This window comes from Helicoverpa zea, chromosome 11, assembly GCF_022581195.2.
Source record: "Helicoverpa zea isolate HzStark_Cry1AcR chromosome 11, ilHelZeax1.1, whole genome shotgun sequence".
In the NCBI taxonomy this organism is placed as follows: domain Eukaryota; kingdom Metazoa; phylum Arthropoda; class Insecta; order Lepidoptera; family Noctuidae; genus Helicoverpa; species Helicoverpa zea.
In genome coordinates this window covers 9,003,972-9,068,261 of record NC_061462.1, presented here as the reverse complement: position 1 = coordinate 9,068,261, position 64,290 = coordinate 9,003,972, and the positions used below count along the sequence as shown (strand labels likewise).

General features: G+C 37.4%; 4 protein-coding genes across 5 annotated transcripts; 1 reads left to right on the top strand and 3 right to left on the bottom strand.

The window, feature by feature from the left end:
• Positions 1 to 20,331: 20,331 nt before the first annotated feature.
• LOC124634583 lies at positions 20,332 to 26,104 on the bottom strand. The gene is made up of 5 exons (XM_047170206.1): positions 26,008 to 26,104; positions 25,262 to 25,327; positions 24,517 to 24,606; positions 22,951 to 23,050; positions 20,332 to 20,453 (listed from the first exon to the last, which is right to left on the bottom strand). The coding sequence occupies exons 1-5, from the start codon at positions 26,102 to 26,104 to the stop codon at positions 20,408 to 20,410; spliced, it is 399 nt and encodes a 132-aa protein (XP_047026162.1). The 3' UTR covers positions 20,332 to 20,407.
• A 5,733-nt stretch (positions 26,105 to 31,837) lies between these two features.
• Positions 31,838 to 47,048, bottom strand: LOC124634420 (tetraspanin-5). 2 transcript variants are annotated; one of them, XM_047169995.1, is made up of 9 exons: positions 46,783 to 46,890; positions 45,150 to 45,270; positions 41,511 to 41,584; positions 40,412 to 40,486; positions 39,618 to 39,716; positions 36,730 to 36,909; positions 36,303 to 36,416; positions 35,342 to 35,458; positions 31,838 to 34,794 (listed from the first exon to the last, which is right to left on the bottom strand). In XM_047169995.1, the coding sequence occupies exons 1-9, from the start codon at positions 46,870 to 46,872 to the stop codon at positions 34,726 to 34,728; spliced, it is 939 nt and encodes a 312-aa protein (XP_047025951.1). In that variant the 5' UTR covers positions 46,873 to 46,890; the 3' UTR covers positions 31,838 to 34,725. The 2 variants fall into 2 exon arrangements, with proteins under 2 accessions (XP_047025951.1, XP_047025950.1); XM_047169994.1 differs by lacking the exon at positions 36,303 to 36,416 and having other exon boundaries at positions 46,783 to 47,048.
• Positions 47,049 to 47,800: 752 nt separating this feature from the next.
• LOC124634738 (plasminogen-like) lies at positions 47,801 to 59,159 on the bottom strand. The gene is made up of 13 exons (XM_047170398.1): positions 59,044 to 59,159; positions 58,805 to 58,835; positions 58,572 to 58,737; positions 58,209 to 58,414; positions 57,929 to 58,131; positions 57,762 to 57,828; positions 57,632 to 57,676; positions 55,207 to 55,378; positions 53,897 to 54,105; positions 52,531 to 52,724; positions 49,348 to 49,405; positions 48,749 to 48,793; positions 47,801 to 47,947 (listed from the first exon to the last, which is right to left on the bottom strand). The coding sequence occupies exons 1-13, from the start codon at positions 59,083 to 59,085 to the stop codon at positions 47,871 to 47,873; spliced, it is 1,515 nt and encodes a 504-aa protein (XP_047026354.1). The 5' UTR covers positions 59,086 to 59,159; the 3' UTR covers positions 47,801 to 47,870.
• Positions 59,160 to 61,745: 2,586 nt separating this feature from the next.
• LOC124634736 (acyl-CoA Delta-9 desaturase-like) lies at positions 61,746 to 62,956 on the top strand. Its single transcript, XM_047170396.1, has 4 exons — positions 61,746 to 61,975; positions 62,099 to 62,284; positions 62,395 to 62,590; positions 62,738 to 62,956. Exons 1-4 carry the CDS (start codon positions 61,776 to 61,778, stop codon positions 62,954 to 62,956), a joined length of 801 nt encoding a protein of 266 aa, XP_047026352.1. The 5' UTR covers positions 61,746 to 61,775.
• The last annotated feature ends 1,334 nt before the right edge of the window (positions 62,957 to 64,290 follow it).

Here is a 64,290-nt window from a genome sequence, read left to right as displayed (position 1 = left end):
CAGTCGCATAGATTCATTGATCAAGGTTGTGTTGTGGATGTGACCATTTATCTAAACAAAAGAAGTAAAGTTTGTGACGTTGTTCAGCCAATTTGGAAAATTATTACGTATGGTGCTTAAGTAATTTTCACAGGAAACAGCTATAATCTATGTCTACATGCTTTGAGTCTGATAAAGCTGTCATTTGCACATTTTCTGCAGCTGCTGCGACTAATCAGAAGCCAGAAAGTCTGTCAGTCTTACCATAATATGGATATCGTCTTGTGTAGTTGACTGGATTGTAGATAGGTAGTCGCTCCAAGCAAAATATTGGTACTAAAACAGATTCGGTGACTGGAAGCCAACACCAACATAGTTGGGGAATAGCTGGATGGATGATAAAATGAGTCATCATCATCAGCAGGCGCATAGGGTAGGATAGTTTCACTTACTCATGGTAAGGCTGACCACACATTAGGCGTGCGCGATCCTCGGGCGTGTGAGTAGTGCGGGCGTCGCGAGCGCGCTGCGTGAACGTCGCGTTTTGCTGCCCTGCGGCATGTGTGAAGAGTGCAAGCGACGCGCTCGCGGCGAGCACGCGGCGCTCGAGTTGCGTTCTTACCCCTTCGCCTGCTATCCCCGCCGCCCGCTAAACGCCTTAGCAGTTAAACGTCAAGGAGAGCGGCGCGTGCGCGCCGCGAGCGCGCTGCAAATGCCGCAGGGCAACAAAACGCGACGCTCACGCAACGCGCTCGCGACGCACGCGCGGCGCCCGCGCTACTCATACGCCCGAGGATCGCGCACGCCTAATGTGGGGGAGGCCTAAGCCGGGACTCCACCGAAATGTTTGCATTAGTTCACGAATAGGCAAAATGTACGTATCTGTGAGAGTCCACTTCATGTGTTCGTACTTGAAACCTGTAGTTTTGCCAAGATTTTCAGAATGTACGCTCGCAATTTGTCATTTCTTGGTGGAGCCAGCAAATCAAAAGAAACATAAGTGTTGTATACTGTGCGTCACTACCGCACACCGGGAAAATTTCGCTCTTGCGGAGGACGTTTATATACCATATTTTGTGTCACACGTAAACAGGACGACAGTAAGTATCCACCGAAACACTTTCAAAGATCTGATGAACGAACAAATCAGACCTGACTTGGTCACCTGGGACCAATCAGAGCTCTATGAAGCGATAATACGCTTTGGCTCCTACTGTTATTGTGGTTTCTGAAAATTTATTCACCTCATTCAACGATGAATGTAATTCTGATCAATTCTGATGGTACTATTAAGAACACTTGCTTAGCGCAGAAGCTGACGTTGGCAGGTCAACTCTTTTGACTTCTCGAATAGGATACCATTGGTTTTTGTGCAATGCACACCTGCAATGCATTCTGGATTAGGATAGGATATAGGTGGATAGGATTTGCAACAGAGAACAATTCTGTCTTTGTGATTAAATGATATCAAACGTAGTTTTATATAAAAGGTGTTTTTTTAGACTTGGCTCGGGTCTTACTGAGACTGTTCGTAATCGTGAACAGTGTATTTGCGATCAGAAGTTGAAAGTAAGCATGTCTCTGGTATGCGGCGCGTAATTTGTACGTTTTCAGACGCATAAAGCATTTTACGTGTGTATGGTATTAAATAGAGTATGAGGGCGCGGGTTCGATCCCAGGTCAGGCAAGTACCAATGCAACTTTTCTAAGTTTGTAAGTACTATCTAAGTATATCTTAGACACCAATGACTGTGTTTCGGATGGCACGTTAAACTGTAGGTCCCGGCTGTCATTGAGCATCCTTGACAGTCGTTACGGGTAGTCAGAAGCCAGTAAGTCTGACACCAGTCTAACTAAGGGGTATCGGGTTGCCCGGGTAACTGGGTTGAGGAGGTCAGATAGGCAGTCGCTTCTTGTAAACCACTGGTACTCAGCTGAATCCGGTTAGACTGGAAGCCGACCCCAACATAGTTGGGAAAAGGCTCGGAGGATGATGATGGTATTAAATAGAGAGAGCTCCCATTTCTTATCTGCACTTTGTATCTGGGCTTGTTTTTAAAGCTACAGAATCCTACATTACCTTCCTCACGCTTAGCAGCGCTTGCGAGAGATAGATCCTCATTTCTTCTAGGATTAAGTTTACATATTTTGCATCAGAAAAAATAATTAAGGTCTACTTAATACTACTCACTCAAAGTACTTTGTTTTAAGGCCACCACATTAGTGGAAGATAAGCTAAACTATGTTTATGAAAAAATCCTGATATGAACTCCATCTGTAACTTTAAATGATTATTAATTGTTCCACTAAAGTCATCATTTTTGACATAATGTTCAAAAAATTATTTAGATGGCACCGTTTTAAATTTGGCCGAGAACTATTAATTTTCCTTTCATCAAGGTAATAATTATAGTTGGATTTTGATGTGGCACGGCAAACTGACAAACACTATTGAAATGTCTATCGAAAAATTACACTTCGTGTTAAAATATGGTGAATTACGGAAAATACACAACTCCATCTGTTGAAATAATAATCCTCTATAAAGAATGTATGGTAATATTGTCATTTACCACCTCGCTCCTTTGACAAATTGATGATGTATATTATTTACCACAGATGGAGCTACTTTAACCTTGGCTAAACAAAATTTTCATTTTTTTTTTCTTCCGATGTTACTTATAAAGGTGTGATTTTCGGTGTAAAGATTAATAATAGGCCGATCAACTAATATAAGTACAACATTCAAATGTACAGTTATGACAAATAGATTGCGTGTCGTAATATTTTACATCTTGAATTCACAAAATTAATCATATCTTTTGATAGAGTGAATCGATTTCGATGAAACAAAAACTAAGTAATACCCCAAGTTACGTAGAATTTTTGTATATAAGCATTGTCTGCATTTAATTCGTAGATTTTACGTGAATCCCGAACAAACAAACAGATAAACAGACAAACAGACAAACAGACAAACGGACAAAAATGACAAAAATGATGGAAATGGGTTCTGTTAGTTATCCTTTAACATGCTGGCTATTTTGTTTGTCAATTTCTTCAATGTACAAAAATTACTTTTCTACAGATTTATTATATGTATAGATAATGTTGAGTCCATTTTAAAGACTTCAATGAAAAGGTTTTTAAGAAAAAGTGCTGATATCTGACATTTATGCTAAGATACTCTACCTGACAAAGGATCAAAAATAAGTTAATCTTTTCAAGTGAAAATAGGTACCATTTTGTGTTTACTGTTTATTTCTAGTAAACTTTGTTAAATTATTTTTACATTATTCAAAGACCAAATAAAGTTACAAAATAATCATCAAAATATTTTATCTAAACAAAACACAAGAATTATTATTTATATTAACGGCCAAACAAACTTTACAATGCACAATAAGATGAAGACAAAAGGTATATAAATTACTAAGTTAAGATAAAAAGAGACAATTGTGAAAGGAGATGGCCAAAAAAAAACCCAGAGTCGACAGGAACTTCATATGTATGATTGGATTCAGTATAATTTGTGGATTTTAAAAAGTATTTCAAAACATCTAAAAACCATGGGGTTCTCTTTTTATAACGTTTTTTCGATCAAAATTTTAGTTCACAAAAAAGTTTACTTTTACTGTTTGATGTTCGTTAGAAGTTGAATGCAGACTCGTGATTGGACCGTTTTACATTGCTAAGTCATTTGTTATATTTGACAATGTCACATGGCGCGATTTTCAAAGACAATTTCTCCAAAAACATTTCATAGCCAGTTGTGAAGGTTGCATGGAACTGCGAAACCTCTCCAAGTAGGTAAGGTCGGTGCTTAATCGTATCTGGAGTGGTTAAATACAAGACCTTTTAATCAGCAGGCCAACTCTGAAACTATGGGGTTGTTACTAGTGGCTTGTATAATGTTAGTTTACTTTGCTTTTTTATGTCCCTTGATGTTAATAATCTTTAAAATCAACATATATTCAACATAACCTATTTTTGCGATAATATGAAATAGCTCCTATACCCCATGGATTTCAGTCTGGATTTTTTGGCACCATCAAAGGTCTATCATAAAGAACCTATTGGTAACCATTTCATTGCTGTCGATTCTGGGTTTTTTTTCTATGAAAAGGAGATGGCCAAAAAAACACCCAGAGTCGACAGGAACTTCATATGTATGATTGGATTCAGTATAATTTGTGGATTTTAAAAAGTATTTCAAATCACCTAAAAACCATGGGGTTCTCTTTTTATAACGTTTTTTCGATCAAGATTTTAGTTCACAAAAAAGTTTACTTTTACTGTTTGATGTTCGTTAGAAGTTGAATGCAGACTCGTGATTGGACCGTTTTACATTGCTAAGTCATTTGTTATATTTGACAATGTCACATGGCGCGATTTTCAAAGACAATTTCTCCAAAAACATTTCATAGCCAGTTGTGAAGGTTGCATGGAACTGCGAAACCTCTCCAAGTAGGTAAGGTCGGTGCTTAATCGTATCTGGAGTGGTTAAATACAAGACCTTTTAATCAGCAGGCCAACTCTGAAACTATGGGGTTGTTACTAGTGGCTTGTATAATGTTAGTTTACTTTGCTTTTTTATGTCCCTTGATGTTAATAATCTTTAAAATCAACATATATTCAACATAACCTATTTTTGCGATAATATGAAATAGCTCCTATACCCCATGGATTTCAGTCTGGATTTTTTGGCACCATCAAAGGTCTATCATAAAGAACCTATTGGTAACCATTTCATTGCTGTCGATTCTGGGTTTTTTTTCTATGAAAAGGAGATGGCCAAAAAAACACCCAGAGTCGACAGGAACTTCATATGTATGATTGGATTCAGTATAATTTGTGGATTTTAAAAAGTATTTCAAATCACCTAAAAACCATGGGGTTCTCTTTTTATAACGTTTTTTCGATCAAGATTTTAGTTCACAAAAAAGTTTACTTTTACTGTTTGATGTTCGTTAGAAGTTGAATGCAGACTCGTGATTGGACCGTTTTACATTGCTAAGTCATTTGTTATATTTGACAATGTCACATGGCGCGATTTTCAAAGACAATTTCTCCAAAAACATTTCATAGCCAGTTGTGAAGGTTGCATGGAACTGCGAAACCTCTCCAAGTAGGTAAGGTCGGTGCTTAATCGTATCTGGAGTGGTTAAATACAAGACCTTTTAATCACCAGGCCAACTCTGAAACTATGGGGTTATTACTAGTGGCTTGTATAATGTTAGTTTACTTTGCATTTTTATGTCCCTTGATGTTAATAATCTTTAAAATCAACATATATTCAACATAATCTATTTTTGCGATAATATGAAATAGCTCCTATACCCCATGGATTTCAGTCTGGATTTTTTGGCACCATCAAAGGTCTATCATAAAGAACCTATTGGTAACCATTTCATTGCTGTCGATTCTGGGTTTTTTTTCTATGAAAATTTGGCCATCTCCTTTGGCCATCTCCTTTTCAAAGTAAAAGATAGGCCCTAATTTAAATTGAGAATAACCAAAATGTTAAATACTATTAATATTAAAATGTTACTTAAGTACTATTAAGTAGGCATATACTCGTTTATTCTTGTTCTCCCTTATATAAAAAATAAATGTTTGTAATAAATATTGTATTTTACAAAATCTTTCAATTTCGGAAAACAATCTAAAAAGATATCTTCATAGATATTATAGAATTTAAATGCTGAGTCCACCCATGTTCATCATTAATCCACTCGTCCTCTGATTAAATAATCATTCGTTAGGCTCTGAGAATATTCCAGAGAGAATACATTCTTGAACTGAAATTATGCACGTAAAGGTGTCTACACACCAAAGCCGCTGATGCCGGCGGCACAGCCCGGCGGCCCAAGCCGCCGGCCGTATTTTGTACAATCATGCGGCATGATTGTACAAAATACGGCCGGCGGGTTGGGCCGCCGGGCTGTGCCGCCGGCATCAGCGGCTTTGGTGTGTAGACACCTTAACAGAACACACGTATCATCTATGTATATGTATGTGTGTGTGTGTGTGTGTATGTTTCGAAGTACTCTCATGTACGTTGCAGGTAACGATATAGATTCTGAAGTATCTATTACGTGTGTGGTATCTGTAGGTACCTTTATAGTGTGTATATCTTATACGGTTTCAGATTGGAGGTTATTATTTGATACAGAAACTGGTATGCTTGGGAGGTAATAATTTACGTTTCATAAGCATCCTCTTGTCTTCAGTAAGATTGATTTGATTTCAATCTGCTGCAATAAGTACTGAGTCGATGGCCTGATGACTTTTTGATCTTGGCCTTCTTGCCAGCCATATTTTAATATGACTGAAAACTTAAACCAATTTAAAAGTAAGACGAACCTAAACCAACAAAATGCAATGAGATGTAAAGCAGCAATATGTATTCCTTATTTAGCATGTTGAATTAAAACGAGGGCTTCAATCTTCGACTTTGATATTCGAAGACAAACAAAAAACAAATAAAAGATAAATAAGAATATGAGTAATTGCTGCTTATTTGCCAATTCCATAACGTTGACATTCGACTGAAGGCATTAAATTTCAGGAATCCTGCATACCGCGTATGTTAACATGAATATCGTTTCCTTTGATACAAATTTTCCCAAATGTAATTACAATATTATGTTTGCGAACGTCGCAGTATTTCGATTTATTTTGAAAGCAAAATAATGACGTACGCCTCGGGGTGGTGTTTAATCCATTAATGATACATATTAAAGACTGAATTGAAATTCGATGTAGCTTGTTATTCCTGATAATTGATATTATTTAATCAATTGTGTTGGCTGCATGACAAATAAAGCGTGATACATCGATGCTGACATAGAAAACTGATTTATTAACAACAATGTAAATGAAAACGCACTGGTTTCTCGTTGGTTATGAAATTACAAGCCCGTGTGTGGTTGAATTAATCAATCAGTATTAAATAATTATGAACATTAATTGTGTTGTTTGATTATTAATATCGCGAATGACATGGAAACCTTATCTATGTTATTGTATGCGTAATTAAATTAAACAGGATTGTACAACTTTTATAATGAATAGTACCTGCATTTAGACACGTAATTTCGATGTATACCTATGTTCTATTTTACTTAACTTCTTTCATCGTACTCGAAGTATGTAAGTGACAAGAGATATTAAACCTTAAGATACTCACATACATTATTATTAACTTTTTACGCTATCTTTAGTACGTCAGTATATGACATCCAAAAATTGTCCCGCGTTTTGTTGTAATAATTTCTTAAGACCTTTTCAAAATAACCAAAATACTCTTAGGGCTGATTTTTCAATCATCTATCTGAGGAATAAATATGGCGGTTTGACATATTTTCCATACAAAAGCTGTCAAAACGGTTAAAAATATTCCTCAGATAGAAGTTATCTGGCGATTGAAAAATCAGCCCTTAGTAAATTATATATCTGGTCAAGAATACCTAATTATATTATACCTAACCTATGACCAAATTCTATTCTATTCTATTTTTATTTATGGCAATCCATGTCGATGCATACGTCGACGATTCTGCCAATGACAAGTGGGATGAGAAGCAAGTAGTGCTTGTGATTGGCAAAGGATAAAATTAAATTGAACTAGAAGTCAAACTTGTGTAACTTAACGTGTTAGTAGGACGGCACTGAAACAAACAGAAATACATTTACATATATAAATAATAACAATATGTTAGTAACATAAAACGAATAACATATATACCACAACTATACAAACAGTGGTCTAAATAACTAGGCCACCGTTTACAATTTAATATTATTTCGATGGATAGTCATCAATAGCGCCTGGAGCAATTCTGGACAGGAGTAAGTTAAGAGGGAACGGAAATTAGTAGGGAGAGGAATCTTAAGTTTTTGGAGACGACCATATAGATCAAAAGATGAGTTATTGGGACAATTAAAGAATATATGGTCCAGGGTACCCTCATCCAGTCCACACTCTCAGAGGGATGAGTCCTGCACCCGAATTTTGCGCAAGAAGACCGGAGTGCAACAATGCCCTAATCGTATTCTGCACAGGACTGAAATAACCTGTTTAGGGTATTTTTTAAAATGAGTGAACCACGGTTTTGATTTTACAACCGGTTGGATAGTGTAATATGAACTACCCTTCTTTCTGCTGGTGATATTCCACCATTCCTGCCACGACGTCTCAAGACTCAATCTAGGAACGTTTAGTAGGTCATGCCCTTGAAGGGAGAAGTGTGCAAGGTCCGCTGATTCAGACGTGCATGCATCTTTAGCCAATGCGTCAGCACATTCATTTCCCGTTATACCGCAGTGGCTAGGGATCCAAACTAAGTGAACAACTTTCTCTTGCCGAGAGCAGGAGAAAAGGGACTTTTTGATATCCAGGATAATAGGACAATGGAGTTTAGCTCTAAAGGGATTCTGGGATAGGGCTTGGAGACAACTAAGGGAGTCAGTAAAGATAACTCCGAAGTTGATCTCATGGGACTCTATAAAGTGACAAGCTTCCAATAATGCCACGCACTCGCCTGTAAATATAGAAGACTCCTTTGGGCATCTGAATTTCATAATAATTTTCGAGTTCTGGTAATAAACCGCGGCTCCAGTATAACCACCATTCAATTTGGAAGCATCCGTGAAGAATCTTTGAAACCCAATCCATCGTTCACCCAAAACCGCATTAAAGGTCGAATTTGCCGATGGGGAGTTTTTAGATATGCCAATGTTATAAAATATATTAGGGGTGAAGCAAAGTACATCATAGGGGTAATTAAATAAAGGAAGTCTGGGATGTGATGCAATAGGGGATTCTAAATTTTGAAAAAATCGGAATGCTTTCAGGAATAAGGGGAATTCTTTATGTTCCCAATATTTTGAGCTGTGACAAAGAGTGTCAAGCTCTCTGAGTTTTGGGATGAGAGGGTGGGATGATTTAGGAATAACCCTGGACAAGAAACGGGAAGCAAGGTACTGACGTCTCAGGGCTAAAGGAGGTTCAGCGCATTCAACCTGTAAGGCGTTAATAGGCGACGACTTCATGCAACCTGTGATGAACCGGAGGCATTGAGATTGGATCCTATCTAAGCCGGCCAAGGCACCTTTGTTGCCAGGAATCACCAAGTGTGACCCATAATCCAGAATGCTACGGACTAAAGCATTGTAAATTAATTTCATAGTGAAGGGGTGTGCCCCCCACCAGACCCCAGAGAGAGCTTTCAAAATGGAGATAACTCGTTCGCATCTTTTGATTAGGTAATTTATGTGGTGAATACCGGATAATTTACAATCTAAATAAACTCCTAAAAATTTTGCTTTTTGGGCTATAGGAATGCCTTGTCCTTGGATGTTCACTGAGACCTGAGGGATCAGTCGTTTTCGGGAGAAAATCACTACCGAGCTTTTTGGGGCAGATAATGAGAGACCATGGTCCAGAAGCCATGTGTGCAGAGAGTCCAGGGAGAGGCAGAGGGATGAGGCAGCATCCTCTATGGAAGGATTAACAACATATAACGCCAGATCATCAGCGTATTGCAGTAAGTGACAATCAGCATTGAGGCTGGAGCCAATGTCTGCCGTATAGAGGTTGTAAAGTAGAGGGCTTAAAACAGAGCCTTGCGGAAGGCCTTTCCACGTCTGCCTCATCTCGAATACTTCCCCCTGCACTCTGAGCATTAATGAGCGAGACATGAGGAGTGCGCATATACATTGTACCATCTTACCTGGAATCCTCAGCTGTTGCAATTTCTGCCTGAGGACTGGAAGAAGAACGCTGTCGTATGCGGAAGATATGTCAAGGAATGCGGCTACAGCAGATTCATTTTTAGAAAAGGCTGTACGGATGTCTGTTACCAGAATTGCCACACTATCCATGGTACTAAGCCCCTTTCTAAAGCCAAACTGATGGCTTGGCAGTGAATCCCTAGACTCAACCAACCACTCAAGCCTATTTTTAATTAAGTGTTCCAGTAACTTGGCCAACACGGAGGACAAAGCAATTGGTCTAAGGCCATTCGGGTCATCAGCAGTCTTGCCGGGCTTCAGGAGCGGAATGACTATTTGTACTTTCCACTGGTCAGGAACCCAACCATATTGATAGCAATAATTAACAATGTCAAGGTAGTTTTGCTTAGCTTTAGAACCGGAATGAGCTACAAATGAATACGGTATTCCGTCCATGCCTGGAGCGGAATCCTTAACATGACGCAACACCGCATCAAGTTCCTTCAACGAAAATGGTTCATCCATAGGATCATCCAAAATATTTACAGACGGTAGCAGAAGTTCTGGAAATGAAGGAACATAGGCTGGAGCAATTTTGTCGAAGAAGGATTCAGCAGTTTCTCTCGTTATGGGGGAAGAGATAGGTGGGGAGCAGCCTCGCCTAAAACGATTAATGCTCTTCCATACTGCTGATATGGGAGTGGAAGGGGATAGAGAAGTGCAAAACTTAACCCAACCACGACGTTTCTTCTTATGAAGAAGCCGCCGAGATTGAGCAAACACTCGTCTGTACCGTATAAGATTGTCGCTATTCATCGATTCATTGTACTGTTTTTCGGCCTCTTTCCTTTCTTGGTCCCACCAAGGGGGAGACGGAATTTTATTTTTGGCACAGTTACGCAACGGGAAGGATGAGTCTGCACTTGAAGTAATGGCCGAGATAAAGTCATCGTAACATCTCTTAGCATGGCAGTGACCAAAAGTATCTTGGTAACTTGAAGTTAAATTTGGAAGTATACTGATTTTCTCCTCCAGTAAAGATGAAAACTTCGACCAATCGGGTTTGGACAAGTTGTACTTCAATAGTGGAGGAGAAGTTTTCTCTAAATAGGTTTTATTAAGAAATGTTATAACAATGGGGTAATGGTCGCTACCATGCGTAAGGGTAGTACATTGCCAATGAATTGATGCCGCCAACTCTACTGAACAGAATGTGAGGTCTACACAACTCTTTTGCTGTCCGGGAAGGGATCTACGAGTAGGGCTACCATCATTTAGGATGCAAAGGTCTAGGTCATCCAAGATTTCTACTAAACCTTCCCCAAAGGAATCGCAGCGATTGGAACCCCATCTAAAATGGTGACAATTAAAATCACCCATGACAAGGACGGGTCCTACAATATTATTTAAGATTTCCCTAATGGTAGCTAAGAACCTGTGCTGTGGGTGGGAGATATATACAGATAGGACTGTGATACCTTCTACTCTACCTGCGACTATATTCATATCACCATCCAGAGCAGAAAGTGTCAAGGTCGACAGTGGAACACGATTATTAACAAGGAGAGCCGACCCTCCATAGCCATCAGATCTGTCACATCTGAGAATATTAAAAAGTGGTATATTAAAACTGAGACTCGGTGTGAGCCAAGTCTCAGCGATTGAGCAAGCCAGGGGGCTTGAATTTATTTAGAAGGAATATGAGGTCGTGTTTCTTATGCCACACGCTCCTCACATTCCATTGCAGGAATATTTGACGGGACGCCATTTCTAATATTTGGGAGGAGATTAACTAGTTGATAGGCAACGTTGGACGGTATTTCAGCATTATTAGTAGATAAAATTGTAGTCAAAAGTTTAATAAGGATATCTATAAGTGATGATGTATTATTGCCAATGAATGGGTTATTTAGAGCACAGCTATCAGGCTGTGAAGATGCAGGGGAGTTAATGATTTGCTGATGAGCAGCTTTATCGTAAGAGGGGGATAGAGGGGCATGGGTCTTTGGCTTAAGAAAAACGGTTTTGCGGTATGACTGAGTGGGAGCTGGAACTACTTTTGTAGCATTTGCATAGTTGCGAGAAACAAGTGGGATAGTTTTGCTAGCTTCAGCATAAGAAAGGGACTTCTCAGCCATAACGGTCTTAATGGCCTTCTGTCTGCCCAACTCTGGGCATGATTTGCTATTCGCAAAATGATTCCCCGAGCAGAGCACACAGAATGCCTCCGCCTCAGAAATGCTGCAACCATCACCAGGGTGATCATGGCCGCATTTACTGCAGCGAGGTTTAGACCGGCACACAAGTTCCACATGACCGAACCTACAGCACTTACGGCACTGGATGGTGGGGTAGACATACTGTTGGACTGGAAGGGAAGTATAACAGCAGAATACTCTTTGCGGTAATACCTGACCGTCAAAGGTAAGGACACATGTTTCTGTAGCCTTAAATTCGGCCACTCCATCAATCACCACTTTCCTATTTATCCGTCTAACTTTAAGAATTTCACCGCAACCTGAAGGGACCTGTAGGTATCTTTGCGCTTCTTCTTCATTCAGATCAGTGGGCACACCAGTAACAACACCCATGCGAGTAATATTAAAAGTAGGGATAGAGGCCACAAAACTATTTTTGGGAAGGATATTATTAATGATAAATGAATTCGCATCCTGAGGGGATTTGAATTCTACTGATACACGATTCCTGCCGACTTTTTTAACGCCATCGCGGACAATGTTTGTTATATTGTGCTTTTGAAGAAATATCCCAAAAGTAACTGGATGGAGAGAGGTACCGGCGTTAGGCTGGGGTTCCAATCGAGAGACGTGGACAATGAACGGTGCCTTATCTGTAGCAGAGTACCTGCTGCGGCCAACTAAATTTCTTTGTTGTTTTGGTGGCGGGGTTGACACGGCAATGTTTGAGTCATCTCCGCAGCGTTTCCTGGCATTAGAGAGTGATGAGGTGTGGGAGTCCGCGATACTGCAAGCAACATCGGCGAATTGGGACAGGGGATAATTGGGGGAAAGAGGAGCAAATACAGAGATGTCAGGAGGATCGGGGTCGGGGGGTTTATTGCAATCCATAGTGCTTACTAAAACTAGTTATTTACCCAAATAACAATACACCACCGATAACAAACACAGGGACAACACACAGACACAAAATTCAGTCACAAAAGGTCACAAAAACACAGAAAACAGCTGAAAATTCTAGGCACACGTGCTAACCAAAGACACTCTGTGGCGAGAATCCCTATGACCAAATTATCCATTGAGTTGTCTGTTTATGACAAGAGCACAAAATTTTAAGCGAAAATGTACTAGTTGCCAAATGATATTCTAATTACGAATTTTAATGAAGGCTAATTAAAACTTTACATATTAATAAGTTGGTATTCAGTTTTAAGCCAGCTGTCATTTTGCCTGTTGTTTGAAAATAATTTCTAGAGATCAACCAACTCTATTATTTTGAATATGAAATATCTGGCTTTTTTACTAGGCCATGAAAACTTTCAAAAATGTTTTAACTTATTAAACCTACTGCTTATGAAAGCAGGTGATACATAAAAGGAAAAGTTATCCTAAGTATGTCATGTTAAGAAGTTTTATATTAAGTAGGTATCTGTGCTAAACTCGGTACTGTTACAAAGCCTGACTTTTATTCTATTGGCATCTTTCCAAGGGATGTGAGCACTCATGAATACCAATAATTTTAGTATGGGACCATTTTTACAATTCTTAAATTACATACGTTAGATATGTATTATTATGTTTCAAGGAAAACTGGGATATTTTCTTTATTTCCGAAAACTTAATTACCGATAACATTGTATAGGTACATAATCGAATAAGGTATCCAGTAAAATTTTTGTTCTAAAGTAATCATTGCACAACTTCTGCTTCTTTTTTATGCCCTTTCAAAATAGCTTGATCTAAACCTAAAATCTGGACTCATTTTGGAAACCACTTCCCAATATTAACAAAGCATCTACATAAGTACGTACAAACACCATTAAAACCGTGCTGAATTAGTTCTCTTATTGGCAAACGCGACAAAGCCTGCAGTTGAAATCGCTGCATAACGCACCCTCGTAATGCACGAATATGAGCCGTATATTGCCGATTGGATTGCCGCAAATTTCCCCAGAGATCGGCACATAACCGCGGCTGTGAATTTGTTTGCTCACTTATCTTAACTCGACAGTTTCCTACTATTTATTCTGGGGATACGCCAACCTGTGTTATTGACTACCGAACCATAAATTATCTAGGAAACTACATGGCGTAGTGTGATTATGTGGCAGCATGCACTTCGCTCCAGGCTAAGATCCTAATGAGTGTGAATGCAGTTTTTCGGCAATCATACCACTTAGCAAGTCAGTATTTTTTAAGCAGTTTTGTGTTACTTCATACAAAATAGCTGATCTAAAGAAACAAACACTTAATCTTTGTGGTGTTTGACCAAGATGCACGTCCTTACATTCATGAGGGTTCTTCAGACAAACTAAAGTCCATTAGTACAACAATAAGTGTATCTACCGTACATACTACCGATTGTCTACATACCAACAACAAAAGGTTTTCCAAGTCATCATTTCGTAAACTACACTAACTTTCTGTAAAGCAAAAAGTCAAACTCCGTAATTCCGTATCACAGTTCCAATGTTAGTTTCCCTCGGATTTATTGTGAAAACATTGCCGAGCTTCCTTTGTTTTTGTTTATGTTTCTTGACGTGAAATATCATAAGGAAGGAGTCGTGGGCGGGGACGTTTTCGAGCACCGTTTTCTGCTACTAATGACGCCATTCGCATTGTTGTTATGTATGTTCAATTATAATGTTTTTCCTTATCATATTGTTGTTAGTTGTACGTTAGTTTCTGTTTGAAGTTCCCTGTTTGAGGAAGGAAGCGACACTTAATTGTTTACGCATCAGAAAAATAAACATGTCTTTTATATCTGCATCAGTCACATATTTAATTTTATTATTTAGGTAGTTATACGGGAAGAAGATCTCCAGCGACGCGGATGGAAATGCGATCGAACTTTAAACCGAAAAAAATACTTACGCAATGTGTGACGTACCTATAGCTTTTGGAGCTTTTACAACGAACAAAAAATGTTTCCTCTTTATTATATTAGCACCTACAGAAAACGAAACAGCTACTTTCCAGTCGATCGTTCAAAATGCAATATGACATCCCCTCGCAGCGTGTTAGCGTATTACACTCGCTGATTACCTGTCAGCCGGAGCGTGCCTGCATCAGTACTCGGTCACGCGCTGACTGACAGTTGACGGACGCCGTAACAACAGTTGATAGCACTCCTGTTGTTGCCTGTACTTACTTTGTTGCTGACTTTTTAATTTTTCCTGTAAACGATGCAGAAAAAAGTTTGTAATACGCTCACTTTATTTAGTTTATTGGGTAATAAATGGAATAAAAATAGTTTTGAATTGCTGAGTAAAATAAAGTGTTTCGAAACTTGAATTGGGGTTTTAATATTTTATATCCTTTCGGTTATTCCTAGTACACTGTATTTCATCTATGTATTGAGACCCTAAAATTTCTGCATTAGTCTTCTGTTTTATATGTATACTTAGCTGCGTGTAACATAACATCAAAACTTCCATAACGTTTACAAAATACTCTTTATATACAAACGCTGCAATATCGGGAAGTTCGGCTGAGTTTGTTCCGTAATTTATCTGCTTTTCACACAAAATCAACAATTCATTCGACATTTTCATAAAATGCTGGTTCAATATTACAGTTTGTGAAAATAGGGCGCTTGTTAGGTTGTAATTTTAATTTGTATGGGTACCGACGGTACCGGCTGATTCCATTTTTTGTTTTAATTGGAGCCATAATTAATTAAGTAATGTAATAAAACAAACTAAGTAATGTAGGCAACTGCTCCTTATGCATATCATCATTGCATTCCTTAGATATTTATTCAACACTTTTTATTGCATGATCTTCAATCTTTTCATTACGTTTTCACCTACAACAACGATTTTCCACTGCGCTTTTTGCCAAAGTGATTCAACAGAAAGCAAACTCTGCCTTTCCTTTATCGCTATTATTTCAAATAATTAGGTATATTACAGCTACAAATAATGTTAATATTAATCACATTCCTCACTGCTCAGCCGTCTCTTAGTAACTATTATGTTCCTCAATACAAGCCATTATAACCAAAATCACACCAGTATACGACAACGATTAATCACATTAAGAAACCTCCTTGTTCTGGTACAGGGGGCTCCTTCTTGGTGCCATTTAGTCACGCAAAACGCCAAGTTTGTATTGTTAAGTTAAATTAATGCGAATAACGCCAGAAAGCAATATTAATTGCCGGCGCGTTCGGCCGAATATTCGCGCTTAGGTAACTGCAGCGCCATATCGGTGTAATTACGACATTAATACTGGAAACTTTGCCATGTGGAGATGGCCTTCTTGATTCACACCTAGAACTGTGTATACAAAAGGTTTCCACTAGTGGTGGGACGGTCATCGATCTTTGACATATCGATTCAGGTCCTTACAAATGCGATACGAAGTGTTCACTTCGATGAGTGGTGAAAACAGACAGTATTATCTTTTCAAACATCAACGAATTTTGGTACTGTATAGCGAAATTTCACAAAAGCGTTTTTTTCATAGCATTTCATTTTAAATGGCAAATCTTCGTAGAATCAGTAATACTTTAATAGACAAAATGATTGCGTTTACATTATAAAAAAGCACGATAAAAAATAATATTTTTCATATCTCTAGAAAAAGCTGAATAAGATATTGCGCTTTCATATAATTCCAAGTTCAAATTCAAAATAAATCTTGCTTTAAAACCGTAAACATTATTAACAGCCGTCTGCGCCGCAAGTTCCCGCCATATTATCAAGATTCATGTTTATGCCATTGTCTTTGTGGTGGCCATTTTCTTTGAATCATGGCTTTAAAAGTTTATATCAAAAGACTGGAAAGTTCTTATCTGTTCCTAGGTTTGGAGTCGTTTGTTCCAGGTTCAAGGATCCGAGATTATTATCGAGCACACCAAACTCGTATTAACTTCAGCCCTTTGCGAAATTTGTGCCTTTGTTCAATATTTATTGGAGTTCTTTATGCCGTTTCTATAGATCTCGCTGGTGAGGGAGTTTAATTGTTTTATTCTACTGCCAAGCTATAGGTAGGTATATTTTATAGCACATATACCTACTTACATTATTTGTAAAGTTGTTAGATATCTATGTACCCGCCACACAAAGCTTTAGTTACCCGCTGTTGCCATGAATAGGAAATAATATTGTGCAAACACAGCCTCAATCGATGACAAACGCTAATGGGTACGTGAACCGCTAAATTTTCAATTTCCTAAATTAACAATTTTGATTTAATTCCAATCGCCATAGGCTGTGCAGTGTATATTAACTCACAAATTTCCCATTAACACACACAAAATCTACACAAGTGAACGCTTAACTGTGCAATCGAACGAAATCACTCCGATACATCCATATTATGGACAACAAATCGTTCGATAAAAGGGCCTACTCTCCATTAGTGGTAACCGAAACGGCGTACCGAAATTAATAAAACCTTTACAGAAACCTCATTAGTTTAATTAAACGGCGATCATTACCGTGGGGTAAAAGAATAAGGCTCTAATTTGGCCGGTGCCACACTATTGCCATCTCGGGCACGTCCCTACAAATTGATACAGAGTACGTGAGCCACTCAATTCGATGACGCTCATTTCGGGTTCCGTACACAGAATGACTAGCGAATATAAGGAGAAAGTGATAGAGAACTATTTTGTCAACGATATTATTTTGTCCCCATGCCACATGCTCATGGTTCTGATGAGAATAATCAACTAACTGCAGTAATTTGCAAAAAAATCGCATCTAAGCAGCCTAATGGGCCTGTTTGCTTACAATTTTGCGAACAGTGTAGTTGAAACAATTTTGTTTTAAGTACTTATTTCAGTGCACAATTAGAGCAAATGCTTACTCGTCACTCGTTTTAAGCGTCCATCTGGAGGACGATGGCTTTAAAAATATATATAAATTATAAATTGGTTAATATAAAAGTTTGCTAAAGACAAGACCGATGAAATTAGCGTTACAAGTAATGTGCGTAGCGCGGCGAGGCATAGCCTAAGGGTAGAGGGGAGGGGGGCTCGTCGATCGTCAGACATCGTTAAAAGCCGCTTGTCCCGTCGTTTGTAGCGAGTTTTCACAAGTTCCACAGTAAATGGGCTCCGACGCTCCCACCAGCTTCACAATTTACTTTTTCATCTCTCACGAAGGGCTCTTGTTGTTATTTGACATTAGGTACGCTTTCACGAAACAAGCTTTTAACCCTGTCGCGTTTGAGGACGCTTAACGTCATTAAGTACACAACAGGCGAACTTCGAACACCCTCATCGGAATTTTTCGCATTACACAAAATTGTTTCGGACATTTTGTTTCTACTAAAGGGGTCAAGGACCGCTATTATATTTACTTTATTGATCTTTCGACGGTAATTTTCCCAAATAATTTAGTACATGGTACCTAAAACAGACAGTGATTATGTAACTAGACCTTCGCAAAGGGTCTTCAGGTCGGGAAACACCTTCTATTAGGAATAAGTGACCCAATCCACTTGAGTGGACGCAATTTTGTGAAACCTCTATCAAGTGTAGTGTGTACAGATTGCTTATGTGGGTCACGTATTATTCAATAAACCCAAAATTAATACTAAGTACGTGAGCAGCGTCACTGAATGGCACTTTTCCGTTATTTTACTCTAATAAAGATACTGGCCGAGCGCGCACAACTATTAACTTAACTTTGGCAAAACTCGGTGCTGTCATTGGAAGACATAATTTATCGGAGTATAATTATTTCATTTCTGGCGAAGTCTTGCAATTTGGTAGGAAAGTTTCTCAGGCGGCACGTTATAATTATTTAACCGCTATAATTAATAAGGCGCTATAATTTGTAACAGCCGGACGAATTGAGCGAGTCGTCATGGCTGCCAGCGGGACTTGGTACGCGACGCACGTCCTTTATTAATTTCCAACGAAATAGAATCAAATTAGAGAAATTGTTTGCCGAGACTAAGTTTCAATTATGGTTGAAGCCTGTCTTTAATTTAAAAGTTGCTTCTTTCATTTAATTTGTGTGTTGATTTGGGAACTTGAAAGCGTGTTGTGAGGATTTGCGAACTAAGATTCGAAAATGAAGTCACGCTCTTTGCTCTTTCATTCAAACAACATTGATTTATGAAGATAGGTCTCTCAGTATTTGAACAAACAATTCCCGACAGCATAGACTATAATTTCCTTAGGACTGGCTAACGCTATTATGCAAGTTCCGAACTTCGTAACTAGATGATCCCTACTCCAGTTTATCGAGAAACCAAAAAAGTGCGCTGATAAGTGGATGGGAGAGGAAATCGATGCTGACAGGGTCTGGAGAACATCTCAGGGGATAGAATTGGGGGTCTGGCAGACTGCGAGCCACTCACGATATTATGCTATCCAAACTGATTGTGTCTGCCAACCTCTCTACCACTATCAGCCTTGTACAACGGTTGGCGTTTTGTTGTTAAAAGTTTCCTCTTGTTGGGAGACGCGAATTGTAAATATTTGAAAAAAAATGTGTACGTCGGCCGTAATAGAATAGAGCATTTTGCTTATGAGTGTGGTCTTGCATATTTTGCTTTCTTCTTCAGTCCAAATAAATAGCTACCTACTTATATACTCTGTTCCTTAAAATGAATATTGTTACAGGAAAATTATTGTTCTCCTATTTTGTATCCACGGTCACACAATAATAATTTCATTTAGAAAACTGTCTTCTTCATTGTTCAGTCTAGGACAGTAAGTACCAATTTTAAGTGAAGACAATTGTTCTAGAATAATGTATTGTTTTCAACGAGCCATCTTGTTAAAATCTATGCAAAGTACAGTCGCGAACAAAATTTTCAATTCCACTGAAATCAAATAGTGCTCGCGTTCATTCCGCTTAACTCCGCGAAAGTGCTCAACGAGCTCTCTAAACTTTATAACATTGTCTTAGAGTCTGAATGCATAAACGAACAGTTGCGAATGGCTCGTGTACTAAACATAATTTTCTTTTATAGTACAAGTTCGTGCATAAGTGTTCGTACACAAAATAACGCCTGCAGCTGTTAGATCGTACTTGTAAATACATTGTTATGACTTCTTGTAGATTGCTGGACTTACTATGTTTCTATAAAATGAGATGTTTATCTCTCGAACACACCTACCACTGTGATTTTAGGTACATACATGTACTTGGAGCTAAAGAATACTCAATTACGATTGAATTCGATAGGTAGATATCATTGTGAACTTCATAATTGGTATTCGTTACATATCAACCATCCCCGCTATCATCAATGTTGATTTAATAAATTACTGCAATATTCGGAGCCTACTTTCATATTTATACAGTAACATGAAAACTAAACTAGAACAAGCAATTCAAATTGAAAATAAAACAACCATCAAACGCTATATTTTCACAATTTTATTCAATTCAACATTTTGCACTTTACTAATTGAAGTCCACCGTTGAAATAATATTTAGGTCACAGATAATGTACTAGTTACTACTATATATTGTTTGACTAGTGAGGTTATAACAGTTATATGCAATATTATATACTTTGTTCTATTCTACTGGCTCCATATTGTTGTCTCCCCGAGGACTTTCAGTACTGAAACAAATATATGAAAACAATTTCAAAGTTATTTTACAAAGAGATGTAATGTGTATTCTGGGTTGACATGTCTGAAGGCCGTATGTAGGTATAAACGTTATCATTAAATAAAATTATGTAGACAGCAGACAAAATTGTATTGGTAGAAAACCACCTTTCATATTATGTGACGTTTGATGTTGTTGAAGTATAAATTCTGATAAAGAATATTTCTAACGACAAAGATTTATCCAAATATCTAATCTAATGTCAGAATTTCATCAAAATTGACTATTTCAAAGATTAGAATTAATTGAAATCGGCTTTTGGTATGGACGGTGAAAGGTTGGGAACATGTCTCTTAGTGAGAATAATACTATCTGATATCTACCTACGTTCTTTTTAGTCGTCAGTTGTTCATGTGCTTTAGTTTCAGTATAACATATTTTGTAAGATAAATACTATTAAGCCTGGAACTAACCATGTTCTGTTTTATTATACAAATAACTAATATTAAAATAAATAGAGGCCACTAACATAATCGTTTGCGAATTTTAAATTATTATTTTCATGTTAGCCTTGAGGTGCTTTTATGTTTTTATTAAAATAGTTCACTGACTTTTTTCGTTTTATCTAAATAGGCTATATTTTCTTCACCGTACCTAGTTTAATGGAATAACACATTTTTATTTCCTTTGAAATACTCTATGAGTTCGTATCTAATAAGGAACATCCGCAAGCATTCTAAGTAAGCAGACTTACAAAAGCACTCAACCAACACAGAAATTGAGGAAAAAAGTCTGAATTACCTATCACCACCGTCCCCTTTTGCCGTACGGACAATAGTGCCCCTCTTCCCTGCAATGTACACGATAACATGAATTGAGTAAAACTCCTGAATTATAAATAACTTGGAAGAAATCTTCGCAACGTGAGGAAGTTTGGAAATTTTCCTTTTAGCAGCTTCTGACATTCTTTGGCTCTATTCTTCAGTGCCTTGGCCACGACACTGGATGTGACACAAAGGCGGAGGTTTGAATATTTTGCTTCCAAAGTTACAACAATGTTACCCAAATACAAGTTTTAATATATTTCTGTAAATAATGGAGGCGTTCGTGTATTTGATATTTTGATTACCAACGCTTCTAATATAAAAATAATACGTATCAAATCTCAGATCTATATATAAAAGTTTATTTTTGCTAGATATGAACATTATTACCCTCGGGACATTTAGAAAAAGCTGCAGCGAATATTTATCTTTGTTACTTGAATATCGCGAGTTAATTTTCTTATCGATTCTGAATTGCCGAATAAAAATACTGAGTAACAGAATGTTTAAAGGCAAGTAAGTATTCTGCAGACGATGGGGGCCCCTACATGCATTTTAAGAATTTAAAAATATTAACAATGCCCTCACTATACATTTACGAAACAAGCATGTTTGTAAAAAATAATTTAAATAAATTTGACCAAGTAACCAGTCAACGTCGTTGTGATCAGTTACATGTAATAAGGTCTAAGACTACATTTTATAAAAACAGTATTTTTGCAATGGCTCCAAAAATTTATAACAATCTTCCAAAAAGTATAAGAACTAAATATTAGTATTTTTAAACGTAGATTAATTACATTTCTAATAGATAAGGCATATTACTCCGTTGAAATATTTCTAAATGATAAAATAGAAACACTATGATTTTATATAAACTCAATAGGATTAAAATTATTTGTACACCAATTCCATTTGGTAGAACATAGAGCTCTAACATGTTTAATTTTAAGACACACACAAATAAAGACATTGAATTGAATTGAATTGAATTGCCCTAGTGACTTGTTGAGTGCGATAACAACGTGAGGCGTGTCGAGCAGTTGAGCTCAGAAGTTACCCCGCGCGACCGATCCGTGCGATGCGAGAAGTACCAACAATGAAGTGGTGGTCTAAACGTGTTTAGTGGTTGTGTAGACTGCAGTTAGGTATCTGAGTAGTTTCATACGTCACAAATAGAATTACTTATGTTTTGCATATAAGTTAAAACGTCGGAGGTTTGGTATGTGCAGGTCCCACTATAGCCCCAATACTGGTAGTAAACACTCGTACTTTTTTTGCGAAAAAGGCAGTTACATTATTCAGAGCAGTACCTATTAGAATTATTTATAGATATTTATTTTATATTAAAAAACTAGCCGTTTTCCCGCGGTTTCACCCGCGTCCCGTGGTAACTACTGCCCGTACCGGGATAAAATATAGCCTATGTTACTCGTGGATAATGTAGCTTTCGAATGATGAAAGAATATTTAAAAACTGTCGGGTAGTTTTTGAGCCCATTCATTACAACCAAACAAACAAACAAAGTTTTCCTCTTTATAATATTAGTATAGATGTACATTAGGATTCTTCGGACTAAGGTTTAGTTGCTGAGGTGGCGACTTGGCGACAACTAAACTGATTATTTACATGTAAGTTTGCGAAGTAGATAAAACTCTAAATAAATTATAAAATGTATCTCACGCATAATACGGATGTTTTCCTTGCATGATTAGCGAGAGTGCAGTCTTGGCGCCACGCTTGCCCATGTCGCCTGCCCAAAGCTCCTTACTTAACATGTGATCTGAAAGATAAGTTAAGTTTCTTATTCTGAGATTAAAGTGGTGATTTATAGATTTTGTACATTTTGTTTCTAGCCTTAAATGACGAAGAATCATCAAAATTGCCAGCCAAAATATCATACGATAGTATAGATCAAACGAATTCGTGATAACTCTGTGAGAATTTCATGCATTTTCTTTAGTATTAGAAGTGCAAACCAACCCCTTAAGATGCTAAACACAATTCCAACTCAAGTGGAAAATGCTGAAACCAACGAAGGTGGAAAAGAAATAGTAATATAAAACAAATAAAACTCCCACGACCTTAAGCCAACACTTATAAATGGAGCAAATACCTAAAAGCTTGACTCGCACTGCAACGCTTTTCTAAAACATTTCATATATAAAAGTGCTGTATGTATAACGCTCGCTCAAACAGTGATTATTGCACATTATTTCCAAAGTACACGTGAACGAAATAACAGGTCTTTGTGTTTTATTTCAGTTTTATTGCAACTGTTTATATTTTAAATCGTCTTTGCTCGAGTAGCGATTTCAAAAGGTTCTCGGTAAGGTAAAGTTATTTCTTGGAGAAAAATCAAATGCAAGCAAGCGTTCGCTACCTTGGCTTTGATGGGATTCAAATTCTTTGCGTGAACTTTTAACGTTTACGAAATCATAAATCCAAAAACAAACCAAACCACATTTTATGTAGCCTGTACGTTATAATATTATTATAAATCAAAATTAACACGCCCCGCAGGGCATCTGAGGCGGATGACGGGGAGTAGCGACCCCGCGGGGCTATATATCCGAGTGCTCCAGGGAGAGTATACTGTCCCCCATCTCCGGCTTGCCGGAGTGAAGCATGACGGGGGATAGGTCTCCCGCCTCTTGGCTTGCCTTCATCGGCCGGTCAGAGTGGAGTCGCTAGAGCAAGGTTAGTCCTGCTCGGAGGGTAGGTGCCTCGTGGTAAGTGGCGAGTGGGCCGGTGATGCTGGACCCACAGGGAGCGCGTGATCTGCGTTTAAAGTCCGCCGAGGTATCCTCACCCTTCTCAGCCGCTCATGTCCCTGTTGCCCTCTTGTTGCTTTTCAGTGACTGATTCCCGGGGGCCCAGTAAGTGAGTTGGCGAGTCTCCACCTGCCATTTTAACATGTATTTAATACATTGTTATCGGCAGGTGCCATAGTTCCCGTAGTTTCCCCATTCCTAGTCCATTAGCATCCCATCACAATAGCCCAAGTAGTTTTCATCCATAGTTAGCAATAGTTTAGCACAGAACCGGGGATTGTCCTTGGGTACATTTCTATAGTGTATACGGGGATAATCGTCGGTTTTGTGTCGCCATTTCATTAAAGTTGTCTCAAAAGGGCTTCAGCGTGTTGGCTTCGGCCCCACGTTCGCCTTCCAAAAATCCGGGACTCTGTAGTCCCGTGGTCGGTCAGAGACATACAAGATTATAAATCAAAATTAAATAGGTACTTACTCTTGAATGCATTTCCCGTTCTTTTCCTATATTCTTGCTCGACTGCTGGGAGAAGACCAGGATACAGTGACAAAGGAGTGCGGTAGAAATCTGGAAGTCATTTGTACCCCGTTATCAATATTGTAATGATCTTGATACCTTTAAAAAATGTTATTTGGTGTGGCACACGTTCGACCCCTGAAAAGCAGCAGACCATTTATATCTTTGTACCAACGATAAGAGGCGGAATTCTTAGTCTTCAATTTTTATGACCACTTAGCATAATCTACTTAAATAAGTCCTGAAAATAATAGTACTTTTTTCTCTTTATACCTGATAAGTGAGAGTGATAGGTAAGTGAGATATTATTATCACAATCGCGAATATATTTTCTCCGTTCAGAATATTTGAGAGACATACACGAGAATTTCCAGACTGAATGATAGGTGTAGGTACATAAAATGTGTTAAATCCTTATCCTTATTAATATTTATAACGCGAAAGTAGCTACGTCTATCTAAAGTAGATATATGTTAGGCACTATGTCAAGACTGTATCAGATACCTACTTATAATACTTGGACTATGACTTGGATATGGACTTTGAAGAACCTTTGGAAAATAAGACTATTGACGGAACATGCACCAAGGAACTTGTAGAAGCTCAATACAGTCACATGATACTGCCTTAACATCAAATCGCCGATGTAAATGAGACACATACATCCTCATTAGGATATTATTAGCTGTACAATGTTTGTACTCACATAACATGCGTTCCGCAGCCGCCGGCCCTTCAGACATGACGTCATCAGTCCGCGCACGCAGGTAATCTGGAGAAAATAAACAGATGCTAGGAAATATTAAGAGAAGGCAAGAAAAAATCCATAGCCTGTAAATGGATTTCTATTTTATTTTTTTGCATAAATCTGTCTCTTGTTACATTTTGCGTACAAAGAGCCAATTCGAGGGTCCTATGCCTTAGCTTTTGTTGATTAAGTCACTTGGATACACTTTACTAATTTAATAACAAGCTATACCTATAAGTTTAAACTGTGTTACAAATCTTAATCAATTTTTTTTTTATAAAGAATGTTGTAATCGTACCAGCAAGTAAATAAATTTATTTTTTATCCTTTCCACGAAAAAGCAATTACGATGTTTAACATTAAATAGCTTGAAGGCTAATTTTAAACTCAAAATAAAGCTCCCGTCTTTTATTTACTTCGTCGAACGATAAATATAAAGAATGAGGCAGCAAATAAAAAGGAAATCCTAATTATAATTAATTACTGTGTATAACAATAAAACTTTAAGCCCATAAATATTACGAAGCAACTAAGAAACCTGTCTAAAACGCAAAACCTCCAAAATAACGTACCTACGCCAAATAAGTTCGTTTTCTACCCACAAATCATACGAAATGCGACAAAAAAAGCTCAAAGGCTGACAAAATTTTATTGGGACCGCGAAAATATCCAATAAAGAACGATACTAATGATGGAGAACGTACCTTTATAGAAATTGAACCCGTCTTTGCCGACGTCGGAACATTTAGCGCAGGGGGCGATGGCGAGAAGAGCGAGAATTGATATAAATGTTTCCCGCATTTTTGTGGCCTTTTATTAAGACTAATGAGCTAGTAGGACATAGGATTGTGGAAGCTGAGGATTTATTGCCGGTGTGCTCGCTACTGCCGGGTTAAGCCGCGCATCCCCTTTTTATAATTTCTATCTGATACCGTAGGGGTGGTTGTGTGTAGGCGGGCGAAGGTAGGAAGTTCGATTCTGCGTTGGACACAATGTTTTTAAAATCTGGTATTAAAGATGTAGAAATAAACAGCTGTACTTATGCTTAATAATTATTTTGTTAGCTTCTTCTTTAGACAGAACTTACTGAAATGCAATAACCTACTGAAACATCATATCCATGTTCAAGTGTCCAAGTCAAAGTCAAATCTCTTTATTTTGTGTGTAAGTGCACACAATATTATAATGGCGTTTGCGTTACATAAGTAGTTATATAAGTACCTTATTGTAAAAGAAAAAAAGAATATATAGAGAATATTATAATACATAGAGTGAAGCTACTTTGAAAAAGTTAAGGATTGTATGAAACTGGCAATGAAGTGTCGTAAAAAGGGCCAGTCCCTGCCACATCATGCAGCCAGGATAATATTGCTGCCCATTGTCCCGGCTTCCCGGGACTTTCCGATACTCACCTGATTTATGTCCCGGGTTAAGTTTAACCCGCGAAGGTACGCGCGTGCCTAACGGTATTATAAAGATAAGTGACTGTTTACGTTTCGCTTTTAGGAAAATGTACGGTTTAAATCTTGGCTATATTTTGTTTAAGCTCAGTTTCTAACCGAGATAAATTGCTTACTTATATACTTCGGAGAAACTTTATTTTGGTTTGCTAAAACTGAAATAATATCTACAACCTGAAATGAATTATACCCACTTAGTATTTTTGAAATCATTTCAAGTTCGATCATTTAATTTAAACGACTATTAATGTACCACATCCAAAATAATATAAAACCTTCTGCTCCCTTTAAATCCCGGATCCCGGGACATAGGCACACCACAGCACTATGTCCGGATCGCAACGGGGTTTCTACCGCGACCGCCGCGACCTTATGCAAATGACGTGCCAGACAGAACCGGGCTATTTTCTTATATAAAGGTGATTGTTGCGATTCTAATGGCTTCTGCAACTGATGGACATCAAGACGTTTACGTAAAAGGTTATATGCATTTATAAATAGGTAGAATTGTTTTGTAAATGATGGAACGCTGAGTTTTCTTTTGTTTTGAAAATAGATTAAGTATGTACTTAGTTATAATAACGCAGATGGAATATATGTAACGAAAAAAAAAGTAGTAGTGGCCTAGTGGGCAAAGAACCAACCTCTCGAGCATAAGGATCCGGGTTCGATTCCAGGTCAGGCAAGTAGGTACCAATGTGGTAGAATATATGTAAACATCTGTTGTCTAACCGTTATAATCTGTTTTGGAAGTAGTTATCTCAAGAAGCGCAACCGCTGGCCGAAGATAGTCCCTTTTCTATATAATCCTATTGCTATATCTTCACAGAACCGTACGTAGCTCTGTACAACCTATTTCAGCGAATCTCGCGTCGTATTATCTGAACGTGATCTTACGTTACCGCATCTTTGCTATCTTGTTCAATTCTTGCTAATTCAGACTTGATTCTACTAGCCTTGCAGAAATAAATGCAAGAATCTTAACTAGGTTCGGAAAATTCCACTGCTAAGAAGACACTGTGAGAATACCCGCCTACCTATAGGCAAAAGAATGCAGCTGAATATTGTCCAAGCTCCATACTTTACTTACATTTATTGTAATTACAGTGAAACTGTTTTTCCGCAAAAAGCTGGTTTTCGAGGAAATACGTTACATGGATACAGTAACGGTTAATTTGTTTTATTAAGAGGAGTTAAGGGTTGTAACGAGAAATGAAGCTTTTGGATCATTGTTGTTATTGCGCTTGCAGATAATTGGATGGATGCTATGCTTGTAAAGTTAACAGAAGTTCAGCTGCAATGCTGCGATCTATTAAGGTTATATTCTTACACAGTTTTATGTTATGAGGAGCTACCCTTAGACTTTAACACAATATGCATCATCAGTATTTAAGCACAGTTCTGCTCTCAACTCGTGCTCAGCAAAACCTTTCTGAACTATTCATAAAAAATACTTACCCACATTAGTAAATACGTAAATGTGGATAACAATTAGCATGATTATCTATAATTAACCACTACAGTACATAATACCTATAACTATATATAAGTATGTGAACGTAGGGATCGTATACATCTCATTGGTATCATGTAAGTTAGCCTTACCGCATGTCAGACCCAATTACGGGTAAATTGGATAATGCAAACTAATTTCCCAGTGACCCAGACTTTAAGCAATCAGTTCCATCCACTTTGGGACCCGAGCCAAATAAACTCGATTTTTTCCTACTCGCTGTCTCCTGTTTCATTGTAATCACATTATTTCATTTTGTGTTCGCTCTTTGATTGTACCGTGAGAGGAAATTATTTATGAAAATAATCTCATTTGGCTAATGTTCGCTTTTGATGATGCTGCATTGATCAAAGAAACAAACCTGTGTTAATTTAGCAGAAAAAAATCTTCAATGTCTTCAATCTTTTAGTAGAAGACAACTTATGCTTTTTATACTACCTACTAACATTGTACCTAGTATTTAGTTGTAGCAGCTACAACATCAAATGTGAGTCTCTTGAAAATATATTCGGTACTTTGAAAAAAAAATAGATAAAGAGAAAAATAAACTTATTACAATAGAGAATATGTGGAAAGTCATTTTCACGCGTGTCGGTCTGTTTCAACCCTTAGTCAAAACGGCTTTACTAACCACCATCTTCTCCCCAACAAATAGTTAAAAACGGCTTTATGAAAGGCAAAACGAACGAAAATGGCCGGATTTCTGACGACACTTCTGGCAGGGGCTTTCAGCAAATGAGCGAAGGCCTCCACCGCTCCGAGCGACGCGAACAAAGGAGCCCTTCTCGCGTCCTCGGGTCTTACCTACAGGCCAGTCTAACCTGACCCGCCTGCTTACAAAAACTACTTATAAACAACAACTGCCGACCTAAGGCCACGGCTCTATTTAAATAAGTCGGCTGCACGGTAAAATCTCTGGCGTTCCGTTGCACATTTCACTGGAAGCACTGTACCTTGTAATTGTACCTACCTATTTGCAGTTTCTTTTTTCACAGCAAGAAGTTTTGCCGCATTTTCTTTTATTGCTGTTGTTAGGTTAGCGTATTACCAGCTGTGGCACGCGACGTAGTGTGTTGTTGTATATTTTTAAACGCTCCCGCGTGCGCGATAACAGAACTTTACTATATTGAATTTTCTTTTCAAACATGCCATTCGACTATTTGGTGTAATAATGTCGTGTGCGGTGTGCTACCTTAGTATTGACCGCCGACATTTAATTTTGAATAGCTAAAGGCGTTTCAAAAATAGGTCAACTCATACCTAACTACCCACTCCGATTAATCCTAGTTTGACATGAAGGATTTCTAGTAAGGATCAGAGATGTGCTTCTGGATTGAGGCCCCCCTTTTTTGAAATAAGACATCAAGCAATAAAGATACCAAGGTGTCAGCTGAACCCATAAATCAGACACCACATTTCAAAACCCCATCAGTGACGGAGGTAAGATAGAACCTTTCACTCGTGTTGTTCAGCAAACAAATTAATTTGTATCCAGATACTGTCAGCTTAATAGGTCGTTAGCCGTGACGTCATCCATTGCGACACAACAATGATTTATGTCCCCTCGGCCACCCATCTGTCCGTCCATTGAAGCCTTTGACGGGTCGAGTCGCGTCCTCGCGTCAAGTTTCTCATCAACCATTTATTAATTGGTTATCGAATAAAGCCTTTCTATTTTTGTTGGTGTTGTCTTTCAGCTTTCAATTCTTCTTAATCTTGATAAAGTTATGTATGAAACCATGACTAAACAAATAAAAATTTGTCCATTGTAAGTACGACTGCAGAACCAACTTAGTTACTACGAAGAACTCTACTGAGCCCTAGAGAATTGTAATTATTATATCTCCAGTCTAATGATCTTTTTTGTCAACATAAACCAACCGTGGATTAGATAACTGAAAAAACCGCATCAATTTTCAGTCGGTTTTTCCTCCCAATTAGGGAATGTCAGCTAAATTCTAATAGGATCGGTTCAATTTATTTTTTATTCGATTTAATAAAAGTAATCCATCTTTTGCTCGTTTATAGTGTCTATTTGGAACGATAATTTAATATTTTCTCTGGCATTAAGATGCTAGATTCTTATTTGGTACGTACCTACTCACTGACCTTTTTATACCTAAAGGATAACCCAAGATTATAAAAACGGTATATTTCTAGTGAATAAATACATAGATTTTCTCTCATTTATCTACTATGATGTGAGTAGCGAAAGATACTAGCGCAGGTGCTGGGTGCATTCAATATTTTTCACTAAATTCATATTTTCAATGAGCCTATCGATCATCCCAAAAGCCAATCCATAAAACTATCAAGAAAATTGCCATAGAAAGTTCTAGAAATATTGCACGTGGCAACTATGGCAATAAATAAAAGATTTCACTCAGCCGAAATTCGATTACGTGTGTGTCGTATCGGATTCGCGCGACTTGGCCGTGTCGCTGTCACATCGCATCGGCTGGCGTGCCGTTGCGCGTCATTTGTCACGACAAGCGCGATGCGACGCGAGATTACGTACCTACGTGCCGATAAATGCGTAGTTGGATTCAACGGGAAACTGCTGATTTTTAAACTTGTTAATGTAATAAATGGTTAATTGGACACAAATTGTCAGTCGTATGGAATTTTATGCAACTGGACGGTTGTCTCCGTTTCGACACTGTCCGAATGTTTTTTTACTAACCCTCCTTACCTACTCAGTAATTAAGTATAACAACATCTTATACCTACTATATAAGTTCTGTTTCAGGTAGGTAAATAGGAACGTATAAAGACCTGGCCTTGTTTTGTGTTACAATAGAAGTACCATCAAAGGTAACATAAAGGAACAAACCAACCAACAAACCAGCAACTTTGTACGATTACTGTCTGAACCTTCGTAAATGCTAGCCTTAGACCTCGTGACCCTACTTTATAGTTTCAATAAAGCGCTCATTCCCACAATCAGTGCGTCCAGCGTCTAAGTCACAATACGGTTTGTCCGAGTCCATTTGCGACCGTAACTGAAACTAATGCACCATATCTGTCAAACTTATTAAACTTTACGCCCAGGAGACGTGGGCACGTGTCGAACAACTAACTCTGTTGTGTATTGCAAGGGGTAATGTCCGTTAACCCTAATGTGATTGTAAATCTTGTTTTAATGGTGGTCTGTGTTTGTAGTTTGGTGGTTTTCCTGTGGCGCTTTGATTTGTTGGGTGAGAGCTGTCTTGGTTGAGAGTGTTAACAGACCACGTGTGTTTCGGGGAAAAGTATCACTCAATTTTTTTATCATGTGATAAATGATTCACAAGAAATGGTACCTATTTCGTGCAATGCGACTTGACAGCGTTCATTTATTTGAGCTCTCAGACTCTCACGACATTGGAAAAGCTTGTGGATTTATTCGCAGCTTGATTTGTAACGTCACTGGAAAAGAAAAATGGAAAGCAATGCAGATAGCTCCCAAATTGCTGCATTTTGTGAATTGATATCGTCGTGGGTTAGATTGGTTAGTAACTTTGTGTTTGAACTTCTAGGCTCCAAGTTTTAGAAATGAATAAAGTGACTGAAACAACCCGATTTTTGTACATACTTATATTTCCATACAAAATATCGATTTAATTTTTAAGTCATTTGAATATTACATAAATACTACAACTACTTACAATATAAATACAAGGACATTTTTTACCTGGTATCATAAAAGAATACCAGACTCAATACTTTACATTGTAATTACAAAATAAAAATATAATTTCAAAAATAAAAATAATACAATATCGTCTTCAACTTGTGATAGTAAACAAAATACTTTTCTGAAATGTCATTTCGAACAAAATATTTAAAAAAGTTCGAGTATGTATATTTTATCAAAGACTAGTTTTCTATACTGTAAAAGCATAAACAATCTTAATAGAATTGTGGCAACTTAGGATAAAGTATAAAATTGGATAAAAACTTAGAAACTTATGAATGTAATACTTAACCAAGAATTAAAATAAATGATTACAGATTCGAATAAACTTATCAGATCTTAATCTATGGAGTTAAATACTTTTAAGCGGTTAGTAAAATGCACCAGAAAACCACGTCTAAATTAATAACATTTTATTACAATCAAATAATTTGTCGCAGTCAATAAGGCAGTGATTTATGGCTTATAAATATACATTTTATAAACGATTCGAGACATATTTCTATTTAGTTATAGGCACATAACACATTAACGTGTAAATTAAGGAATGATGATTCGGTTTGAGATTATATATCGGCGTAATGAGGAACACTTACTTAAACATCTATAAAACCAGCTTAAATCCTAAGCTACAAAACAAGAACCATAAACATAGACTTTTGTAATACACGTCTAATTATAATTTGTGCATAAAACCTCAAAAGAGGTTCTCAACAATACCAAAGCGATTTAAATACTTTTACAATGCAATACTTTTGGATAATGATTAAGTAAATCATTTTTTTTAATGTATAATAATAATTTTGTTTTCTAAATGAGTATTACTTATCACTAATTTGAGTTTATAATAAAATACTTTATCTTAACACGTTACAATTTAGGCAAAGCTTTGGCAGGCGGTGGTAGGTAGACGAAAATTACTTAAGAGAGAGAGATACATATAGGAGACAATACTGTAATTAATTTATAAATACAACATTGAAAATACATCTTCTTACATAAAATCATCATCAAATAATTCGAATTTTACAGGGACATACAAAAAAAATAAACGTTACGTCACCTTTCACCGCCTGTCAAAATTTCCCGCCTAAACATATTGTCAGCCATTATTCTCCTGCTGCATTACACACGACCCTAACTGCAGCGCCTACAACGGTCAAGCACACATCACAACTGTAGCAACGAGCTGTCAACACAACAGGGTTGCCACTCTTGTCAGCACCATTAAAAAAATAAAAAGTGACCATGGAGGGTCATATATATTTCCAACGATTCAAGATTTTAGTGAAAATTGGATGGATTTAGTCAAATGGTCACGTTGGCAACAACCCTTAATATCTGTAATGAATATAACAATTAAATAGCATTTTTTCATGAACAAACTTGTTTACCTTCTAATACTTATATTCCAATACTAAATTCATCTCACAGCTCCCGTTAAGGCTAATTGGCCAAATTGAACACATCGCTTTTGAGTGGGGTTGGCTTCAATTTATAAAATATCGTTAGTACTAATATATAAAACATAAATGATTATTTTGAACAGTTCACAATGTACTTATAATGAATTACTGCAATGAAAAATAATAATTGCAACGTAGATGGCTTCTTTATATTATATACGTATATACAAACAATATACATACGTATCTATAAGGATACACGGTGAAATAAAATTCCAAAAATTTAATATTACTGTGAACAGCTGCCACATAACGCAACCAACCCCACTTTACAAGGACATACGCATTGGATAATTCTATCAACAAGTATCAACATTTCATAATGTTATTTACAGACAGAGATTCAAGAGTATCCAAGAATGATGGGGAGAAGATGACAGGATGCCAGAGGAAAAACACAGAGAAATAAGTAAATGGAGGAGATAAAAGTTTCATCTATTCAAAAAGGCTGAAAATCTGCAGTTTTTTTTATATAAAATGTATACCTCTACATTCCAGTTATTTAGGCGGTAAAGCTAGACGATATGGTGGAAAAATTGCGTCCGATGAAGTCTGTACAAAGATTCATTCGCGTCTTTTGATAGATATTTGTGTACATACATTAGACCTCCATTGACTCACTTCTCTGTGTTACAATAGATTTGAAAAGTTATCCTCAGAAAGCCTAGGGACAGTAAGATGAGCACTTGTGGTGTATATAAATAATCTGCACGACAAACATTAAACTATTATGCAAATAAATGCACGTGTTACATTTCCGTTAATTATTTTACATAGACATGTGCGGAACAATCAAATATTTACTTTTTAGCAACAATGGAAAAGATGTGGAACGGATGTTTTCAACCGACAATGAGGATACACAATCCTTATTTTAAGTTTGATTGATTGTAAAAATTGTGTCAATATAAACTTTATATTGTCATGGACAAGACAATAGAGTACATAGACAACGCAAGCTCCACGAATTGAATGAAACCTAAATGTGATCATTTCAAATTCTGTGCCATATCAACTTATGGATTGATTTCCTCTTTCGCTTCGTGCTTGCTAAAGTAAACTAGAGCAATCAGACCTAATAAAAATCTTTATCCAATCTGAAAATCTATTTTCGTGGTCGGCTGTACTTGCGTCATGTTTGTATCTCCACCAGTCAAAACAACAAATTATTACTCTTTCCATTGCGCTAAAAAGTCATTTAATCTATAAAACAAACCTTAGTGTGTGTGTTAGTGTGCTATGGCGTAGACGTGCTGTGGGCGGCGTCGCGGACGAGTGCGTCACACGGCGGCAGGAGACGCTGATTGTCAGTGCCACTTCGCCTTCTGCGCGAAGATGTCCGCGCGCAGATTCTGCGCGAAGCAGATGCCTAGGATCTGGACATAAATTAGAGAAAATTTTTAGTTTGTAGCTGGAATTACATTAGAAAAATGGCATAGGTACTTAATACATGTGTATGCAGTTCTCTTCAAATAACTCTGCTTCTCCAAAGTTAGCCATTTGATGGCTCGCATTAGTGTTCTCTTCGCACATTCGTGAAGTCTTGAAGCCACATAAGAAACAGCAAAGCTACTTGACGAAAACTATTCTGTTCGAACTAAATACCTACTCTGTTTATCTACTACACTCCGTTTCATGCATAATTTATAGCCAAATCTGTCAATCTTTTGTGTGAACCAATTATAGAGTCTATCTAACTTATACATAGTTCTTATAACATAAATGGAATAACATTTCGATAACATGGAGATTACTATAGCAAGAATAGCATACGCCAAAAAGTCTTCATAATGAATAGGTATTTCTATCTACAGAATACATGAAACGGAGCATAACTTAATCATACATGAAGCATTCAAAAAGCAATACATACTTACAAACTTACAATAACAGACCAACAGTGCAACTACAAACAAAACTTACTTGTGCAAAAGCGGTACAAACAGCGGACGTGGCAACTATCAACAAGTTGTGGTCGAACCACTCCTCGGCGGCCTCTAAACAGCCCTTGTCATATATTATCTTTGTTCTATCATAATTCTAGAACAAAAAGAAACGAAAAAACATCAAATGACAAGTCTACATGCTTACTGGATGATAAATACGGTGAAAAAAATATGTATACGGTGAGCGAAATTGTAGAAATAGGTATTTTGTGTGAGGTATAGTTTTCGCCAAACTTAATGGCGGCTCACAACCAAAGTTCGCGCATAAAGCTTTTACACCTCGCACCACCCTTCTGCCACTCGCTGGTACCTAAAAGTGGTTTTCCGAGCCGCCAAAAAATTTGGTGAGAACTATATATAGGTAGGTACTTAATTATTTGTAAAACATATGAGTGTTTTGGGACAAGATAATTTCGCCAAGTGTATACTTATTTTTGCTTGTGATTGTACCTCTAGCACATATATTTTGATCATTGTTACGCTACGTACAAAATTAACAATGCAAAATTATCATTTTCGTGCTATTGGTAGACATGAACTTTCTACACAATGTGATATACAAAATAATGTAAGTGGTGTGATTTACTGAAGCTGTCAAAACTACAATCAAAATACACGAAAAATTAGTAACAACCAAAATTACGTCACTCCTACCTACAGACAAAAATGTTTAAGAAAATGTAATATAAAGACGGTTCAACCTGCAAGTATTCATTTAATCATAAACATACATCTCGTCGAATAACATTGCCGCTCTAATCTTCGCAATAGTGCTAATGAAACTGTCAAAATGAATGAACAATGCACTACTGCGCATGGGCGAAGTAAAATGGCCGACACTTTGAGCGGGAACGTTGTCAAACGAGAGTTATCCTTGCTTTTGGAAAACCGACTTTATCTGCATGTTCGTAAAGCCTACAATGTACTGGTCGTAGAACCTTAAGCGCTAAGGGTCCGATGACGACGAGGGCGACGGGCACGATGTGTCGCTGCAGGTAGTCCTCGCCCGCCGCCAGGCAGCCGCGCTCGTGTATCACGCGGGAACTCAGTTGCTAGTCACCAATGTTCTTATTTATACAGTTTCATTTCAAAAAGCGACTTTATAAACATCAACATAGATACTAAATTATAATGTTGATGTTTTGTTGGTGTTTGCGCTCGTGTATCAGCGACAAATCGCAAGTGCTGGTCGCTAGATCGAGTCACTGTGACTGAAGTTATTGCACAAAAAATGCCTATATTTATCAGTAGTGTGTATATAACTTGGTATGTCTGAATATAACTTGGCCTCTTCTTCTTAATCTATGACAGATATCGACTTTACACCATCTATAAAACCTATTTTAAAATAAGAAAGGTACTCACATAAGTAGGTTTCCTAACATCGTATCCGCACTGTTTGTTCCTGATGATATCCTGAGGCTTGTTCCTGCAGCAGCTGAAGGGAACGCCGCAAGCCTCGCGCGAGCCGACGGCGCCGCTCGAGCAGTTGAAGTACGCGTTACGGTCCCAGTCGCGGGGACCTTCGACGCCACAACATTGTAACTGGAAATGAATTGTAAAAAAATATATCGTTAGATATGAATCCTCCTTGCTACCAACCTAGGCTGGTATGAAAGAAGTTATGAGGACAGAAAGATGAAGCACGTTGAAGATGTCATGATCTTATAATTAATTATCAATATTGTATTTGCTATTTAAAATGGGCCTTTGCTAGATCGTTTGTAAGAAATAAACCTTACCAGGTTAAATGTTTATAGACGTGTGTTATTCATTTTCAAGTACCACTTCTGATCTGATCTCTAAGAATATATAAATAACTAGCTTCCACCCGCGGTTTCACCCGCGTCCCGAGATATGTGCTTCCCGTAGCCAGATAGTTACAAAAACTCTGTTGTCCTTTCCTCGGGTCTCAGCTACTTTCCCTCTAACTTTTAGCTCAATCGGTCCGGCCGTTCACGTGTGATAGCGTGACCAAGGGATATAAAAAAATGACATTTATTTCAGGCAAGTTCACCCATATCAGAAACAGATTAGTCACAAAACAAATTATTATTATTCATTAAAAACAATATATAGAGATTCATATTTATATATACCTCGTGTGTTCATAAGTTTTGAGACGAAATAAAAGTTGCATATCTTTTTAAATAATAAACTTATATTTATAAAAAAATATAGTAAACATCAAGTAGATGGTAAGTAAAAATTAAATATGATTATTATTCAAAATGACCACCCCTGTTTCTAATACATGCCTTTAGACGATTTGGCCAGTCATCAATGGCGGCACGAATCTTTTCGAGCGGAATTCGCTTCGCTGCTCGGACAAGAGTTCGCTTAAATGACTCCAAGTTTGGGTGGGACTTTCGGCAGGCTCTGAGCTGTAATTCGGTCCATAGAGAATAATCCAGCGGGTTGAGGTCGGGGCTGGAGGATGGCCATTCGTTCGCCGCAATGAAGGCTGGCACATTTTCCCTCAACCAAGCTTGGGTGGTTTTAGCCTTATGGGATGGCGCCGAGTCTTGCTGGAAAACCCAATACTTGTGATGGAATAGGGTATTAGACAGGGGTTTCACAACAGTCTCTAGAATGTCACTTTGATAATTTTTGGCTTTCACCTTGACGCCTTGTTGGCAGAAATGAAGCTGAGTGACACCTTCGTACGAAACTCCCCACCATACCATGTCACTAGCCGGATGATGAGTACGCGAGACATTCCGTGCTGAAGCTGGGACATCCCTGCTACTTTTGGCATACACTTTATTGTTTTGTCGGTTGAACTTTTCTTCGACGGTAAAGATTTTCTCGTCGGTGAAGAGTATCTTCCGCGCATCGTGTCTCCTAAGCAGTACTGGACAACGTTCGTGTCGCAATTGACGAAGGCGATCGTTTAAAAAGTGTACTTTCCTACGGCTGTACGCCTTAATCTTGAGATCATATTTCAGTATTCTGTTGACTGAAACGCGCGAAATATTGGTCTGCAGAGCGAGTTTCTTCTGAGTGCGACATGGATTTCGGCGAAGTCGCTCTCGGATGATTTTAATGTTCGCAGGCGTCCTCACAGAGCGTGGACGACCACATCTTTGCCGATCTTATAAAGAACTTATTCCTCCTAGTAGTCTCCTTGTATCGTTTAATAGTGTAATACACGAAGTTACGGCTCACACCAAAACTTTTCAGCTCTCGGAAAATGTCCATAAGATTTCTTCCCACCTTAAATAGTGAAATGACGGTCGCACGTAGTTCTTTTGTTCCCTCCATTACGAGAAAAATTAAATAAAATAATCCGATATCATAGATGTTAAAAGTAAACATTCCAAATTCAAAATTAGAAAAAGAAATATACAGCAGCCAGTAATTTTTTATTTATTTTTCTAAGTAAAAAGTTTGTCTCAAAACTTATGAACACACGAGGTATAAAGATAGATAGTTTATCGATGCAAAAACAGAACTAATGAACAGAAGTCGTTTAGATATTACAAAACGAGCAGCGTAGGAAATCGCGGTTTACTCCGCGTCCCGTGGTAACTACTGCCGTACTCGGATAAAATATAGCCTATGTTAGTTAAGGATAATGCACTGAAAGAATTTTTCTTTTGAAAAAAAATGCGAAAGGAGAATAAAGGTCTTGTATATATAGTTTTCAACTCTTATAGTATTGATTGTTGATAGCTAATAATATTTCCGGGAATTCTCAACTAAAAAGGAAACAATAGGTGAATATAATCTAACATAAATACTTGAAATAACAACGACAATTCTAGCAAATCATTATAAATATTATAGTCAGTGGCAGTCATGCTTGTCTGATAATATATCACATACTTTAATGAACATACCTAATTAAGAACTAAAAGTATGAGGAAAATAATATTTATATTTATTATAAACAATTGACATGTATGCATTCCGTCGGACTTTAAGGTAAATTTGTAACCTCGTTTTAAGATACGACCGCAAAAAAAAGACTTTTTTACAATATTTTTCCTTATTCTGTTTTATACCATTATGTATAGTATTAAAATTGATACAGGATAATTATAATACTTTATTTGGATGGAATAAATCATTTATAGTAGGTAACTGATAAACATACAAATTATACATTGTCCAAACCAGAATGTTTTTATTTAATAGTGGTTGAATTAAAGTAATGCATACTTTAACTATTATCTATGTTTGCAATGATGATGATAAAACTGGTGGTTTGTATCACAAATACAACAAAAAACTAAATAAATTAGACTTACCCAGTCTTCTTGTATCCAATCAATAAGGTTCTGTTGATCGGGATCTTCTCTGTAATGTGTGATGAATGTTTGGAAGCCAGTTGTTGCTTGTTGCTTTATCTGTGAATATGAAAACCAGCTTTTAACAACTTTTAACCAGCTTTTAATACAGAGTCTAATTAAATTAATGTGGGCAATAGGGATTTCTACACAGTAATAGCCAATTTCTTCATCACGGTCAAATTCGTTTTTTCAAGGCTAAAGTGACAGCAAAACTAATAGATAAAACGAATTACTTTACTTTTACTTTATGACATTACTTTGGCTTTTACTTTTGATGAAGAAATTGGCTGTTAGTGTAGTAGGTAGGTGTGTGTGTACCTTTTTCCTTGAATTCTGTAAGTCACCAAAGAAAACAATTTTTAAAGTTTTTAGAGATATCTTATTGCGACAAGCCTTTGTACGTGTGACCTATCTACCGTGACAACAATAGAATTGTGTCAGTTGACCTTCACTATTTAAAGTTCATTCAAAGACAAACACATTGTTTTTACGTACCTAAATAAATCAGGGATTTTGTACCAATGCAATATAGTTAGTATATATGGTTATATGTTCCTCTTTTACGATAATAGGTACTACTAATTGGTAATGATGAAAATTGACAGTAACAAAGCTTATGTTTCAGAATAAGACATAGGCTCCTTGGGCAGGAAGTACAAATAACACTATCCTCAGGAACTCATTAAACTTTAAACCCAGTCCTTTATTTAGATAATTGCGAAAGCTGATTCAAATTAATTCAAATAACTTACCCAATCTTTGAAGACGAAAAAGAGAATTCCCGTCGTCATTTCCGCCAACAACAGTAGGGCAAGGAAAACAGCATACTGAAACGAAACGGGGAAACATGGTCAAAAAACTGATAAGATTAGAATTAAATAAAAAATAAATGCAATTTTATATAGTAATTAAACTGTACTTTAGTTGCTATCTTTTTATCCAACGTCCTCTCAAAACATTATCTTTGGTAACATTAGTCACTATTATGTAAAAGCCTGACTTATAAAATCTCACACACATTATGTTACATTACACCTATCTCAATAACACAAAAGGCTTTGTTTTTCAATCTTAAACCTAGTTAAAACCCAGCATGCAAGCCATAATGATGTTAATCAAATTCCGACTGACTTAAAAAGATACAGAGTACTGAAAAACTAGAGAGATCACGCAAAGGCTATGAGTAGCACCACTTATTAAAAACCATAGCCAAACCATTACCAGCCGTGTTCTTGTCGCCCATTGGCCAAATCGGCGATTTGACAAATGAAAATCGATCGATTATCGTCATAGTTAAATAGTGGAACTCCACATAAGAAGGTCAGAAGTCATATCAGACTCAAAACCACAAATTCTTTATCGAATAAAACACGTGCTTTCACGGTTCGTATGATAATTCAAAATCAATAATTTATGGCTCGCATGCTCTATGATAAACTATGATTAGTGTTTAATAAGACTAGTTTAGTGAAACCGGATTGCAACGCACGTCAAATTAAGAAAAAACATTTGTGTCACGATCTCAGTTTAATGATTGTACAACACATGTATGGTTTTAAGTGTAGCCCACTGTTCTCAATTTGGATATCTAGAGAAAGTTGTTATAATTTCTGATCAACAATATATTTTTATTTGATAAATTCTTTCACTGTTTTGGAAGCTACATAATCCCCAAATAACATATACTATATTTCATCTAGGAAGATACCTACGGGCAAGTTCCCACGGGACGCGAGGGAAACCGCGGGAAAACAGCTAACATTGCTTGAAATACCTTAAAATCGTAGACCCTTCATTCTTTATTTACTCTGTGGATAAATAATACAAATGCATAACAAAGGTTTTACTCACGCATGCTAGGAGGCACGTGTTCTCACGGAGTGCGCCCACGCAGCCCGTGAACCCGATTATAAACGTAATTGTCCCTGCAATCATAAAATCAGAACGTTTAAATGCCATATCACTGCAAATTGATGCAGTAAGACCAACCAGATAAATGAAAACCTTTTTACTGAACTTATTTTAGGGAAGCACATCAAACAACAACAAGCTCAAGATTGAAAGGAGTGGAAAAGCCTGGTACATAAAAGGCCTACGACGGAACACGACGGTTTTTAGTCAGTAAGAGTCTGACACTCCCTCACCGCTGCTAACCCACAACGGGAGGGGTCATTTGATGATTTTTAAAGTCGGAAAAAAAAAGCCTATGTCCATAGTACATTGATTAAGGCAAATTATTATCTTAATCATTCCATGTCAGAGGCTTTTAGACGGATTTAAGAAAACTCTGATACCAGGCTTGTTAAGTTATAAAGCACAGTCGATAAAGAGGAAAGTTAAGACTATAATATTAGATAATAAGCAAGAGTTGACATAATTTTTACCAGATTATTTGACCCAATGATCGTCTAAAATATGAAGTTTTCGTACAATACATAGTAAGTTTCATTACAAATCTAGTCAAGACCTCTTTGTCCACCCAGCCCCTACTGGTCAGTAATCGTAATACACTGTAACCCATAAAACTGCTGTTAATGTTGGTAATAAAACATCTTCAAACAATCAGTAGCTGGGTCATGTTTACAGTAACAAAATGTGTGTGGCAACACTCTAATTATAGTGCAGTTCATAGACCAAAGAGGTTGGTGAGTTTCTAGGAAAATACCAATAAAAAATATAGGTATGATACAAGTCATACAAGGAAGAATATTTATGGGTTATTCTAAGTTAAGAAGTACTTTCGACGGCAACGACAAAAAAATACGTTTTTTTTTCAATGAACTTTACAAATAACCTATTTATCACTTAAAACTAAATGTTTCCTACGTGGTCACTAAAATTTATTGCAGAAATGTACGTAATTAAGTCACAATAAGCTCTAATATAACAAAAATGTCTCTCCCCTGGTCTGTCCCCCAACCGACTTTATTTATAAATCAGTAATTATGAATGTATTAAAATTCAATAATTATTTTAAACTCTTTAATTTTATAGGTACAGTAAACTTAGTAATAGTATCTTACAAGTAAAAGTGCTTTTATTCCAATTCTTTAAAAAAAATATGAACACCGAAATTTGTCCAGCGAGTTTCGTGTCTCGTCCCCTGGTCTTTTGTTTTCGTTCAAAAATCAGTTTTGATCTCCTAGTCTGTAGAAGTTGTGACCTTGAATGCATAGTGTGTAACGTGAAGTTAGCAGCAAACGGCGCATAAGCAACTGCGCCGCCTTTATTGTCGGCCATTTCGATCATGCTACTCGCTGGGTGCAGAAAAGTTATGTGAATGCAGTCTTTCCTCTGGTAAGTTTTACATTGTAATTTTTTGATAAAATACTAACATATACTTCAATATTTACTATGAATAGTGTGTACATTGTTATGTTTGTGTGTGAATGACGTGCGCGAAATACTTTTACGGCTATTTTAGATTTCTATCGAAAATGTATCTCCCCTGGCGTATTTCCCCTGGCTCTTTCGATGGCAGGGGAGATACTTAATGTCCAGGGGAGATACATTTTTACGCGTTTCCATTAATACTTCTAGTTTTCTCTAATCCTTTACTTGGCGTTATGCTTATTTTAGCTTTACAATACAATATTACGTTTTATTTACAGAAAAATGGCTTGAAAAGAAGAGGATAGCAGAACGATTACGAAATCAAAGAATTAAAAATGACCCGGATAAGTATTTCATCGTTGTACTTGTTTTTTTTTGTAGCGTTGGGCTGCAGATTTAAGTGGATCTATTTCTTGCGCTTGTTTTTTTATTTTCAGGTTTCTTTCTTTTCTTGCTCGAGTTGACTTTTGCTGCACGATCTCCCGCGAAGCAGCTGGGCTACTAGCCGGACTGCCACCGTCGGATCTGGAGGCAAGAGTCTTCTTGGGCCTGTACGACTAGCGCGAGGAGGCTCAGCGCCGGGGGGAAACTCCGTTGACGCGGCAAGTTGTCGCGCAACGGGTGGAGCTCAGGCGCGATCTCATGGTGGCCTGGAGGCAGCGACTGTCGCAACGCAGTGCAGGGCACGCCACCATAGTGGCGGTAAGTCCCCTCTTTGAGGAGTGGCTCGGGAGAAGTCACGGCGCCCTCACGTACCGCATGACGCAGGTCCTCACCGGATACGGTTGTTTCGAGAGGTACCTGCATCGAATCGGTCGTGAGGAGGCGCCCGGGTGTCACCATTGTGCGGACAGCCCCGAGGACACGGTGGACCACACAGTCCAGGAGTGCCCTGCGTGGGAAGGGCACCGCCGGGTCCTCGTTGAGGCTTTAGGCGGCGGCGGCCTCTCGCGTCCGGCCCTGGTTCAGGCCATGGTCCGGGGCGAGAGGGAATGGGATGCCGTCGCCTTCTTCTGCGAAGCAGTCATGCTCGAAAAGGAGGCGACGGAACGTCAGAGAGTTCGCACCTCTCATCCCGGCCGCCGCGCTGGACCAGGTAGACACCACGGGCGCCGGGTGTCGCGAGATAACTCCCGGCCAACATAGGCGTGGGTCTGTGGGCGGTGAGTTCGGGTGGCTCATCGCTCATGTCTATTTTTAGACAACAGACCCATGTCGGCGGCGAGCGTTGTTCCACGCGCTCCTGAAAGAGATGTCAGCATCCCCAGCGGGGCCCAGTAGGGCCAAGGCCTGCTGGGGCTGCGGGTTGTTCGAAAGAGATACCCCGGCCCTGGCACATAAAAGGCCTACGACGGAACACGACGGTTTTTAGTCAGTAAGAATCTGACACTCCCGCACCGCTGCTAACCCACAGCGGGCGATTTTTGACGTAGTTAAAAAAAAAGTTGACTTTTGCTGTGCTGCCTGCGTTCGCCTGTTTATATTTTGAGGAGGCGGTGGGCCTTCATTATCTGAACATGGTGGTGTTACAAAAGCATTACTTATATCTTGGAGTGCTAAACGTCTTCTACGAATTTTTGCTTTTTCTCTCCATATTTCAAGTTTATGCTGTTATTCAAAAGATATTTTTTTGTTTTTGTTTCTTAAATAAATAATTCGTAATTAAAATAAATAAAGATGATTCTTAAAATTAACCTTGTTATTTTTTTATCTCTTCCCTGTTCATGAAGTATCTTCCCCTGTACACCTTGTCTCTCCCCTGTATTGTGTATTTCCCCTGGGCACTTATAAAACGAGAAAAAACCAAAAAATTGACTGGACCCTTTGTATACGTTTTCAACGTAGCCGTTTACATTTAAAAATGTATACTTAAGTAAAAATATATAAAAAAAAACTCGTGCCGCCATTTCATACAACGAATTACCTCTTAACTTAGAATGACCCTTATATATCTTGTTTCTTTCTTAAAATGCGCTGTAGTGTCATAGGAACCATATGCATGTACAAAATTGGGAACTTAGAACAATTGGTACGAAAGGACAGTGCAATTGATCAGACGGTACTATTAACACAAACATCAGTACTCTACAAATTAATGGTTATTTTATATGAGTCACAGTAAAGAACAATATATTGTACCGTTAACAGTTTACTCACCCACACATATTAATATAAATGCTGGATCCAATGCAATGTTTGTGAGCCTCGACAAATTGTTGAATGTATCCTTTTCAGTCCATGCCCAGATTCCAATCGCTAGCACAATCAGCCCCAGAAACTGAAATATTGAAAAGAATCGTATTATAAATGTTATTACAATAAGCTTTGTTAGCCTTACACATGGAAGAAATGTATGTAGACCAGTGGTTCTTAACCTTTTTGTCATGAGGGACCACTTCACCAAAAGTTTTTCATGCCGCGGACCACCTCATTGGTTTACCTAAATTGAGGGTTCTTTGATAAAGAATACAAGCACACTTTATAATTAGCATTTTAATTTAATGAGATTTTTGTGATTGCATTCTCTACTATTTTCAGAATTCTTCTCTATTCTTTTGTAGGTAAGCAAATGTAAAAAATGACAAACACATGCTTATGTAGTTTCCAAATGCGCGAGCGAAGCGAGCGCGAATTTTTTTCAGACTTAAATAATCATTACGTAGAATGTAGCCCAAATGTACTTAACTTTTTGTTTGTTGACAAATGCAAGAACAAGTGCGCATAGCTTCTGAATACGCGAGCGAAGCGAGCGCGAATTTTTTTTTTTAAGACTCAAAATTAAAATTACGTAGAATGTAGCCCAAACATAATTTTTTTTCTGTTGGACAAGTAAGATGGATATGAATGGGAAGAGGGGGTGGTCCGGACCCCGAAATTTAACTTATATGTATACGTCCATGCGAAAACCCCTGCTTACATAGAGAAGTCGGTAAAAATAAAGTTAGATATCGTATAGCAACGACGCGAAGCAAAGCTTCGCGGACCACTTGGAATGTCTCCAGGGACCACCAGTGGTCCGCGGACCACCGGTTAAGAACCACTGATGTAGACAAAGCAGAATGCTTTTTTTTATAATTTTAAAGAAGACAATGTTTTTATGGTTTAATTCATTTGGACTAGATTATATTTTCACATTTCTTACATTTTAAGATACTTTATAAAATAGAATTGTAAGAACTTTCTAAAAAAATGATTTGAATGTAATTAGCTATTAAGATAACCAAAGTTAATGTTATCAGCTGATGAACTTTAAAAAGCTTAATGCTAGTCACTATGTTTTCATGTTGAGCACTTTCTCAATTATGCTTTATAGACACACACAGCTTTAAAATGGTGACCTATAATGACCCATCTGGTAAAAATGTTGATGCAGAAAATTAAATATGTTCATTCAAAGTCAATCATTTTTTGCTTGGCCTGTAATGTTCAAGGCCCACCACATACATAGCTATTACAAGCCTTTAGAATTAACATACTTTGGCAGGATGTTAACAGTTACTTATAGTATGTTAGGTACATACCTGGGTACTGTTATATCAATTATATGTAGGAGTCTCGAAACAAGCATAAGGTGACCCCAATTGGTACGCAATTTGCACAAGTTAGATGAAATCAATACCCACTCATAGTGCAAGTAATCTGTGCTATCAATCTTAGTAAACTTTCATCTCCAAATATACCAGGATTGGAGCAATGTAAAATAAGTTGAAGGAGAACAATGTGCGTCAATGTCAATCCCACAATTAATAATATGTAAATTGAGAAACTACATACAGCAAGCTCGACTTACCCAGAACAAAACATTTACACCAAAAATAACATATTTCAAACAACAGCTGACTTCGCTGGTATCGCGTCGATATTTCCTTATACCAGGCATTTTAAGTATCACATAATAATGTCACTGTGTTGTTAAAACAAAGAATTATCACTACATTTACGAAAATTGAAACTAAAATCTAATAAACTTAGCAACTAGGCCAAACATCGGCCAAATCAACGAGACTCGAGAGCGAGTGGAGCGGAGTGAACGACCGTCAAACAAAAGAAAGGAAGAATTATACGTATAAATATCAAAAATAACCACAAATCCATACCAACTTTGCTGTAAACGTCAACAAAATGATGCCATCCATGCGTTAGAAAGAGATAGCGTATAAGATGAACGATACGTGCCGTTCTCCATGTTTTGGCCGCATAATAATAGAACCAAATCACGTTCAGTTATTCGCAGCAAACAAGAAAATTATTATGAACATGGCGAACTAATGTTTGGATAATAACTTAAAAATCCAGTGTTACATTTTGTTGAATACTATCGAAATAGCTTTAAAATAAGATTCAATTTTAAACAAAAAGTGAACGTTTTTTTAAAGATTATTACTTCATTTTATCATTCATTAATGCCCGCCTGAAGTTGAGACGGGCATCAACTTCAGGCGGGAACATTGAAGTGTTGAACAGTTGAATTCTTTTTGGCCCAATTTTTCAGCCATAAAACAAACCTCTGCCAAATAATTTCTAAATTGATAACAAAAGGGTAATCCAGTTCGATTTACGATATGTCAACTATTTTGGCAGTTATGTTCTTGATACTTAGGTATAAAGGTAGGCTACTTGTATATTTATTTTTTTGAGTTTTTTAATTTATAGGATCACCATCATCATCATTAATTTTTTGACCGAACAAGCCCTATTAGTTGGGCTTTTGCTCGGGATAACCACACCCAGTTAACACTTGTTTGCGATGATTTATACTTTGCTACTTCAATTTCCTTGCAGGAATTAGGTAAATAAAAGTGAAAACGTTTTCTATTTATATAATTTATTTATAAATACATAGATACATATTATTCATTTTTGCTACCAAAAAATGCGTTAGGTATTACATTTTATTCCATCCGTTGTGTGTTGAAGAATCCAGTCGATGTAGTTATTCACCTTAGTGTAAACCCCTGGAATAAACAAATATTTTTTTATTTAGGAAACAATTCTGTCGGCTTTCATGACATTTACACAACTACCTACCTAATTTCTACAATTTGTGATGGCTATTATACCTAATAGCCCAAACATTGTTTCAGAAAATACGGCGAGTTTTAGGTATAAAAGCTAAAGACGGGTCCGGTCGTTGTAATAATGATTGGTTCTTTGGAACGTAGGTACTTGTCTATACGAATAACAGAATAAAGACACTGAACATCAAACATACCTAGGTAAGTTTCAGATGTTCCTTGAAGCTACGTTAATAAGGGTCCAGTCTAAACTAAACATTGCTGAAAATCGTCTGTCCTTGTACTACAGGCTCTCCTGATTTAAGATACCCATAAGTACCTATATATAAAGGACTTTTAATAGGCACGTAATAATGTTAGGTACATGACGTAGGTAACTACCTAGTGTTATGTCATGTTTGGGTGGCGCACAAGCGTGACGTGAAACGCTCACGCTACCTTATCAATCTACAGCTGACGACCGACATAAAAGCTGATTTCAACGGATCTCAGAATTTCAAATTTCCATAAGTATGATCAACCTTATCATCTTCCCAGCCCATAATGACCGTATGGTCTACCTACCTACCAGCATGGTCGCTTTTAAAAATAAATTAGAAGTAGGATAAGATGGTTTGAGACTAACGTGTTTTGGAGCATAGAGTAGGTACCTACGTTGAAGTCGGTTGATGTTGGGGACCACAGGTTAGATTAAGCTCTTGAATTCAACAAGTCTAGGTATTCTAAGCAGGAGAAACTTACCGGGATATCTCGGATCCGCGCAGCCGATGCCCCAAGATACGACACCTGCATACAAAACACACGTTGTAAGACAATGGAGTTTAAGGTCATGGTTCCTTTGAACATTAATGACTATGCACGTGCATCGCTGTCAATGGCCCATTATCTAGGTAACTAGGTACTTTCCTTTTTACAAACATATGTATAACCACCCAAAGGCCTGCACCTGGGTGTCTTGAATCAACTGAATTGCAATCGCTTGTCAATTGAGCGGCAAAAGAAATACCTAATGAGTGCAATAGGGACATACCTACCTATTGAATGAAACAATTTTTAACGGATGACGTTGTATACAGGTGAATTAAAACTTTATCATGTGTAATGTGAACGTATTATAAAATGCACGTATTTATTTTACATAAGAAATAAATAGGTAAATACCGATAAGCGTAAGTAATATGCAATTTAATAGAATATTAGAAAAATGCCATGCATCAAATGCGTCATTGCGGGTAATGCATGGAAATAAAATATAATAGGTATGAACTCTACATGTATGTTAATAATAATGTGGTATATAATAATGGTGTGTGTAAGTAATGGTCCGTTTGACATTTTACCTGCTTGAACATATTTTCCTTCGGGCTGAAATACTAGTAAAGGCCCACCACTGTCGCCCTGAAAAAGAAGAACATGGTTACAAAACTAGAAACTACCTACATACATTTTGACACTATGCCTGAAAGAACGCAATAGGCAAGCCTATCAGATTCGTCATTAAAATTGTATTTACATACAGTTGTGTTTTAAAGTCATATTTTAGCTTACTCCTGACGACCTCCTCCTCGATCGTTCCCTCAATGCTGAGGATCGTGACTCCTTTTTATTTCGTCAACCAGTTGTCTCCATCGGTTACGTTCCGTTGCTTGGTGTAGTGCAGTGCTGACAGATATCTCCAGTTCCTCCGATATCTGGTCTGACCACCGTTTGGGACTTCTACCTCTAGGTCTTTTGCCTTCAATTTTTCCTGTTACCATCAGGCGTTCCAAGTTGTTAGTGTCTCTGCGAGCAACGTGGCCGAAATACCGTACTATTCGCTGCAAGCAGGTAGTGGATAAGCGTTTTGTCTTTTCTAGCTTTAGTTGTTGTAGAATGGATACATTTGTGCGGAAGGCTGTCCATGGTATCTGCAGCATACGGCGCCAACACCACATCTCAAAAGCGTCGATTCTCAGCCTGTCGGCAGCTTTAAAAGTCCACGTTTCCGCACCATATAATGCGATGGAAAAGACAAGAGTGCGGACCAGATGTATTTTGGTCCGATATCTGATGTTTCGGTCCTTCCAGACTTTGCTCAACTGGGTCATCGCTGTCTTTGCCATGCCAATTCGCCTACGTATTTCAGGTTCGCTACTTCCCTTATTTGTTATTAACGAGCCAAGGTATTGGAACTGGTTTACGGTCTCGTAGTCTTGTAGGATATCAGTGCGTTGAATAGTGTCAAATCGATCAACGATCATGAGCTTGGTCTTAGATTTGTTAATTGCAAGTCCCATTTCCAGACTGGCTGTTTCTAAACGACGCAGCAGCTCCGCCATTTCGTTTTCGGATGATGCGAAAAGGGTGGTATCGTCTGCATATCTCAGATTAGATATCTTGACTCCACCTATCTTTATGCCACCCTCCCAGTCTTCTAGCGTTTGACGCATAATGTGTTCTCCGTAAATATTAAAGAGTATAGGAGAGATTATGCATCCCTGACGAACGCCCTTCTGGAATGTGAAACGGCTTGATGTTGTGTCTCCTACTGTTACAGTGCCATAACTCGACTCATAAAGGTTGCGAATCAGCATTACGAGGTGGGAGGGTACCCCCGCTTCGGTAAGTACTTTCCATAGTTTCTCCCACTTGACGCAGTCAAAAGCTTTTTGGTAGTCCACAAAACACATGAAAGTTGGGGTGTTATATTCGTAGCATTTTTCTATTATGAGCCTTAAGTTTAATATTTGTTCTCTCGTTCCCCTTTCTTTTACAAAACCCGCTTGTTCTTGGGGTATTTGCCAATCCAGGAAAGCTCTTAGTCTGGCATTGAGGATGTTAAGGAGAACTTTGCTGGCATGGGATATTAGTGCAATAGTTCTGTAATTACTACAGTTCCGCATCGATCCTTTTTTATGGAGAGGAAGAATTGCGGAGTGTACCCAGTCAGATGGCCAAAGTCCTGTATGCCATATTCTATTGCATATATTATGCAGGCCTGTTATTCCATTTGAGCCCAGTCCTTTCAAGACTTCCGCTGTGATTCGATCCGGCCCTGGTGCTTTATTTCTTTTAAGTTTCCGGATCGCATCTTCAACTTCTGAGCGGAGAATGCTGGGCTCTTCATCTCCTATGATTTTATTTGATGAAGTGGATTTGGATGATTGGTCTTGGTAGAGTTCCTCGCAGTATTCTTTCCATCTTTCAGCTACTTTGGCAACTTCATGTATCGGATTCCCATTTTTGTCATCTATCACCCACGAGGAAGGTTTGACTTTGTGTGTTATTTGTTTGACCTTTCTGAAAAGATCAGCAGTTTGATACTTGTCCGCATGATGTTCGATTTCGGTACAGATGTTCTCCAAATACTGGTTCTTATCCCTTCTGCACTGTCTTTGAATTAACCTGGACATTTGAGAGTACTTCACTTCGAAATTTTCGGGTCTTTCGCCACTTTTGAGTTCTTTACGTAGCTTTATGCTAGACCAAACCTCCTCTGACATCCAGTCTTTTTTATCCATAGGTTTTTTGGCTATAAAATCTAGTGCATTAACAATTTTCTCGCTAAACTGCTGCCATTGCTCTTCTGGATTCATATGTGCAATTTTAGGGGTGAGTTCTGCTAGATATGATTCCGTATTGTTCTGGAAACCATCGTATTCCGGTTCTGAGAGCCTAGCTAAAGGTTTTGCTTTCTTACGACGAATCTTTAGACGCACTCGTAGATCTGACACTAGCAGTTGATGATCAGAGCCACAATCCGCTCCTGGATATGTTCTAGTGTTCGTTATGGACGACTTCCATCTGTTTGCAATCGTAATAAAATCAATTTGATTACGGTATTTTCCTGACGACCTAAGAAGGAAATAATTCATAAATCTAGTGAAAATATTCATTTACGATCATATTTCCTTTCCTTATCTGCTAGTAGGCAGAGTTTTCAAGTACTTAGATAAGAAGGCATTTCAGGCAGAAACAAACGCGCTGATTTCATGATTTCCAAACAAACGGTAAATTAGAATGACGTCAGCACTCATTGTGATAGCAAAAACAAATAGCAAATCTTTCATTATTTCCGTAATCGGTGTCCAAACACGGAAACCAAATAAATAAATATTGAATGAAAGCATCATTATATGATAGCTAAGAGGATTATTAGGTAGGAACGTAGATTAAAAGCATTAGGCCTAGGTATGCCAACTCTCTAATTGCAAGTCTCTGGATTTTTATAAAAAGTTGATAAATCTGAAAATTCAATACAGGACAGGACAATATAGAGGTACTTAACTACGCAAGTAGGCACCAATCGCTGAGGTGCTTATGAGTTGACATATATAATTCTCGAAAACTAAACAACCTTTATTTTGACGTCAACTGTTGCTTCATAATGCAATTACTTACTTAAAATAAGAAAAAAGGTCACGACCTTCTGCACCGAAAGAAAATTTCGTAACGCAATAGAAAAATGGGCACTTACCATTATGTAGATAGTAATATTGTGCCAATGACGCAAATGCAATGCGTATTATGGAAATTTAATTTACCTGACAGCCATCTTTTCCTTTCGAGAATGCGCACATCATTGTAGGTTTGAGATGCTGTGCCAACTGGGAGCTCATGCAGTCTTCATCCGAAAGGATTCGAAGACTGGCTTTCAATAGCACCTTCGATGACGACTTCTCTACACCCACTCGACCCCATCCCACAATAGTTCCAATCCTATTTGTAAAATCTTCAGCTAAAAAAAAATTAATTCACTGTTAAATTATGTAGGGAACAACAATAAAAGATTTTCTAAATTCAAATTTGTTTTTTTTCTTATCCAGGTACGGTCCAGATATTTTATATTAATGTTTCATATTTGTTAAAAATAAAATGTTGTTTCATTTCTTTTTTTTAAAGATAGAAGTATTTATATAAATATCTAAATTATTTTGTTATTGTAATAAAAAAAGATTTTCCGCATTAGTCATGGCAGGTTTTTCGTAAAAAATATTACTAACGCCATTAAATAAAGAAAAAGAAATACGATTTCTTTTTTCTATTTGTAATAGCATCCACATTTTTTTTGAGCTTATGAGGCCAGCATTTTGCAAAAAGAATTTAAGGTTTCATATGAATCTAAATTACCGATTAATATAAAAAAATATACTGTGGCATTGTTAGGTCCTTAGAATAATTTATTATTAAAAAATATTCAGATCTTATTTTTTATGTAAACATGTAGGTATAGATAAGATATTAAATTGGCAGTTTAGTTAAAAAAAATGTATGAACCATTTTGTTTTGTCTATGGCCTGAAAGTAACGTTCTGATGCAGATTTAAGTTGCAACGATTTTATTGTTTTAGCTTCATTGTATTTTTATGAAATGAAACAAAAAATATGTGTTAACTATAGGTAGTAATTATGCATAAATAATGAACTCTGAAAATTAAGAACCCTATTCGGTAAAAGACCGCTGACGAAGAACACACTATTTTGGAATGTTGGGCAAGGTATGTTTTCATCTTTGTTTGAAAGATTTAATTGGATTTAAGATTTTTCGCTTTTGCGGAAAAACAGTGTCTAGGTATTCACATAGCGCTTTTCTCTCCATATAGTTTAAAAAAGTGCGGCATGCACGTGCTAAGCATACAAAGCTAAGCCATACAAAAAAAAAATGTGCTAACTCATTGACAAAAACAGCGTGCCATTATTCAATAGTCACAGTTTATAAAACTAGGTTGCCAATTCAAAGGCTTGACAGTTTCATTTATTTTAGCCAAAAAAATAGAACATCAATAAGTTTTTGTTTATTTAAGTATAAACCTTTTAATATGGTTCTAATTTAAGTTTGCCCCAATTTGATGTTGGTTTTTGTTCCCTTGGGCTATATCTACAAAATAACATCAGTCTAAATTGCACACACCTGGTTCTGGCAGACATATAGGCACAATATTGTCATTAAACGCAACGGGGTGATTCAATGTGGCTATAGCAATGTCATTCTCGTCTCTAACCGCAGTCGAAGTAAACGCCTCATGGATCACTACATTCGATATATTTCTCTTCTCGACATTTTTTAAGTCGTCCATATTGTCCAAACCTATTAGCACCTCCATAGTTTTGAAATTATCCCTGAAATGAAAATTTGGGAAGTTTAAGTATTCAAAAAAAATGACGTATTAGATAGAGTAGGTAAGTTGTGATGTTATTTACAACAACATTTCTATAGCATTGTAATTGGTACATGGAAACCAAAATACAGTTGAAACTTTATAATGAGCAGTTATTTAAACACCGAGACACAATCGATTTTCTATTGTTGAAATTCGACTACAACACAAGTATGTTTTTAGCCCGATAATTTTATAATAATGACATGCAAGTTTATAATAATGACATCCAAGGCCGATTTCGGCCACGGCGTCGGTGCTCATATAAGGAGACCAGCCAGCTGTGCAGGATATATCATAGTGCACGAGCATTTGTGCAGACACAGGTGCACTCTATTCCTTCATTCTCATAGCCCGATGGGACGGCAATCACACCACCTACACGACCGGAGAGAGATCAGGCGCAGAACCGACATTTACGTGCTCTCCTATGCACGGGTACATATCAATCACCAACTTCCAGACTACGGGCTGCTTTGTGAAACTTTCCAAAACCCACAAACCACACTATTTCAGCCTGTCCCACGTATCAAACTCGAGACACATAACTTCATTATACAATAAATATCCTTATACGAAACATATTATGTGTGGCTCGTTAATATGGGTGCTTGCACTCCGCACACAGTTCAGTTCCTGCCACTCCCTCGTTCGGCATCGTTGTGCATCGATAATGCCATTGTTATTAATTAATACAGTTCAACCGCAAGCTACCTATGTACTATCATCATCATCATCCTCCTGCCCTTATCCCAATTTTATTTGGGGTCGGCTACCTATGTACTAATTTATACAATTTTCTTCTATGATCGTTTGATATAGGTACCCACTAGGTATGTAGGTACTTACTCATCCTTATCACTTTGCTACTCTCTGGCGATATTAGTTGCATCAGCAGCTTCAGAGCTGTATGACCACCCATGAATGAATGTGAAACTGGCATTTTCAATACAATTTTGCCTGCCTCAATCTCAATCGACGTCTAGTTTAAACATTGCATTGCATTCATTTTTCAGTCTAATTAGAAGAACATAGGTATGTCTCAACGTATCTCAATGCTTACCATTTAAAACAATGTCCAGCACTAAGCACGTGCTTGTTAGTGATCATGGCGCCTCCGCAATGCATTCGTTCGTTCTTCAAGATGGCCACGGTCCATGGGAAAGAGTGGGGCTCTGCTCGTCTCCCTCCCACTATCCTCATGGACACCACTTTGTCCGAAGGCCTCCCGCATTCTGCTCCGAGTACAATAAATTAAGTATGTCCTAAAGTCTTAATGCTAGTCGCTATGCTTAAAATAAGTTGAAATAAGCTTAGCAGATTTGTGACTAATTTCTTGGTGAGCTTTGTGTGCATGCAATTAAGGAGCTTTGATTGAAGTGCTTATTTCAAAATTAGGCTAAAATTATAGTTTAAATATCTAGATTCTTCAAAAACAATCGAAGTTCATCTTCAAGTATGCCTAACTATCTATTAATCGATCTTCATTGACAAATTCAAATCAAGACCTACCTATTTTATTAAATCATCTTTACATTATCCCAAAATTTTGTCTGGGCCGCTCTTAGCATCAAGAAATCGCAAGGATTGAGCGTCACCAAACCAAAAGCATAATGTTAAAATAAATTGTCACCTCCATGGGAATGTATAAAATCCTTATCGCCATAGGCAGTCGTAATATGATGGAATGAAAATGTAGAGCAAACCAAGTGGTAAATTATAATTGGTAAATATTATTGTTTTAAACTGTACTAAGCACGGAAGATTAAGAGCTGATACACAAAATTGACTTACCTACCTACTATTAGACACCTATTAGGGTACGTCTTGTTTAACGACGTTTATGTTTACATCTAGGTAAGCAGCGCACGTGGCCGTAAAAATAGTGACGTTTAAGAGGAAATTATGAAAGATTACCTACATTTTTGTGACAAATGTTTGGGATAAAAGAAGGTTTGAAATGATATACTATCTCCTAAAGAAAGTCGCCAAACTGGCGAAACTATAAGGCTACATATTCTTGCAGCCCCTTAAAACATGAACGAATAAAATGTTTAAATTAAGGTGCGTTTTAAAGCATGTTCTCTTCATACAGGCATCAACGACAATTTGGGCGAGAGAAAGTCCACTAATTACGCGATATCAAGCCAGTCGTCCAGATCAGGACAGTTAACTGTATCGTGACAATCGAAACGGGTTCCAGTGACACATTTCTGGGGCGTCAGCGCGCCTCCTGTGAATAGCAACGAGTGTTGCACATGCAATGAACCTACTGCACCGAGCATGTGCAACTTATATAAAGAAATACGATATTGGTTTGCCTAAGCGGAACCTTCATGAAGACGCTTATATAAGGTAAGAATCAGAAATCAATCAAAATCACGTTTTAATGTCCTTCCAAAATCATAAGATTCGGCAATATTTCGTAGTTAATTAGTAGGTACATTAATTAATTTCATTTTTACATATTAGTTCCAATGATATCGACGATAAAGTTTTTCCGCTCATTAAGGCAGAACGAAAGTATTTGTTTTTAATTACGATTAGGTACACGTTGAAGGTAATGATGTCATTACGATATAGGTATTAGTTGTCAATTGACTTACGACAGTCCAAGGCGTGCACCATCACCACCTAAAACATAATCACTTAGTGACATCGCGTCTACAATAATTACGTGGATAATTTGGAATGAGCATACAGACCTGAGCGAGCCCGGTTAACAAGTAAATAGTGCTAAGTATCGTGAACATTTCAGCATGTATGTTGGACACTGCACTCACTCATAGCCACTACCACCGCACTGTTTTCTGCAACCGAGGCTTGCTTATTTACGCTCTACACGGATTTAAAACGCAGAAATTATCCACGCGATAATATCCTTGTAAATTTAACACGCTGAAGGTTATAAATTTTATCGTGAACATTAGAACTGTAATTTCTAAATGTCATAATTAAATCATTGGTTAGCCATTAGGAGCTTTTAGTTCAGCCTAAAAGAATTGTAATATAAAGACGGCGTTCTATTTCTTGCTTAGTATTTGGACAAACATGTTTCTTAGGTCGTAAACTTGTCAAATCGTATTCTCGATTAAATTTGCTTCTGTGGCCAATTGCCTATTTTCTTATCGCAAATCGACACGTTCTCCCAGAACTAACAATGGGCAAAATTTTCATAATAAAATGTTATGCATCTTAAACTAAATCGTGTTAAATTGTTGATACAGCAGATTAGGCAAGGATTATGTTTTCTTCGTTAAATGATACTAATATTGTTAATTATTTTAATTGTCCATGTTATAAAATGGTGACTTCTTAAGACTATGCACAGTATGAGCCGCCCGCAGTCTCTTGCTTGATCCAGGGAATATACTTCGACACCATTGTATAGACACCTGAACACAAAATATTATTTCAATTATTCAACAAATCGTCAAGAAATCATCAAAAACTGTTTTGAAAATAGTACAATTTTAAAAGTATTTCACCTGGATAGTCCGGCATGGCACAGTCTATGCCCCACGATACAATTCCTAGAACCAAGAATTGCACATTACTATTATATTGACTAAGTTATTTTTTTTTCTACATTGCATTGATTTTGTTCTTAAAACGTACCGACTTGATACCACTTTTTGTTGTAAGATCTGCGGTGAGTAGAGAACAATGGCCCACCACTATCTCCCTGCAATAATGAAGCATAAGTTTACAAGTGCAACTGCGCCTCCGAGAATACCAAAGCGTTGCTCTACTCTCTCTTCCCATAAAGTCCACAAAATAATTACCTGACAAGCATCTTTGCCAAGACTATATGCGCACATCATGGTGTCGCCCACCAAATTATCCCTATAAATAGCTGATTTTTTACATTTGTCGCTGTCTACTATTTGTACTTTGGTTTCAAGTAAATATCGTGAAGAAGTTAACGCGCCTTGTCTTGTTTTGCCCCATCCAGCAACAGTTAAAGGCAAATTTCTAAAATCCATTGCTGAAATGAAAAAGTTATTAATAACTCAATTAATAAAAACCCGCTTCGTAATTGTTGCGTAATGCCGTCCAACTTACAGTCTTCTGGTAAGCATATTGGTCGAACGTTCTCAGTAAACTTAAGTTTTTTATCAAGTGTGAGAACTGCTATGTCGTTGATGTCGCGAACAGCGTTGGAGGTGAAGTGAGGGTGTTTGACGCCATTCTCGACATGCATTGTCACATATGACGTGTCCAAGCGATCGTGCATGCCTACGTACACGGTCAAATCACGGTAATGGACCCTGAAAACACATTAAAGTCAAAAAGAATAAGCAATAAAACTCAAGCCTTTTTTCACTAAAAAAATAGGTACAATGCAATGTAAAAAAATGCAATTCTTCTTGAAATCTGAAGTCGATCAAAAATACATATGTAGGATGAAGCCTTATAAATACCAACCCAAAAGTGATACAATGCCCTGCAGTTAGGATATGTAAATCTGTGATGATGGCTCCTCCGCAGTGCAACTTGGGTCCAAGCATAAGGGATACTAGCCAGGGGTATGCATGTGGCTCAACAGTGGTGCCTCCCACGATCCGGCGATTATGACCGGCAATGCCACACTCTACAAAAACAAAACAAATAAGAAGTCTGATCTGTTAAAAAAATATTTTAGATTGCATATAACTTACCACAAGATGCATTGACTTTGTCTGCACTTGCCTTTAAATAGAAAAGCAATAAATAAGTAAAACAGTGCTAGAATTAAATGCAGTAGAGCGTGGCTCGGTGGAAAATTGATATTATTGCATTTCAGGCGCTCGGTGAGTTCTTTCTAAATATTATTTTAAATCAAAATAATGCTTACTGTTAAGGAATTATTATATTTTTGCTTGTTATACTATAAAATGTAAAAGAAAGCAAAACTTACCCAACTGATTACAATACAGAGCACAAACCATATCTTTATCATTTTATGGGTGTAGTTATCACCAGGTAAACGGATGGCAAAAATTCCATCATCATCGCGGCAATGATTTCTTTGCCAATAAATTGTAATAGAAGAACATAAGAATTTAATTAAATTTCTGTTTGGGTATTGAAGCTCAATCGTGCGTAGATTATGCTCGGGATATAATTAAGTTTTCTTTTTCATAAGATGTATGGGTGAGTTCATTGCGATGCAGATTAAAAAAATATAATCATACATTGGTATTATTTGCATTTCAGAATAATGCAGTCGTTGACATTAAGTTCTGTAATGATTTAATTTCGTTTACCACATAAATTAAGTTTAATAAGAAATAAAGTATATCGGTCTAATTATGTAAATGTGTATTATTCCGTAGCTTCTGATCTTTTTGAGACCTCTGTCTTCCTTTTACTCTTCCGCTTTTATATAATATCGAAAATGATAATATAAGCACTTAGGTTTGTAAAATAAGCCGAGTCATCTTTATTTTGGTTTTTAATATTCGTATTTTAATTACGCGGTTGCTCTCAAGTCATGGCGATAGCACTATCTCTAGCTATATTGGCCGTTGAGATCTGGGCAAAAAACATACAAACTTTCGAATTGATAACCTGATCTATTTTGGGAACGCTGTTATTCATCCTCCGAGCCTTTTTCCCAATCATGTTGGGGTCGGCTTCCAGTCTAACCGGATTCAGCTGAGTACCAGTGCTTTACAAGAAGCGACTGCCTATCTGACCTCCTCAACCCAGTTACCCGGGCAACCCGATACCCCTTGGTTAGACTGGTGTCAGACTTACTGGCTTCTGACTACCCGTAACGACTGCCAAGGATGTTCAATGACAGCCGGGACCTACAGTTTAACGTGCCATCCGAAACACAGCCAATGGTGTCTAAGATATACTTAGAAAGTACATACAGACTTAGAAAAGTTGCATTGGTACTTGCCTGACCTAGGATCGAACCCGCGCCCTCATACTTGAGAGATTGGTCCTTTACCCACTAGGCCACCACGACTTTTTTGGGAAGGCTGTTATTAAAAAGTATTAATTAAACTCAATTATGAAGAAAGATATTTCTTTATACCTAGGTAGGCTAAAGTTCTTCTTTAATAATGGGCTAAGTTAACATTAAGAAAATGTCTCGTTTATTCAATGGAATAAGACGCCTTAAGTGATAGGTAATAATGATAAGTACTGCAAACCTCTCCTACCTCTTTATGCTGTGCCCTACCGGGTCCATATTGTTTCTAATATATGGTTTAAACTTTATAAAAATACCACCTGTATTACATATGGAACGCAAATAAAGAATTGAATTGAATTGATATTTAAATGGATCGAACTACTAAGACAATTTTAAAGCTGAAAAAAATAACTCCTAGGAGAATTCTGATGACTTCTGAAAATAAGTAAACAAAAGAAATTGCAGACTAAGTAGGTTCATTGTACTTTATTTATGTTTTATTTATAAGAAAATATAATCAATACAAAAGCAAGCTTGGGCTTAACGCTTATAAATGTAAGCCCTTCATGAAATATTTTAGTGAATATTATAAAAGGCTGCCGAAGAGTCAAGTGAATAAAAATGACGGCTAGTGATTCAAGTAAATTGAAAGTAAATAACATGAAGGGTTTTAGTAAAACTAAAAATAAAGATGAAAATAATAACAAAGCAAATAATATTCCACACGCAAGAAACATAGGGACTGATTACTCGTACAAGCATCAAATAGTCTGGGTAAATGCCGTAGGTTTTCTTGTCTTACATTTATTTGCATTGTGGGGGCTGGTTTACATATTTACTGCAACTGTTTCGTGGAAAACAAGTGTATGGGGTAAGTAACAAAATATTGATATATATCACTTAGACACCTACGTAATTGATCTTTATTCTCGGAGGAACTTCTTCCCGTACCTGTACCCGTAAGTAAAATATAGTCTAGCTCCCCAACAGTATAAGAATTTGTGACATCTGTTCAGTAGTTTTGGTGCCAAAATCTTCGTCATTGTATTAGTATTGAAGTACTTACAAAATAATTTTATTATTACAGCACTATGTATTTTATACATGAGCACGGAAGGTGTAACTATTGGAGCTCACAGATACTACACTCACAGGTCGTTCAAAGCTACGCCACTTCTCAGAGCTTTTATGATAATCTGGCAAACATGTGCTGGACAGGTAAGAGGTCATATTAAATATAACATACACATACGTTTGTTTATAAGAACATTTTGTCACAAAAAACATGAAAAATATGATTTCCAACAACTTGTTTTTACTCAGCACACACAAAGTCGGTTAACGATTTTGAAGGGGTTTATTAAAAAGCTATTTTACTATAATGCCACAAAAAGTCTATCAATAAAGAACTCTGCCATCAACAGCATGTTTAGCTCAGAATAAAAATAAAACACAAAAATGCATTCGTCTTATAAAACAAAGCAAATTACGAAACCAAACGATTGCGGTTGCTCTGTAGCAAAGAAGTTTAGTAAGCTGTCATTTGTTTGTTGTAATTTACTGTCATTTCGTAAAGCCTAAGAAAATTAATAAGATTTGGAAATTGTAGTTTTACCCAGTAGAATAATTTTAATTTTTACATCATGCACCTAAATATTTTCATGTGTTCATAGTATTTTTTACCTCTCGTATTTGAGAGCTCAGAGATCATTTTGCAGAATTCGATGTTCATATGGTGTCGTGATCACCGGCTGCATCACCGCTACTCAGACACTGACGGCGACCCGCACAACTCCAAGCGCGGCTTCTTCTTCTGTCACATGGGCTGGCTCATGCACAAGAAGCATCCCTATGTTATCGAACTCGGACGGAGGATTGATATGAGTGACTTGCAGGCTGACTGGATGGTTATGTTCCAGAAGAAGTAATACTTTCCCTAACTTAATGAAATGAAAAGTACAAAATAGCAATTTTGTATATGTTGACGATAGTGTTTTCTACCAGGGTATCAAATAGTTTAAGATTGCAAATATTTTCTTTGTTTCAGATACTACTACATTTTATATTTAGTTCTAGCAATATTGTTCCCCGTGTCAGTTCCAGTATACTTTTTTGGTGAGACTTGGTGGAACTCGCTGTTAGTGAGCTACTTTGCTCGGTATGTTTGTCAACTGCACGGGACTTGGTCCGTCAATAGCTTAGCTCATTTGTATGGAACGAGGCCTTATGACGAGTGAGTATACCTCTACTATTTAACAATATGTAATGGTGTAATTAAGAATAGGCCCAAAATAGTTGGGAGCTTGATAAAATATCATTAGTTGTTCTTTTGTTTCGTTTTAGACATTTGCAGCCTGTAGAATCCTGGTTCGTTTCAATGCTAAGTCTAGGGGAAGGCTGGCACAACTACCACCACGCTTTCCCCTGGGACTATAAAGCTGCTGAACTGACGATGCATTTCAACCTGTCAGCTAGTATCATACGGTTTTTTGAAAGGCTTGGCTTAGCTTTCGATTTAAAGTCGGCATCGCACGAAATGGTAAGTCGAACCGTTGTAACATAGTCATAGTTTCTTGGAGCCCAGGTGATGGTAATACCTAAAGATTTTCAATCTTTTGCAAAATATAAAAGTTACAACAATGTTTTACCTTGTGTAGAAAAAATGTATAATGTTGTCCTTTTTCAGGTAACCAACAGGATAAAAAGGACAGGCGACGGCAGTCACTACAATCTGGGCAATGAAGAGTCGTGCGCGGCGGTGACGGCGTGGGGGCCGCTACACCCGCTCAACCCCACTTACAACTCCACGCTCAAACCGCCGAGCGCCATGCTCAAACCTGAGGGACTGCCGCTCTTCCATGAAAAAGACGTTCTCAATCTAGATTTGAAGAAAAATTTTATGTGAATGTATCTATTGTTTTTAGCGTTATTGTATAATATACCAACTTATTTATTGATATGTTTATATTAATAAAGCCTTTTTAAGATTAAAAGTACTTTCTTGACATATACGAAATTAAAACCCGCACAATATAATTAATACTAGTCAGTACAATCATTACGGAATCAGACAACAACATTTATTTTCTCACAAATAAAACGTACGATGTAAAATACTGTAATATCGAACCTAAGTATGTAAAAGCTTTTTATACTCCAAATAAATCTCAAATGAAGGCAGCATTGCCATATTACAAGATAATTTAAATTTAAATATTAGAATAGTAATATTTCTTTGTAGATCTCCGATAGCAGAAATCACACTGACTTTTATACTTCTGATACCGCATCACATATATAAATAAGTATATTGAATTATAGAGTCCAAACCCCCACGGTTTGTCCACACCAAACTAAGAAAGATGTCACTTTGTCATTCTTTTACAAGTTTACATAACAATGACAATACCAATAAAATAATGAGTTAAAAATCTGATGCGTGCAATATTTATAAATAGTATCAAAGATATGACAAAATTAGGACAAGAACCTTGAATAATTAAGTAGGTACTCAGCTACTTAATTTATTTTAAAACTAGCTGTTGCCCGCAACTTCGTCTGCGTGGGCAATATAGAATAGTCAAAATACTACTTATCCCGTAGGTGCATTCTTTCACGTGACAGTATAATTAGGATTAGCACTTAGCAGTCGCATAGATTCATTGATCAAGGTTGTGTTGTGGATGTGACCATTTATCTAAACAAAAGAAGTAAAGTTTGTGACGTTGTGAATATCTCTGGATCTAGTCAGCCAATTTGGAAAATTATTACGTATGGTGCGTAAGTAATTTTCACAGGAAACGGCTAATCTATGTCTACATGCTTTGAGTCTGACAAAGCTGTCATTTGTACATTTTCTGCAGCTGCTGCGACTAATCAGAAGCCAGAAAGTCTGTCAGTCTTACCATGGATATCGTCTTGTGTAGTTGACTGGATTGAAGATAGGTAGATAGGTAGTCGCTCCAAGCAAAATATTGGTACTCAAACAGATTCGGTGACTGGAAGCCAACACCAACATAGTTGGGGAATAGCTGGATGGATGATAAAATGAGTCATCATCATCAGCAGGCGCATAGGGTAGGATAGTTTCACTACTGGGGAGAAACACTTGTATGACGGGGATTTTCTGTGCACTTACTCACTATGGTAAGGCTGACCCCACATTAGGCGAGCGTGATCCTCGGGCGTGTGAGTAGCGCGGGCGTCGCGAGCGCGCTGCGTGAACGTCGCGTTTTGCTG

Coding starts and splice junctions, on each gene's coding strand:
- LOC124634583 (XM_047170206.1), bottom strand. CDS start 26,104: ATGCGGGAAACATTTATATCAATTCTCGCTCTTCTCGCCATCGCCCCC. Junction 25,328..26,007: donor CGGGTTCAATTTCTATAAAG/GTACGTTCTCCA, acceptor TATTTTCTCCAG/ATTACCTGCGTGCGCGGACT. Junction 24,607..25,261: donor GGCTGCGGAACGCATGTTAT/GTGAGTACAAAC, acceptor AATGACTTCCAG/ATTTCTACCGCACTCCTTTG.
- LOC124634420 (XM_047169995.1), bottom strand. CDS start 46,872: ATGCCTGGTATAAGGAAATATCGACGCGATACCAGCGAAGTCAGCTGT. Junction 45,271..46,782: donor GTGTAAATGTTTTGTTCTGG/GTAAGTCGAGCT, acceptor TCAATATTTCAG/TTTCTGGGGCTGATTGTGCT. Junction 36,910..39,617: donor ATTGGATACAAGAAGACTGG/GTAAGTCTAATT, acceptor ATTCATTTCCAG/TTACAATGTTGTGGCGTCGA.
- LOC124634738 (XM_047170398.1), bottom strand. CDS start 59,085: ATGATAAAGATATGGTTTGTGCTCTGTATTGTAATCAGTTGG. Junction 58,836..59,043: donor TCTGTATTGTAATCAGTTGG/GTAAGTTTTGCT, acceptor TTCTATTTAAAG/GCAAGTGCAGACAAAGTCAA. Junction 55,379..57,631: donor TGCCATGCCGGACTATCCAG/GTGAAATACTTT, acceptor TACTCGGAGCAG/AATGCGGGAGGCCTTCGGAC.
- LOC124634736 (XM_047170396.1), top strand. CDS start 61,776: ATGTTCATATGGTGTCGTGATCACCGGCTGCATCACCGCTACTCAGAC. Junction 61,976..62,098: donor ATGGTTATGTTCCAGAAGAA/GTAATACTTTCC, acceptor TCTTTGTTTCAG/ATACTACTACATTTTATATT. Junction 62,285..62,394: donor GGAACGAGGCCTTATGACGA/GTGAGTATACCT, acceptor GTTTCGTTTTAG/ACATTTGCAGCCTGTAGAAT.